Source organism: Zingiber officinale, chromosome 4A (genome assembly GCF_018446385.1).
Source record: "Zingiber officinale cultivar Zhangliang chromosome 4A, Zo_v1.1, whole genome shotgun sequence".
Lineage (NCBI taxonomy): Eukaryota > Viridiplantae > Streptophyta > Magnoliopsida > Zingiberales > Zingiberaceae > Zingiber > Zingiber officinale.
Window position 1 is genome coordinate 128,272,906 of NC_055992.1, and position 70,292 is coordinate 128,343,197.

The window sequence follows — 70,292 nt, forward strand, 5'->3', positions numbered from 1 at the left end:
CAACACACCATATAAATGATATCATTTCCCAACTTATCGGGTTTATTGATTTAACGAGCTAAATCGCACCCTTTGATAAATTAAAGAAATAAATAAATATTAAATATATGTGTTTGTTATTATATCACGATTAAGAGCACACACTTCTATAATGACAGAGGTTTTGTTCTCTTATATAGTCAGTATAAAAAGAAACTACCTCAAATGGTCCTGCTCAATACACTCATAGTGTACTAGTGTAATTTTATAGTCTAGATAAACTAATACCAAATTACACTACAACCACTTCAATGGTTTGTCCATCCATTTTGGTTGTGATCTACTATTTATAATTTATAAGGATCTGATAACATGATCTTCTATGTGTCTCCTCACACCATGTTATCTACAATATAAATTAAATGGACAACTACACTTAGCTTAAATATAGGCATTTGACCAATGTGATTCTTGTTTCTAAATAAATGTTTATCCAAAAAGGTAGACTTTTAGTATACATTCCAACAGAAATTATGGATCTATCTTAGGAAAGGTGTCAGAGCACCATAATGGTTGGTCATTTTTTAGAAAGGCATTGATATTCGTGCATAGAGGAATTATAATACTATAAAAGAGGGTCTGCACCTATATGCACATGTACGCAATGTCTCGCTATCACAGTTCATAATTCGTTATTGCAATTCTCCATCTTCTCCACTCGTTATTTGACTTGAGCGTCAGAGTGTTATTGCGTCGGGGACCCCTCTTTGGCCCAATAACTAACGCTCTCTTCTCCCAGTTTTGTCTCTGTCGTGCAAGTTCTTCCAAGCCACTAGGATTTTAGTTTTCTTACGGTCAACAGTAGAACCACCTATCCTGTGTGTCATCTCCCCCGATTTTAGACAGGATTAGCTTTGTTGGTTTTTCCCTAAGCTCGAGCTTGGCTCAAGTTTATTTCAAGTTTTAATTCTTAAGTGCGAGCTCGGTTCATAATGAAATTAAATAGTTCATTAATGGCTCGAGCTTGATTTAAAAATAGTTCATTTAAAAATTAAACGAGCTTTGTTCCAGTTTGACTCGTTAACATATCATTTTTAGATTGTTAAATAAGACCAAGTTCTAACTCATTAGGCATATAATTGAGCTCGGGTAAACTCTGTTTATATATATATATAGTCTTATTTATGAGTGGATCAAATCTTGTTAATAATGATTTTAGCTGGAAATCAGGCTCAACTTGACTCGTTAATTTAATCAAATGAATTTGAACGATTTTTTTTTAATCTAGACCCAAATAACTTGTGATCAGTTTGGCTGATTTACCCCCCTAATTTTTTTTAATCATCCACTACAAAATATCTTAAAAACTGTCCTAGTGCATTAGATTCTGCATCAACTACACTGACACTTAAAACTACCAACAACTTACAGCTCCAAGGAAAACCATGGCCACAGAGCTAGCTCGTTCTGCACTCATTACTCAACTCATAGAAAATCTCAAAACCCTTCCATCACTGCCACACCAACACTCAAGTTTCTTTGAGTTGTTGAGTCAACTCAACTCAGAAGAATTAAGTTGAGGTCAAGGACTCAGCCATGCATGCGCCAGAAAGGAAAGAAGAACAGTGGCTTTAAGTTGCTGCAGGAAGACCACGTACTGCATTTGTGCATCTAATGCCATCGTTTCCCAAGACGTTGCCATCGACCAAACGGACGACAAATTAAAGGGCAGACACTCTACTCGAGTTCCCATGCTTTTCCATACTGTTCGATCTTCATGCTCTTGTTTTGGTCAAGCAATTTTGTTTGTGTCTTGCAAGGCACGACAAAACAGTTTTATCGCCGATCGGGATGACAAATAAAAGAGGCGAAGTTTCCGCAGCATTGAGTAGATTCTGGGAGTGTCACTGTGTCACGTTAGATTGCAGAACGCCACCTACTTCAGGAACACCATTGGCAAGTAGCAACTTCAAGATTAAGAATTATGCCTTAAAAGAACAACTGGTTTTTCTTCATATAACCCTAAACCCTACAAAACCTTATTACTGATGCCTCATTATGGTGAATAACGCACACAAGATTTAGGATAAAAGACAACTGCATTAGAATTTAATACATTTGGTTATTGATACGGTGAATAAAGTGGGACTCCTGAAGTTGGGTTTGACGTTAAGAAAATCGACTGATGTGATGGTCAAAATCAAGATAGGGTCAACTCTCAGGTCGTATTGATGTATGTTGAAATAGGTCCAATGTCATTGCTAAGTGCTCTGGCCGATCGGACCAAAAGGTCGATCGGATACGCTAGCTAGGCACATTGTTCGACTAGACCAAACTCTATATTCAAGTATAGCGGTCGAGTGCAAGATGTACCCCGACATAAAGTCCAACCGGACATATTGTCTAAGTAGATTCCGAATCCCTAACATAAACCTGGTCGACCCAAAGGCCGGTCAGACCTTAGGGGTTCAGCTCTCCACTTCTCCAAATACAAGACTCTCGATTTACATCCGCTTGACTCTAGCATCAGTCGGATTTACAGGGTCAATTCTCCACATGAAACGACTCCTAGTTTATAGTCGGTCGACCTAGAGTCGGTCGTCGGACTCTTTCTCGAAGACAACATTATCAGAGAATCGTAACAACCTGTCAAAGAATATGTCATTACTTTGACATATGGAACCTTCCTCAACCTATAGGAAGGTTGTCATATATATTCTATCACTCAACATACTATAATACGAGACATTCTTTGTCGCCTTGTTAATGCGGAGATTACAAAAGTAGTATAAAAAAGTGGTCATCTCTGCTGGCCAGAGAGGCGTATGAATGCATGCGCATCCGCACACTCGCGCATCTAGATTGTTGTTGGAATGTATACTGAAAGCCTAAGCTTTGTAAACATTTATTATGAATAAAGAATCACATTTGGTCTAATTGTCTACATTTGTTTGTAGTTGTTCATTTAATTTATATTGTAGATAACATAGTATGTGGTGTCACATACAGAAGATGATGTTATCAGTACCTTATAAATTATAAACAGTAGCTCACGACCAAAATGGAAAAGGAACAAACCATTAGAAGGTCGTAGTGTAATTAGGTATTAGTTTATCTTGACTATATAATTACACTAGTACACTCAGAGTGTATTGAGTAGGACCATTTGAGGTCGTTTCTTTTATACTGACTTTATAAAGGAACAAAGACCTCAGTTATTATGGAAGTGTGTGCTCTTAATCCTAATATAATAACAAGCACATATATTTGATATTTATTTCTTTAATTTATCAATGGGTGAGATTTAGTTCGTTGAATCAACAAACCCGATAAGTTGGGAAATGGTATTACTTATAGTGTGTGTTGTTGATTATAGAAGGAAATTGTGTCCTAGAGATACTAGGTTGATAATGTCCTCAAGAGGAGCTCATAAAGATTGTTATGTTAAACCCTGCAGGTGGACTTAGTCCAACATGACAATAAGGTTGAGTGGTACTACTCTTGGACTTAGATATTAATTAAATGAGTTGTCAGTAACTCACTTAATTAGTGGACATTCGATATCTTAAACATAGGGAGACTAACACACTCATAATAAGAAGGAGCCCAAAAATGTAATTTGGGATTGGTGCGGTAGTTCAATGATAGTTCTCTAGTGGAATGAATTATCATTGATAAAATTAAGTTGTGTGTTCGGGGCGAACACGGGATGCTTAATTTTATCGGGAGACAAAAACCAATTCCTCCTCTCGGTCCCTATCGTAGCCTCTTATTTATAGAGTTCTATACCCACCTATACCCACCTTCTATACCCACCAATAAGGGGCCGGCCAAGCTAGCTTGGGAACCAAGCTATGAGATTGGGTGGCCGGCCCTAGCTTGAACCCAAGCTAGTAGGGCCGGCCAAAATAAATTAAAAAAGAAATTTAATTTTAATTTTTATTATAATGTGGAAGATATAATTTAAAGAGAATTAGAATTAAAATATTTCTCTTGTAAAAGATTTACAAAAGATTAAAGAAAGAGATTAGATCTCTTTCCTTATTTGTAGATTGGAGAGATGTTTTATTTTCTCTTTAAAATTATTCACATGTTAATAAAATTAAAATTATAGATATTTCCTTTTATTAACCATGAAGAGATTTTAAAGAGAAATTTTATTTTTTAAAAATTTCCGGAAACAAATTAGGAAGTTTTAATTGTTGATTAAAACTTGTCCTATTTTGTTTTCCAATGATGTGGCCGGCCACTTGAAATTGATTTGGGAAATTTTATTTTATTTCTCTCAATTAAATCAAGTCAAGGAAATTAAGGAAAATTTATTGTAATTAAATTTCCTAATTTGCCTAGGCCAAGGAATATAAAAGAAGGGGTAGGGGTGCATTCATGAGATACAACCTCTATTGTTTTCTCTCCCTTTTTCCTTGGTGTTGTGGCCGGCCATTACCCTCTCCCTCTCTTCCTCTTGTGGTGGCCAAATACTTCATCTCTCTTGGAGTTCTTGTGGTGGCCGGATACTACTTGGAGAAGAAGAAGAAGAAGGAGAGAAAGTTAGCATCTCTTGGAGCTTGGTTAGTATTTTGATTTTCTTCTTTGGTAAAGTTCTTCCTTTGTGGCCGAACCTTGCTTGGAGGAGAAGAAGGTGGTTGGTGGTTTCTCATCTTGGTAGATCGTTGCCCACACAACGTCCGAGGTTAGAAGAGGAATACGGTAGAAGATCAAGAGGTTTTTCTACAAGGTATAATTAGTAATTTTTATTTCCGCATCATGCTAGTTATTTATGGAAATAATACCAAATACAAGAGGCTTATGATCTAGTATTTCGAATATGTTTTTCGATGTTGTGTTCTTTTGTTTTCTTTCTTTTCCTTGTGATTTGATTGTTCTCTTTGGTTAACCTAAAGTTATTTTAGGAAATTAAATATTAGCTTTCTATTAAAGGTTTTGTCTAGTCGGTGGTGGTTGCTCCCATATCCAAGAAGGCCATGTGCCTCGCCACGTCAGTACTGGGAACCTTTTATGGAAATTAGTATTTAATGGAATTAATAACTTAAGGAGACTTGGGTCGAACGTGTTAAGTTCCGCAGGAGATCCAAGTTAAAACCTAAAAGAACAAATAGATTAAGTTTTGGATCAAACGTGTTAAGTTCCGCAGGCGATCCAAAATTTAATTTAAAAGAACACATGGTAGCTAGGAAAAAAGTTCAGACCTTTGTACAAAATTTTTGTACAGTGGAACCTCTAGGTTTTCCGAGTAGCAACCAACAACTGTTATTTCACTGTTCATCTTCTTGTTCATTTCACTTGTCTACTGCTCTGACTTGAGAGCGTCAGAGTGTCTACATCAGGGACCCCTTCCCTGGTTCTCTCTCTAACATTCCAGTTGGTTCTGTCTATGGTGTGTATAGGTTCGCAGCTCTTAGCTTCAGGATCTCTTAGCACAATCTTCTTCCAGCTTAGAGTCTTCTCCTAGTTGACATACAAACCACCTCGATGCCTCCCCTAGCCAGTGCATCATCTCTCCCGCTTTCAGACAAGATCAAATTTAGTATCGTTTGTGAGAACTTCGTTTGAATCTGAAACGTGGAGTTGGAAGAAGTTGGACGACTCATCACTCTCACCTTATCACAAGAAGACTTGGAGCTACAGATAATAGTCTGAGTGCAAAAGTTACTGTAGCAACAACGACAAACAACGACAAACAACGACCGGTAGTCCTTTACCAAATGACCTAGCTACATCGATGATGAGCCCTCACACCGAACAAGGGACCCGAGTAAAAAGCCCAATTGGGTTCCAGCTGGTTCCTCCTCCACCAATGGTTGGCTTCAGGGAAGCACCTAAACAACTGATTAGTCTTCTGCACATGCCCCTATCTCTGATAGCATATCACCGGGTTGTGTTCCGTACACCTTTTGAGGGTGTGGGTCGAGCAGAGAGGCCCTAAGGATCATCTTATGGGAATGCACTTGCTCGAGACATCCAAAGGGGGAATGCTCCAATGGCTAACAGCTCCCCCAAGCGAATAAGTATGTCATTCTCCCAAGAGATTTTGGAGAATAAGCTACCAAATCATTTTCGACCATTAGCGATTGGAGAGTATGGAGGAGCAACTGACCCAAAGGACCATCTACTCAAATTTGAGAACACAACCATCCTCCATCAATACATGGATGGAGTTAAGTATCAAGGGTTCCTTACCACTCTTTTGAGTTCGGCACAAAGATGGTTTAGCCGGCTCCCGGTTGAATCCATTTGTTGCTTCACTGATTTTTGCAAGCCTTCTTGCACCACTTTGCCAGTAGTAGGAGGTATCAAAAGATTAGCCTGAGTTTGTTCAAGCTTAAGCAAGGGGTCAAAGAATCGGGTCAGCTCAACTCTAGAAGGTCAAAGGATCACCCAAGTGACCAGAGAAGAAACCAGCAATCGGAGAAGGCATTGGATGAGTTAGCACTGGGCTGACTAGTCTGGGCGCCCGGATCACCAGGGTGCCAAACAGGTGACTTGTCACAGTAGATCACTCTTCAGATCCACATCAACAATGATCCGAGCACCTGGACATGGTCCAGGTGCCTAGACATGAATATTTCAGTTGTTGCATAGAGATAGATTTTGTCACATTGGGGGCCCTCGGATCACCATCTAGGCGCCCGGAGTTCGCCATGTCAGCAACAGACAAACATGACTAGAGCACTATAAATAGATCCTTGGTTCACCTAGTTGAAAGACAACACTTGCATTCGAATTATTGTTTTCTATTTTCATTGTTTTGAGTTGTAAATCATTATATGGGGCTTCTCCGCCTCCGAGAACTTGCTCGAAGAAGGGGTTCTGATAATGCGCTTTATTTGTCATGGATTAGCAACCTTCCTGATTGCAAACTAAGCAAATTTGGTAGGCTCGATTAATTTTATGCAATTTATTTATACCTTATTAAAGTTTTTGTATAATTTAAGTTGAAAGCTTTGAGAAGAGTATTTTTATAATTTCAGGCGCATGAGACAAATAAGTGGTATCAGGGCAAGGTTACTTCAGAAGGACTATCCGTCTACCGAAGAAAAAGAAAATGATGGCCGGACCAAGCATCTTCTTGCCAAAGTTTGAGGGGGAGTTCATACATTGGAAACGCTGAATGGAGATATTTCTAAAATCGAATTTCGAAATGCTTTTAATAATCAAGTACGATTTTGTAGTTCCTGAGGATCAACAAGGTGAAAAGAAAGAAAAAATACCTATGGACGAAGAAGGAGCAAAGCGACTTCGTAACCAACAGTAGAGCGTCATACCACCTACTAAGTGTATTACCGACTCAAGATGTCAACCATATCGGAAGCTATACCTCAATTAAAGAAATCTGAGAGAAATTCCTGGAGCTCCATAAAGGCACACCCAAAGTAAAACTTGCACAACGGGACATTCTTCGGAGTCAGTTCACAAGCCTCCGCTTTGAAAAAGGTGAGACGGTGGCTCAACTACACTCGAATATCAAGGAGTTGATCACCGAACTGATCAATTTCAGTGAAACAGTAACCAGTCGGGACTCAGTCCACTACGCGCTCAACGCCTTTCCCAAAACTCAAGAGTAGGCCTCGATCATAAACGCCTATGATACATCTAAGGATTTGGAGGTAAGTACCTTAGAAGAACTTTTTTTAATTTTAGAATTACATAAATCTATATATGCAGGTACAAGAAAAGAGTCAAATCAGAAAGTAACACTGAGAGCCAATAAGAAGGACAACCCTAAGTCAAACTCAGAGATTGAAGCAGACCAAGAAACATATATGGTAAGAAAGTTTTTTTTTTTTAATCTAACAAGTTTAAAGAGATGTAGACCAGGAAAAATTCAAGAAGTAAAATAAAGGTTCGATGTTATAATTGTTAAAAAGAATGACACATAAAGGATAACTAATCAGAGCTCAAGAAAGAGAAAGAAAAAGGGTCAAGGCAAACTAAGCACAAGAATCTCATGACCACTGGGGATGAAAGTTCTTCATCTAAATCTGAGATGGAAGCCTATGCTAGACAAACACTGATGGTGAGTCACGAAGCACCAAGTAGCTTGGAAGCTAGAATCAATGAAGGGGAGCCACCTTAGAAGAATGCAATGATGCAGGGGAGAATCCAGTTTCAGACCCGACATGGTAAGGCATGTCTCTTACCTCCTGATCAATTACATTTTGGAATAAAGTCTATATCTAAGTCAATGTGTAAACTGAAAACGAAAAATGAACAATTGAAAAAAGAAAACTTAGAAATAAAAATAATCTTAGAAAAATCAGATTTATTAGAGGATTTCGACAAATTGAAAATGATAAGTTAAAAGAAAAATTAGAGCAATTGAAAAAGGATGATATATGTTCACATAAATTTAGAAATTTTCGGGGACTAAATTAGTATTTTAGATATCACAAGGGTTAAATTAGAAAAATAATAAGAAAATATATACCAAGAAATTTTTTTATTAATTCAGTAGGTAGGAACCTATTCGGATGCCAAAATCATGTCTAGTTTAAATTTTTCTTCAAATTTAATTGATTTGCTGGACAGAAATTGTCTTACTTAGAAAAATATATTTTGTGCACACTTTTGTTAGAATTCATTGTTCAAATTTTTTTTTATATTGATAAGACAATAAATTCTCTATTAGAATAAAATTTTGTCTAAATTTTCTGACCGTTAATGTATTTTCTATAAATATGATTTCAAAATAATAATTTTTAAAATAAAAAATTCATGAATAATTTTTGACAAATAATTTCCACAATTTTTTTTAAGTTTTAGTCACTGTTTAGGTGACCCTGATAATTTTTTAAATTTTATTTTTGATATTTACTCCTATTTTTAATATGATCAAAGGGGGAAAGAAAAGATTAAGTTTAGGAAGGTATAATGTTTTTTTGTATCAATTGTTTTAATTTACATATTACATGCTTTAATTTGCATATTTATTTACTTTACTATTTTGGTTTAATCCTAACTTAACTTGAGTTGATTCACTTCAAAAAGGAGGAGATTGTAAGTACCCCGTGTTGGTTTTGGTGTGGTCAACTAAGTTAAGTTTGCCTCTGCGTATTTGATGTCTTACGTTTGAGTGTGCAGGGACTTAGGAATACAAGAAGTTAAGCGGAAGACGTATGTTGGGATTCAATAAAAGTCCCACATTAGAAAGATTTTGAAAGATCATAGGGTTAAAAGGATGTAGAATATCTTCATTGACATGAGACCTTTTGGGGAGAGTCCAAGAGCAAAGTCATGAGGGTCTAGGCCTGAAGTGGACAATATCATGTTATTGTGGAGATATGTGAACATCCTTTTGGACATAACAAATGGTATCAGAGTCATGGTCCAGACAAGATGTCATGTGCGGTGACCTTGAACGAAATTGAGGGTAGGCCTGAAGCTGGTCATGAGCGACCAGATGCTCGTGGGGAGACCCAGAGTCGGTCAGGGTGATCAGATGCTTGTGTGGAGGCCCCGGAGCAAGTCAGGGTGACCGGATACTTGCGGGGAGACAAGTAGGTCAGGGTGATCGGATTCTTGTGGGAAGGCCCCGGAGCATGTTAGGGTGACCGGATGTTTACGGGGAGGCCCGAAGTAGGTCAGGGTGACCGGATGCTTATTGAGAGGCCCAGAGCATATCAGAGTGATCGAATGTTTGCAGAGAGGCCCAGAGAAGGTCAAGGTGACCGGATGCGGATTCTCGTGGGGAGGCCTAGAGCAGGTCAGGGTGACCGAATGCTTGCGGGGAGGCCCGAACCATGAGAGTAATTATGGTCCTTTGTTTAAGGGGAGGATTGTTGGAGTTCAATCAAAGTCCCACATTGGAAAGATTTGATAAAGATCATGGGTTTAAAAGGATGTAAGATATCGCTATTGGCATGAGACCTTTTAGAGATAGTCAATAGCAAAGTTATGAGGGCTTAGGCCCAAAGTGAACAATATCATGCCATCGTGGAGATATGTGAGCATCCTTGTGGGCACAACAAATGGTATCAGAGTCATGATCCAAACTAGATGTCATGTGAGGTAGCCTTTAACGAAATTGAGGGTAGATCCAGAGCTGGTTATGAGTGACAGGATGCTCGTGGGGAGGTCCGAAGTAGGTCAAGGTGACTGGATGCTTGTGTGGGGCTCGGAGCATGTCAGAGTAACAAGATACTTACAAGGGGGGCGAGTAGGTCAAGGTGACCAGATGCTCACGAGGAGGCCTGAAGTAGGTCAGGGTGACAGGATACTCACGGGGAGGCCTAGAGCAGGTTAGGGTGATCGGATATTTACGGGGAGGCGAGTAGGTCAGGGTGACCGAATGCTCGCAGGGAGACTCGGAGTAGGTCAAGAGTGACTGGATGTAGATACTCGCGGAGAGGCCCAGAACAGGTCAGGGTGACTGGATGCTCGTGAGGAGCCCAGATTATGAGATTAATTGTGGTTCTTTGTTTGAGAGAAGGATTGTCGGGATTCAATCAAAGTCCCACATTGGAAAGATTTGATAAAGAACATGGGGTTAAAAGGATGTAGGATATCTCCATTGGTATGAGGCCTTTTGGGGAGAGCCCAAGATCAAAGCCATGAGGGTCTAAGCTCAAAGTAGATAATATCATGTCATTGTGGAGATATATGAACATCCTTTAGGCACAACAACGCAGCAAACGAGAAGAATGATATGAGAATCAAGTCAACAAGTTCAGTGCATCCGAGAGATGAGAAGCTGCGAAAGAGTACACCAATGAGGCGAGAAGGATGTGTGCGATGTTTCTGAGGGACAAGAAGCCGCAACGGAAGATTGCTCGTTGAGAAGTGACCGGAGAAAAAGCTAGCGACCGGAGAAGGTATTAGATGAGTTAGCACTGGGCTGACTGGTCTGGGCCCGGACCACCTAGTCTGGGTGTTCGGACCATCCGAGCGCTCGGACGTTCCGAGCGCCCGGATAGCCTAATCTGGGTGCCCGAACCACCAAGGTGCTGAATAGGAGCCTCGTTGTAGTGGATCACTCTTCGGGTTCATGATAGCAACAGTTCGGGCACCCAGACATAGTCCAAGCGCTCGGACATGAATCTTTTAGTCGTTGCATGGAGATAGACTTTGCCACGCTGGGGGCGCCCGGATCACCATCCAGGCGCTCGGAGTCCACCACGTCAATAATGGATAGACTTGACCAGAACACTATAAATAGAGCCCTGGTTTACCTAGTTTAAAGATAACACTTGTATTTGAATCATTATTTTTTGTTTTAATTGTTCTAAGTTGTAAATAGTTGTACGTGGCTTCTCTGCCTCCGAGAACTTACTCAAAGAAAAAGTTTTAATTGTGCACTTCATTCGTCTTGGATTAGCAACCTTCCCAGTCGCAAACCAAGTAAATCTGGTAGTAATTTTATTCAATTTATTTCTATCCTTATTAAAGTGTTTGTATAATTTAAGTTGAAAGCTTTGAGAAAAGTATTTTTATAATTTCAAACAATTTACCGTCCTCTTGTCGGCCGAATGGGTCCAACAGGCACAAGGGCTCCTTCCATCTGTTTGAGGGCGCTTTCCATGAAATAGACATGAGGGCGCCTTCCTTTTCCTTGAGGGCACCTTTCACTAGTCAGCTTGAACAGTTAACCTTCAAGAAAGGTTAACTCTTCCTTGTTTTTTATTTTGAGTGATTATCTGGTCGTCCAGAGTTGAACTCATCCGAACTCAACTCTGACCTTCTCCTCGAGCAGACTTCCTCTCGGCTTCTTGTCCCTCGAATGCTCTGGTTATGTTCTTCTCGTCCATACTTTTTCACAGTCTCTTAATCCCTCAGATGCACTGATCCTGTCAACTCGCTTCCCGTGTCATATTTCTCGCTTACCATGTCTTCGGCTTGACTTTTTGTGTTCCTAAGTTTCTGCACACTTAAACACAAGACATCAAATCAACACACAACCTAACTTAACTCGGTTGATCACATCAAAATCAACCTGGGGTACTTACAGTTATAAGCAAGCCTGCTCTCATGCTTGTCTCAGACTCTCGTGCCAATCGATCGAGTTATAAGTGAGCATGTCCTCGTGTCCATATTCCAAGGCATTCGGGTCATACACCATGCTCTAGACTTTCGTGTTAACCGACCGAGTTATAAGTGAACATGCCCTCGTGTCCATGTTCTAAGAAATTCAGGTCATACACTGTGCCTCCACTCTCCAAGACATTCGGATCATATATCGTGCCTTCAAACTCTCGTGCTACTCGGTCGAGTTATAAGTGAGTATACCCTCGTGCCTATCCCAAATTCTCGTGTCGAATGGCAGAGCTATAAGTGAGCATGCTCTCACATCCATGTTCAAAGGCATTCAGATCATACATTGTATCTCCACTCTCCAAGGCATTTGGGTTATAAACCATGCCTCCAGACTCTTGTGCCACTCGGTCGAGTTATAAGCGAGTCTAACCTCACGCCTGTCCCAGACTCTCATGCCACTCAGTCGAGTTATAAGAGAGCATGTCCTCGCCTCCATGTTCCAAGAAATTCAGGTCATACACTCTACCTCCACTCTCTAAGGTATTCGGATTATACACGGTGCATCTAGACTCTCGTACCACTCAGCAGAGTTATAAGGGAGTATATCCTTGCACCTATCCCAGACTCTCGTGAAGATCGACTGAGTTATAAGCAAGCCTGCCCTTGTGCCTATATCCCAGATAGGGGTGTAAACGAATCGAGCTGGCTTGTGAGCTTTTCGAGCCAGCTCAAAAAATATTTGATTCGTATTCGAATTTATTGAATTCGAGCAGAACTCAAACATGTTCAAACTTTTTTTAAGCCAAACTCGAGCCCAAATTATATTGTTCAATAGTTCGCGAACCACTCATGAGCCTTAATATTTTATTAATATAAGTTAAATATATATTAAATAAATAAATTTTGATCCTTTTGAATACATATTTTCGAGCAATAATTCTAATAGTTCATGAACATATTTGAATCTTTCGAGCTAAACTTGAACAAGAGCCTTAATTCAAACCAAACTTGAACAAAAAATTTTGAATTTTTCGAGCTTCAAATCAAGCTTAAACTCGAACTCGAATATACCTATTTCGAGCCAAATTTGAGCCTTAGATGTTTCTGCATATTCGTCTCAATTCAGTTTATTTACACCCCTAATCCCAGACTCTCATAGTGACCGACCGAGTTATAAGAGAGCTTGTGCTTGCGCCTATGTCTCCAACTCTCATGCCATCTGACTGTGTTGTAAGAGAGTCTGCCCTCGCAATTGTCCCAGACTCTCATGTCGACCGACTGAGTTATAAGCAAACACGTCCTCGCATCCATGTTCCAAGGCATTCGGGTCGTACACTATGTATCCACTCTCTAAGGCATTCGGGTCATACACCATGCCTTAATACTCTTGTGTCACTTGACCGAGTATAAGCTAGTCTGCCCTCACGCTTGTCCTAGACTCTCATTCCGATCCACCGAGTTATAAGCGAGTCTGCCCTTGTACTTATGTCCCAGACTCTTGTGCCGACTAGCCGAGTTATAAGCGAGTCTGCCCTTGCTCCTATGTCCCAGACTCTTGTGTCGTCCGACTGAGTTATAAGCGATCTTGCCCTTGTGCTTATGTCCTAAACTCTTATGTCGTTCGACCGAGTTATAAGCAAGTTTGCCCTGCCCTTATGTCCTAGACTTTTATATCGACTGGTCGAGTTATAAGCAAGCCTGTCCTCGTGCCTATGTCCCAAACTCTCATGTTATCCGACCGAGTTATAAGAGAACCTATCCTCATGCTTATGTCTCAGAATCTCATGCTAATCGACCAAGTTATAAGCAAGCTTGCCATCGTGTCTATGTCACAGACTTTCGTGTCGTCCGATTGAGTCATAAACAAGCCTGCCCTCGCACCTATACCCATAACTCTTGTGTCGTCCAATCGAGTTATAAGCGAGCCTGCCCTTGTGCATATGTCCCAGAATCTCATGTCGATTGATCGAGTTATACGTGTGTCTGCTCTCGTGTTTGTCCCAGACTCTCATACTGACCGATCAAGTTATAAGTGATCTTACCCCCGCATCCATATTCTAATGCATTTGGGTCATACACCGTGCTTCTAAACTCTCGTACCGATCGGTTGAGTTATAAGCAAGCATGCTCTCGCGTCCATATTCCAAGGCATTCAGGTCATACACTGTGCCTTCACTCTCCAAGGCATTTAGGTCATACACTGTGCCTTCAGACTCTCGTGTCACTTGGTCGAGTTATAAGGGAGCCTGCCCTCACGCCTGTCCCAGACACTCGTGCCAATCGGTCGAGTTATAAGCGAGCATACCATCACGTCTATATTTCATGGCATTCAGGTCCTTCACTGTGTCTCTACTCTCCAAGGCATTAGAGTCATACACCATGCCTCCAAGCTCTCTGCCACTAGGATGAGTTATAAACGAGCCTGCCCTTGCACCTATGTCCCAAATTCTTGTGTCATTTGACTGAGTTATAAATGAGCATACCCTCGTGCCTATGTTCCAAACTCTCATATCATTCGAACGAGTTATAGGCGAGCTTGCCCTCACACGTCCCAGAATTTCATACCAACCAACCAAGTTATAAGCGAGCCTGCTCTCGTACCTGTCCCAGACTCTCATACTGACCGATTGAGTTATAAGCGAATCTACCTTCGTGCCTATGTCCCAGACTCTCGTGCTGACTGGACGAGTTATAAGCGAGCTCGCCCTTGCGTCTATGTCCCAGACTCTCATGAAGTTAGACCGAGTTATAAGCGAGCCTGTCCTCACGCCCGTCCTAGACTCTCATGCCGATCGAACTAGTTATAAGCGAGCATGCCCTCGTATCTATGTTCCAAGGCATTTAGGTCATACACTATGCCTCTACTCTCTAAGGCAATAAGGTCATACACCGTGTCTCCAAACTCTTGTGTCATTTGACTGAGTTATTATCGAGCCTGTCCTTGTGCCTGTCCCAAACTCTCATGCCGACTGGCCGAGTTATAAGCAAGTCTGCCTTCGTGCCTATGTCCTAGGCTCTCGTGCCGACTAACCGATTTATAAGCGAGTCTGCCCTCGTGTCTATGTCCCAGACTCTCATGTCGTCCGACCAAGTTATAAGTGAGTCTACCCTCGCGCCTATGTCCTAGACTCTCTTGTCGTCCTACCATGTTATAAGCAAGCTTTCCCTTGCGCCTATGTCTCAGACTCTTGTGTCGTCCGACCGAGTTATAAGTGAGTCTGCTCTCGTGCCTATGTCCCAAACTCTAGTGTCGTCCGCTCGAGTTATAAGTGAGTTTTCCCTTGTGCCTATGTACCAGACTCTCATGCCGACCGGCTGAGTTATAAGCGAGTTTGCTCTTTCACCTATGTCCTAGACTCTCATGCCAATCGACCAAGTTATAAGTGAGTCTGCCCTCACGCTTATGTCTCATACTCTCGTGTCATCCGACCAAGTTATAAGTGAGCCTGCCCTCGTGCCTATGTCTCAGACTTTCGTGCTGTCCGACCGAGTTATAAGCGAGTCTGCCCTCCCGCCTGTCCCAGACTCTTGTGCTGATCGACTGAGTTATAAGCAAGCCTTCCCTTGAGCCTATGTCCCAGACTTTCGTGCTGACCGGTTGAGTTATAAGCGAGCATGCCCTCACGTCTGTTCTCAACTCTTATCACAATTGTGAACTATTCGAATGGGCAATGCTCCCGGCATAAAACTCGAACAGTAGAAATAGGGTCGAGCGTCCAAGCTAATAACACTAAAGAACACAAGTGTCTAGTCAGTCAATGTTGCAGCTTCTTTTGACTAGACTTGAAAGGGAGGCTAGTGATATTATGACTAGTAAGGTGGGACCACCGAATTTGGGTTTGACGTGAAGTCGGCTAATGTGACGGTCAAAGTCAAGATGGGTCAACTCTCAAATCGTATCGATGCCATGTCGAAATAGGTCTTGTGTCATCACCAAGTGCTCTGGTCGATTGGACTAAAAGGTTGATCAGACACGCTAAGTACATCGCTCGGTTGAACCGAACTTTATATTAAAGTATAACGGTCGAGTGCAAGATGAACCCCAACATAAAATCCGACCGGATATATTATCTAAGCAGATTCTGAATCCCCAACATAAACCTGATCGACCCAAAGGATGGTCGAACCTTAGGAGCTCAACTCTCCATTTCTCCAAATGCAAGTCTCTCATTTTACATCCGTCCAGCCCCAGCGCCATTCGAACTTACAAGCTCAGTTATCCACATGAGCATAACTCATAGTCTATGGTCGGTCGACCCAGAGTCTATCGGACTCTCCCTAGGAGACAACATTGTCAAAGAATCGTAACAACCTGTCAGAGAATACGTCATTACTCTGACATATAGAACCTTTCTCCGCCTATAGGAAAGCTATCGTACATACTTCACCACTCGACATACTCTGACACCAGACATTCTTTGCTGTATCATTAATGCTGAAGTTATGAGAGGCGGTATAAAAAAGGGTTCTCTTCGTTGGCCACGGAGGCGCATTAATTCATATGTATCCGCACACTCGCGCATCTAGACTGTTGTTCCATTGTTCATCTTCTTCTCCATTTCGCTAGGCTACTATTCTGATTTGAGCATCGAAGCGACTGCGTTAAAGACCCCTTCCCTGATTTTCGCTCTAATGTTCCCATTGACTCTGTTTATGGCGTGCACAGGTCCGCAGCTCTTAGCTCTAGTATCACTTGGCACCATCTTCTTCCAGTTCAGAGTCTTCTCTCGGTCAACATGCAAGCCACCTCGGCGCCACCCCTAGCTAGCGCTCCATCTCCCCCGCTTTCTTTTTATATTGATTAGTAGCTCTTTGTACTTTCTCTATCCCTTACGCTAGTAGATTTTATCTTGTAACAATATAAAGTATCTGCATTTCCTTTCTGTCACAGCAATTTATCATGGTCGTGCAGTTTGTATCTTTCCATCGATGTCAATATCGCATTGCAGACGATGAGCAGGGGGAAACAACAATTAGTCTTTTCCCTTGAACTCCCAAATAGAAGAGAAAATTCAGGTAGTTGGGAGAAAAACTATTTAAGCTGAAAGAAATTGAAATTCCAGAGCATCCTTTAAGGGGAATGCTGAAATGTTGTGCTCAAGGAAAACAAGCATACATCCACTGTCGCATACCGATCAAACAAAATATGGCAATGCATTATCAATAGAAAAGCTACTAACTTATGTAAATTTCAAATGTAGCACTTCAAATACTCCATCCATTCTTGATGATCATTACCTCCATTATAAATTGATAATTGGAGCTTGTCTGATGCTGGTACCGTTTCAGTATTATAGGACCTGACACTGCTGGAGATTATACATGCCATTTTCTAGACCTGCATCAGTGTGTGCCATTTTTAGTCAAACACAATTTGCATAATCACTGCAGTCTCAGTTCTCATGCCTTTTCTCTGGCTCAAATGACAGGTTCAGAAAACATTGATGAAAAGATGCGACCACCGTGCTTTTTCCTCTCCAGCCACCAGTTTCTTGATTGCATTGCATTACCATTCAGAAATCCTGAAACTCTCATAACCACACACTGCCACAAACATTCAATGAAATCCAGAACTGGTTCTTTAGGCATTATCTCTACAGTTAAGCTCCTTCTCAACAGTGCTTCAGCAAGATTTGTGTCGTTGAGCTGCAGTCAAGAAGCAATAAGTGCTGCAGGTAAAAAGAGTAACTTGAAGGGAGCAAGCTCCATGTGGTCAAATGGAGCAGATCTCTGTGACAACCACTGCATTACATTTATCATGTGATCCTTGTTTGCTTTCCCATGTATGAGAAAAAAAGTGAACAAGTCATCTGATACTTCTGTGTGATATCTACATCCCACAAGTCAATCCTTACTGCACACTTCAAACTTTTTCTGTTCCTCTGTTCATCAGCTGTTGCCTTTGCATTGAAGAACGCAGAAGCAAACGACAGGCCAGTACAAGTTACTCCAAGCAAAGATGCCAGTTTTCTCCCAGTTGTAGCAATGTCTTATGTTGGTGATCATGCAATTAATTAATTAGCAACAGCTGACTTCCTGTTCAATTTTCTGTGCTGGTTTTACAACTTACAGCCATTTCTCACATGCATTTGCAGCTGTTTGCTATTGCTGTTGCTTGTGGCCCAGCTTGTCATGACTTGTTGATGATGATTCAAAACTGCAAATGGAAGTCTGTTTTCAATTATCTCCTTTGCAGATTAGGCGATTATCGACGTGATGGGCAAAATCGAACTTAGACATGGTTCCTCTGAGTGGAAGTAGATATAGAGCCTCAAAATTGAACCAAACAGAAACGTAGTCAGTCAGGTAGAGAGTTGCAACAAGTTGGCCCAACTTGAGGCATGATTCTGGTTCCTAAGATTCCTAAACTGGGATCATGCACGCAGGACCACAAACAAACACCATGGCTACCCGTGTGTTTTTGATCAAATATTTTGAAGCCTCAGATGTTTCCTGGCCACCATCACTACCATCTCCTCACCTGGTATAATTTCAAGCCAAACTCCAGGTCACACCTTAATCACAACACGTCAGAAATGAGCTCTTTTTCCATGAAAGGACGCACACGACTGTGATCTCCACAGTAGAGAACATGAGCAAGCGTGGTGATACTGATGCAGATGGCACAGAGGGTTTCTGTCTTTTCCCTTGTTCCACAGCCCACCTGCGGCATAAGAAGACGTTGAGTCGATGAGTTGGACTGGATCAAATAAAGAGTAGGAATGTGCGAAGAAGTAGAGTAGAGATCCAAGGAGAGGAGACCACCATCACCACCATGGCTGCCGCCTCAAAGGAAAAGAGATTTTCGACTTTATAACTTTTCATTTTGGTGAAAGATGACTCCTTTTTTGATGTATGCACAGTGAATGTTCCTTTCTCCCTGCTGCTAAGCTTCGAGTGGCACCAAGTTGGTAAAGCTGCCTCTACATTGCTTGAAGAAGTCAGAAATGGCGAGGAGGAAATTATATATATGGAGATGTAGAAGGGAGGAGGGGTTTTTGTGCTTTTGAGGAGAAAGATTGGATTTTTTAGGTCGGGAAGGAAATAAAGGAGGGATTTTTAGGTAGATGAAAGGGTTTTGGGATCTTAATCGCGTGGCCTCGTTGGAGGAGGACGACTACGGCGACCTGGCGGAAGCGTTGCCCGCCGGCGGAGAGGAGGATAAGAGCAATACGGTAGGGGTGGCCTCCGCCGACGCCGAATACAATGCGTCTAGCTCCGGAGGAGCTGTCGGTGACGAGGGCGAGGCGTGTTGCTGCGCCGGTAAGATCTTCGGATTTTCCATCCGCGCGGAGGAGAGCGATCCGCCGGCAGTCGTCACAAGGCAGTTCTTTCCGTTGGGCGGAATCGTCGGGGGTAGCGGAGGTGGTTCTGTGCCTCCGCCCCTGATGCCGCCGCCTGGTTCTCAATGGGCCGGCGGCCTCAGGTTCTGCCACTCGGCGGAGCGGGTGGTGGTCGGGAAGCCAACAGAGGTGCTGCATCCGGTGAAGAAGAGCCGCCGCGGGCCGAGGTCAAGGAGCTCCCAGTACCGCGGCGTGACCTTCTACCGGAGGACCGGCCGGTGGGAGTCCCACATATGGTCAGCTTCCTCGCACCTTTCACCGTTCCCAAACCATAAAAATTGAATCTTTAACCAGCTTTTTAGAGCTTCTTTGCTCATCTCTGTTTCTTAATCTTACCTGCAGGGATTGTGGAAAACAAATCTATTTGGGTAAGTAATGCAAGTTCAAATCACAAAGTCTACTGAATTCTGATAATTTAAGCCAATAACTTTCTGGATCATCCTCTACAGGTGGTTTCGACACTGCTCATGCTGCAGCGAGGTGAGACCCTCTCCACTCTCTCCTAAGCAAACTGTGACTTTAGTTTCCAATTTAGACACTCGACACACTAATTTCTGTCACAGGGCGTACGATCGAGCAGCGATCAAGTTCCGTGGCATCGACGCAGACATCAACTTCGACTTGGAAGATTACGAAGAAGATCTGAAACAGGTGTGTGAAGAACTCACTCCGCCTATTGCTCTAACTTGCCCCAGTTCATCTTCCTCTGTTGCAGATGGGCAATCTCACCAAGGAGGAGTTTGTTCATGTTCTTCGACGGCAAAGCACGGGCTTTCTGAGAGGCAACTCCAAGTACATTGGCGTCACATTGCACAAATGTGGGAGATGGGAGGCTAGAATTGGACAGTTCTTGGGGAAGAAGTACAATATTGTTTCCTGCAATGCATTACATTAAAGAAATGGAACTTGTATATTTCATGTTTCCTTTTGTTCCTTATGACCATTTGGCTATCATTTGTTAACAGATATGTGTATCTTGGGCTCTTCGACACTGAAATTGAAGCTGCTAGGTACGTTAAGTTTTCTGTTCGATGTGTGATCTTTAGTTTAAAGGATAGATTTTGCTTCTTGCTTACTTCCACCAGACATCATCGTTTTAGAGCTTATGACAAGGCTGCGATCAAGTGCAGCGGTAAAGACGCGATAACAAACTTCGATCCTAGCTTTTACTCGAATGAGCTCGATCCACAGAGTGGGTTTTCAATATACTCCCTCTTGTTATTGATCTGTTCATCATCGTTCTAAAGTTTGCATCCCAAACTTTTAGCTGTTTCTGTTCAGCATAATTTGGACCTGAGTTTGGGGAGCTCAGGATCTAAAGACTCAAATGGAAAGGACCAGGGAGTTTCACTCGGCGCAGAGCCTGAATGGAGTCGCAACACCAGAGTAAAGGTTTACTTGCCTACCATTCAACTTCACTTGTTTCTTCAGATAAGTTTTGCATTTAATTCTGTGTTTGTGGATTACTAGTTTCCTGAGATCGAAAGCAGAGCCTGTGAGACGAGCAAGTACCCTCAGCTTCTGAGGAGAAATGAAGCCTTTCCGTTTGTCGAAATCATTCCACCCAGATTTCATCAAGTAGGTATCCACATTCCTTCAACAAAGGTTTTTTTGCTGCTTCTTATGAATACAGTTTTGCCACACGATGCAGTATGCAAGCAGCACAGATGGCACGCGGTTCGGTTGGGGGAACAGCAGTAGAACTTGGTTGCCAGCCACTACGCCGTCGGCTCACTTCTTCTCGGCGGCCAATTCTGCAGCATCATCAGGATTCCCACCACAGACACCAGCATTGCCTTTCAATTGGCAACAGCAGAATGAGTACCAGTCAATTAGGCCAAGCTAAAAGAAAGCACAGGGATCTATTGCCTCCGCTGTAAAAGGACCCACTTTGGCCTTGTTTTGTTGCACCACTTCAACGAAACAACTCGAAGAAGGCAGTCACTTGGATGGCTGAACTCTGAAGGGAGTAGTGTTTGTGCGTTTTAAAGGGAAGGTTGTTCTCCCTTGTGTCTTAAGGGAAGGAATCTCCTCTTGCATAGTAGTTCAGATTTTTTGATCTAGTTCATGCAATGTAAAACTACTACTGGCTGCAAAAGTTTACATTGTTTTAGTGCAAGAGAACTAAGATTAAATTTTACATAAAGCTCCCCTTGGTTCAATATACATGGATAATAATTCAACACAAATCGTAAAACTATAGCTTTATTGTTCTGTTTCTACAACTAGGGAGAAGAGTAGAGAAATAAGCTCGTTATGAAGGAAAATTTTCACAACAGATTTGTTCTAAACAGACAAAATGAACCAAACATTGTTTCATACCACTAATGAAAACAAAAGAATTCATCCTTCTTTTGACTGGCAATATGTATATGTATAAATATGTATAATTTTATAGCGTTCTCATGGCACTGCAAGTTTGTGGCCTTTTTTCTCCCAGCAGGGAAGAAGAGAGGTGGCAAGGAAATAGGAGGGAAATGCCAAAAGAGCAGTAAGTGATTGTACCTCCACTCTGGTCCTTTGTTTGTCCTTGCGCTGTTTCACTTTACAACAAGGCGTACCTCAAAATGATCAACCATGGTCAAACATTGCACGTCCATGAATGAGCATCTCTGCACACAAATAAGATGGGGAAATCAGAAGTGCATCATTATGCTTGCTTATGCATTAATTAATCCCCAAGCTAAGCTAATAACATTACTAACTATACTGCAATTTAGATAAACTGAATATTAATTGTAATAAGCTAAGAAGATATGCAATATTTATGGGGTTAAGTTCCTACAAAAATTGTGACATATTCCATAGATAAGAAACAAGGAACATCATCTCGAATTAGAATGATGGCAATAGGATTCTCCTCTCCTCTCCTCTCTTTCCACACTACACAACAGCAATAACATTCATAAAAATCTCAATCATTCAGTAATGAAATGAGGGCTCATTTGTCAGGGTGTTGGCTCCTTTCTCCTTGCATCTAATCATCAATTGGGAAGACTTAAAAGATGAATGAGACTTACACCTGATCCTGTCCGAACGCTGAATCGATGGACGCTGGACACGTGACGTTCTCCTCTATCTCCAACCAGCAGCACCAATCTCCGACAAACCTGCAAGGAAGTCGGGCCGGGAAAGGGTTCCCGGCGACGATCCTCCGACGCTCAAGTCAGGCAAGAGGAAAATGCAGAGGTGACTTCGATAATCAGAGAATGCGTACTTCCGGCGAAGTCTGGGGGCTCTTATATAGAGTTATGAAGAGGCTCATGCACACATACCGAGGCTAACACGGGTCCTCTTACCATACCTCAGTATGAGCTTATCAGAAGAACTTGCCTGACACCATACTGCTATAGTCCGAACACCTCTCTGATGGGATAGCAGAACCTTCTGTCGCAAGGTTCTGCGTATGACCTGGTCGTTGGACATGCCTGTTGTCAGAAGATGTTCCCCGATGTCCCCTTGTCCTTGTCTTCTTTTACCCGCGCCGAGTGCCCACCCGCTCGGCAAGCACCTTATCGGTCCGAGCGGGTGGGATGCCCGGTCGCGTGCTCGGCTCGGCTGAGATTGTCCGTAGCATTGCTATTTTATGCCGTGGCCAAGCGGGTAGCACGCTCAGCCCTCACCCTGAGCGTCGGAGACCCGACTCTCCGCCGGATTGTCCTTGATTCTGTACTGATCCGTTCAACCGGTTGACCAGACCCTTATCCGGTCGGCTGAATCTCACACTGCCCTTGACTTTTGTCCTCCACGTGGCATTGATTCCCCTCAAAAGAGGTCCCCTGTCTATACCGCCGGATCAACACCAAAACAAGAGTGGCCAATGTTGAGCACATCAAACATTGGCAGTACAATCAAATAATTTCAGATAACTATGGCATTGGAGGCACCGCCTTAACTTTATCTGAGCAAATAAATTAGTAGAGTCAGGAAAACATACAACTATAGGAATCAAAATGAAAGGGCCACTTTTTAGAAAAAAGGAAGGCAAAATAAAACACTTTTTTCTTCCCTTCGATTGCTGCTGATGGAAGTATCAGCAGCTGGACAAGCAACAAGTTGCTTTTCTAGGAACAGAAAGGCTGCTCTCAACGCATCAACATCCACCCAAACCTTGTAGCCATTTTCACCAATTTCCTCTTGTCTGATTCCACTCTTTTTTTCCCTTTCCCTTTCTTCTCAATCTCTCTTTTTTTTTCTATCTCTCCTCAGAGTTTGTGCAGGGAAAGGGAAGACTGAGGATCATGGCATGTGATTGCATACCAACTGCTGCATGAGCACTCATTGCTGCTTTTTGCTGTGGCATCTGGGTGAGCCACTTAGATTTATGAAGGCAACAAACGAGGAAGAAGAAGAAGAAAAGGTGAGAGTGATGAGCAGTGCACACTGAGATGAATGTGTGGAATGGAAAAAGGAGACAATGCCAGTTTTCAGCCTACAACTCTCACCATTATCCGTGTTTTAAGAACCAGGGTTGAACCAGTCCGTGTCATGCAATCATCCTACTACATTACGAATGTGTAACTAAAATTTATAATCATTACAAAATGATTAACATATATAAGCATCAAGAGACAAGGGTCCTTCCAGTCTAGGGTTATGAGACCCATCCTATCATGTGAAGGATAACCAGAGCACCATCTCAAGTCGTTTATTTGGATGAATTTCTACAAATGGAGATTTGTGTTTATTGTTAGCATGTATCATCAATTCTAAATACAAATACGAAAGGAATCAAAATTAACATTCTTCTATGTGCACTGTGCACAAAGAGAATTAAAAAAAAAACAGAAACTGCAAAAAATGCATGCATAGAAAGATTAATCTAAATTAATTTTACTTGCATATAAGCTTACCTCATATGTAATCTGAAGCAATGTAAGGTTTCAAAAGTTAACGAGCACATGCAGCTCCAGACTTCAACACAACCTAATGTTTTAACAATGTGTAATGCTTGGACAAGAAATGAAAAGATTTTTGAAAGCTTAGGTTAGGGAGTGTTTGGTTTGTTTATATTTATATTTATATTTTTAGAAAATCATATTTTCCAATTTTTTGCAAAATGATTTTTTTTTCGTTTTCTTAAAAAATGCTCCTTTTTTTTTTTTTAAGAAAATGAACGTAGAAAATACAAATCAAACATATTCTCATTTTTTCCGAAAATAAAAATAAAAAATAACGTAGAAAATATAAACCAAACGTCCTCTTAGCTTTTAAATAAACAAAAAACAAAGGGGTAAACATGAAACATATATGAAACTTGAAGCAGAACGCAGTCAGTCATGCACAACCATGCCATAAAGAACCAACACTTATTTGTTTAGATTCACTGACAAACTTCCAATTAATTTAGAGAAATGAAAATTTTCTAATCATTGATTTAGTTCATCCTAGACAATATTTGCGTTCTTTTGGATGATTTTCTCACACACAAGTAAAACGATCGCCTGTAGTTCTCCCTTGGTTTTCACAAGGATTGGCCTTGCACAAGTCATTCTTTACTCTAGAAATGCACATATTACTTTCTACACTTTACTCTGACAAACTAGTGTTTGAAAGAGTACCTTGTATAACAGCTGAATACTGATCTTTAGCAAATTCGTATTTGCAAAAAAAAACAAGAGAAATAAGAATGTTAAAGAAAGAACAGACTGGGGTTTTAGGTTGTTGTAAAGAAGTTGGAATTGAGCACACAGTATGAAAACACTATATCAATTTGCCCAAAACAACTAATATAAGATGAGCAAAACTATGAAGTTTAGGTCAGTGTAAATTTCACACCGACGTAACTGATTTAGACAAATTGTAATAAAAATAAAAGAAAGACAGAGAAAAAAAATTAAGGGAAGCAACTTGGACAAGCTAAATCAAGCTTTCATGTACAAGCGTCCTCCCAGTCATCCGCCTCTTTTCTCTCTTTCTCACCAGCAGCAACACCTTGACTCATAGAGATCATCACATCCCCACTGGTCTTCACAATGGAGCCAGTGGAATCTTCGACATGATCAGCTGAGTCCACAGATAATGAATTCATAGCATCAGAATCAAGAATATTCCAGGGATTAGTTGCTGCTGGGATTGGTGCAGCCTCAATTCTCCTCGAAACAGGTGTTATGGCATTAACTCTAGAAGAAGACCAATCCCCTCCCCAAGAATCTGATACAGGGGCAACGACCTTCTTCCATGGATTGCTAACCTTTGAGGAAATTCCATCCTCTTTAGGCCTTGTTCCCCATGCATTATTCACAACAGAACCTGAAACCACTGCTGCTCCCTGGTATATCGATCCGTAATCTAACCTCAACAGAGCTGTGGCAGCCCTCGCTGGGTCGCTAAAAACTACTAAAGCATTTTTGCCATTTAACCATACCAATTCACATTCCCCTCCGAATCTTAGCGCCAAGGCACTGATATCTGCATCACGAGGCAAATCGAGCATTGAAACTACATGTCGAGGATCCATGTCGACAACAGGGTCAAAGTGTGGAGGCAGTGAAGCAGCTACTGGTACTCCCGGCTTGGAGCCCAATATCCCAGCTGGAGGTCTTGACTTGGGGGTAACATGAACAACTAAGAATCGTTTTGGCTCCCAACCTGCAGCTTGGACTGTAAGTTTCCATCTTTCTGCTATGTGCCAAACTACATCTCTCTTTTCTTTCAACATAGGACAAAAGACATGTACTTTGACTCCACCTCCTTTTGTCTTTCCAAGCACCAAAAACTTAAACCTGTCCTCCACAGACAAAACCCATTTAGGTTCCTTTCTAAAGAACTCAGCAAGGAGATCAGATGATGCTAAATTTTCACCAAAATGCAAAGCATCCAAATTGGGAGGAGTTATGTCGAATGCATCTGCAAGGACACGCTTCCTTTCCATCTTTGCACACTCTTCGTCACAAGATAGCTTCCTCTGCCAAAGAGGGACCTTCTTTCCATTGGCCTCCATGGGAAGCAATGGAGTGGGAAGCCTCAGAAGAATGGATGCTTCTAGTATAGTATCAACATGGAATCCATTGGTGCTTCCTCCAGCACCACAAGGAACAGTTGCAGTAATTCTATCACAAGAACAAGCTAGCGTAACAAGGACTTGACACCTAAGATCTGGGCAGGACTCCAATGGATGGCATGGTGCACCACAAGTGTGCTTGCAATCCCTCCTTGGTGCACCACAGACCTGTCCACATGAAGGCTTCACACTCAAATCAGATGCAGAAGCACAGGAAGTATCACATGGAGGAGGATGGCAAATCCTAACACACGTATGTATCCCACATTGGCGAGTCTTACCACAAAGTTGATTGCATCTAATATCCTTAGATCCACAAGGTATGTTCCTCAACAGCAAATGGCCTCCAATACATTCCTTCACAATTGGCACCGTGCAAGGTGGACAATCTCCAAAATGGCAAGTGTGGGAGGCTGGGTGGCCACATGGTTGGGGCACCAAGCAAGGGTGGGGGCAGGATGGTATTGAAGTACCACAAGGAAGTGGCGGTGGAATTGATGTCTTCCCGCAGGCACATGTTAAATCAGTGAATATAGTTTCAAGACAAGGTGGGCAGTAACCACTGTGGCATAGCGATTGGCAAGAGTGTTGACCACATCTGAGCTTTTTTCCACAAAGTATGGAGCACAAATGAGGATCCCAATCACCACCCGAAAGCTCCCCACCGTTTTTAGAAAGAGGACAACAGCGTTCAGTGCACCTATGCCTGCCACAAGTCTTTTTCACACCACAGGACTTGTTGCAGAGAATTTTTTCACTACCTTCAGAGATCTTGTAGCATTCCACTTTTCTACTTGAAGAAAGACATCGGCATTTCTGGTCAACCAATACCAAACAAGGAGGGCAATCTCCCTCGTGGCAGGTCTCCTTGCACCTATGAATCCCGCAATGAAGAACTCTTTCACAAATTTCAGAACAAGTGGGAATAGGATCCAGACAATTTTTCCTTTCATATTTCAATTTGGTCTTCCCACAATGGCAGCTTTTTATCGCATCTGGTTGCAACATGCACTCTCCACAAGACCCAGGATGACAATTCTCTCGGCAGAAATGATTCCCGCAGGAAAGAATACGACCACAGACAGAATTGCACGAGAAGACGCCATCTTGAATGCCTTCAACGTTTCCCTTTATCACCATATCACCACAAAGTACAACCTCGGTCTTCTTCTTACAAAAGCAAACAGTAGTAACACGGACTAGGCAGTGGCTACACGGACCTGTGTGGCAAATCAATTCACACTGGTGGCGGCTGCATGAAAGGAGATGATTGCACCGCTGCCCACAGGAGAAGGGACTCTTTTGATCGGAGCACCGTCGGACAATCGTCGTTTTACCACATGGGCAAGGCCGGCTTGGAGCAAAGGTCTTGCACGGTGGGCATGGCCCAGGATGGCACTGTAGGACGCACACATGGAGACAACGGTAACAGTCATCACCATCCTCGGAGGTATTGTGAGACAGAGCAGTCCGATCAAGAGACTTTTTGCAGGGTTCACCGCAGGAATGGGGGATGAGATAAAGATCATTCGGCGGATCCCGTCGGCTACCACAGAAGCAAGTATAAGATAGCTCCTTGGCGGGGATGGATTGCACCGATTGGCACCCAGGGCACCGCCATCCCCCGCTGCCACCACTGCCGGCGGACGAGGCATCGGAGGACGAAGGCGAACGGGCCCACTTGCGAATGCAGTGAAGGTGGAAGATGGAGTAGCAGCTGGAGCACGACCAGATCGCAGCCGATCGCCGCACCATCTCGTAGCAAATCATGCACTCCACCGTCCCCTTCACCAGGTTATCTTGAATCTCTTGGACCAACTGCGGCACGGTGAGGTCCATTCCGGTTTCCGACGTCACCATCACGGCGGGACCCGGCGGGGATGGCCGGGGATGGCGGTGTTTGTGTCGGCGCGCAGGTTCGCAAACCGTAGGCGGCGGCGGCGGCGGCGGCGTAGGGAGGATAGGGGCGGGGGCGGATCCGCGGGGGATCCATTCCTGGCGACCACCGGAGGGAAAGGGAGGTCGGTGGTGGGGGCGGGGCCTTCGGTCGTTGCGGTGTTGGTGCTGGTGGTTTCTCTCGGCGGCGGCCGGGTGCATCCTGGCCGAGGTGAATCCTTCGATTTGGGATCTGGTAGCCGTGAGGTTGGCGAAAGGGTGAATGGGAAACCCTAGGGGACGATAGAGAACAAGAGGGACGAATCCTCTGCTGCGATATATACGAATTGGCGATGGATTCTATTCGTGAAAGCCACCGCCTTAAATATTGTCAAAAAACTTAACCCTTTTATTTTTTTTTTAAAAAATAAAATATATACTTTTTAAAAAATATTTAGTCAACGTCTCAAAAGGATTCCATATATGATATATATCTAATATATTATTCGCGAGACAAGTCATGTAATAAGGAATAACGGTAATTTATGCAAAGATGTACTTGGAATTATGAATTGACCAAAGATGTATTATATTTTGAGATTTACCAAATAGTATATTTAATTTTCTATTCTTCTCCTCCTATCTTTTAATCATTTGTCAATTTCTTTTCTTTTTTTTTTTATGCAATTTTTTTTCTCTTCCCTCTCTTCAATGCAGCAATCCTCCCTTTCTTTCCTCTCATCTTCTCTTTCCTCGCTCTTTTTAAGATATGCATGCATGCAAAGTATAATATGGGCATAATATTATTTCATATCAGACCCACGGGATTAGAGTTTAACATATTTTCTTTAATACATTTTAACACCATTTCAAGTGAGAGGACTGCAAGGAGTCAAACGGTGCCGTCCATTTCATATTTTGACTTCTCTGAAAGTGTTAAAATATGATAAAAAAGAATCGGCTAAAACAACTTAATGTGGACTTGATATGCTTCATATCAATCCCATGTTAGGTTATTTTAGTTGATTTTTTCTATAATATTTTAACACCTCTGGATCAGTCAAAATATATAATAGACGACACCATTCGATTCCTTGCAACCTCAGAAATCCATAGGACTTGAAATGGATACAATATGAAATCTTTAGGTCTATTAGTGGGTTTTGACCGAAACTCACTGATGGACCTAGAGATCTCAGATTGCACTCATTTCAATTCCTATGGATTTATGAGGTTTCATGGAGTTAAAATATGCTATCAATTGTTTATTTTAGCTTCTCGGATGTGTTATAATATAATAAGAAAGAATCTGTAAAAATTTTCACGTTGGACCTTAAACATGTATCAGAAGTTAATTCTTTTCCCCTATCAAATATCGACAACTAGTCAATGCTTATTAACTAGGGTTGTACATTAATTATCAGCCTTCTGTTCATCTTTCAATAACATATTGATTATTACTTTAACTCGGGATGAAAGTGAACGGATATATTCGCTATACAATTTTTTAGCAACACAACTTAAGCAGGATTTGCTAAATTAGCCTCTCTGCAAAGTGATTAGCATAAAGTAGTTTTGAATTATCTAGATTGTACTTTACATGCCATCTAAACTATTCATTCTAATATTTGATGCTAAAGAAGTAAGACATATAAAAAGAATAGCCAAAAAAAATTAGGAAATCGATATGACTACATGATGACTTTGAGAAGATATAGAGATAGAACAATGTAATGCTACCAATCTAACAGATAAAAGGAAAGAAAATGGATCTAATTCTTCTTTAGACTGACATTTTTGGTTCATTTTAGACCTTTTTTTGGCTATCCAAAGTTAGCAGACATAGGTGAGGAGCATAAGGTGTTGATCCTCTTTCACTAACGAACTTTGAGGAAGAATCATAATACAGTAAACATGTATCAGCAAGAATAAAAATCACAACACAATAATCATGGAGATTTTTCCATATTACATTATATCACCTCCGAGAAGCCGAAATAAACAATTGATAGCATATTTTAACTCCTTGAAACCTCATAAATTCATAGGAATTGAAATGAGTGCAATCTAAGGTCTTTAGGTGCATCAGTAGGTTTCAGTCAAAATCCACTGATGGACCTAGAGATCTAAATTGCGCCCATTTCAAAATCTGTGAATTTCTAAGGTTGCAAGGAATCGAATGGTGTCATCTATTGCATATTTTGATTGATTCGAAGATGTTAAAATGTTATAGAAAAAATCAACTAAAATAACCCAACATGGGCCTGATATGGTTCCATAATTGGAACCTCAGCTTTAGCAGAAGCACCTGTAAAATTTGAAACTAATGAAAATGACATAGTATCTGAAACTAAAAGCACTATGGTAGAGACATTAAAACATACTATATCACTAGTTGGCAACAATCTTCAGGTAATGTTAAAATGCGATAGTTGTTTCCTCTTGTCAGTTAGTTCGGAGCATGTTCTTTTTTATTGACATGACATGTATATACTTAGAGGATTGAAGAACTGCTATGAAAAAATGTAAGCAGCTAATTCCTGTGACACCTACATTACCAAAATCTAAAATAACTTCCTAACTTCTGCCTCATGGTAAAATATTTGCTTTCTTAGTTTCATAGTTGTTGTATGTATGGAATCTTTTCCCTCGCTGCTTATCAATTTTTTGTTTCTTTTTATTTATGTTAGTAAGAATTTCTATCAAAATTGCTAAAAGTTTCTTCCAAATATTTGGTTCATGGAATGAGTGAGCAATACATTTCTAGAATGTGATTCCTCATAATACAAGGAATATTTGTGCAAGATTAACATGTTTGGCCATTCGTAAATTTACAAGAATGCTAAATTTTATGTCTGTGGATCAAGTATCCCATTTTACTATGTTGAAATCAATTTTTTTCTCATTTTATTCACTCTTATGCCATTGAAATTAAAGGTTGCACACAGTCTTCTTAGAACCTCAAACAATGGGATTAATCTTATGCTCACATTTCACTTGGATCATTTTCTCCCATTTGTCAAACATCAATTACATTTCCATCATGGGCTTGATATGGAACCATATCAGGCCCAACATGGACCTGATATGGTTCCATATCGTGCCATTGGTAAATTTACAGGAATGCTAAATTTTATGTCTAAGGATCAAGTATTCCATTTTACTGTGTTGAAATAATTTTTTTTTCTCATTTTATTCACTCTTATGCTATTGAAATTAAAGACAATTTTTCCTTCATATTTCAATTTGGTCTTCCCACATTGGCAGCTTTTTATCGCATCTGGTTGCAACATGCACTCTCCACAAGACCCAGGATGACAATTCTCTCGGCAGAAATGATTCCCGCAGGAAAGAATACGACCACAGACGGAATTGCACGAGAAGACCCCATCTTGAATGCCTTCAACGTTTCCCTTTATCACCATATCACCACAAAGTACAACCTCGGTCTTCTTCTTACAAAAGCAAACAGTAGTAACAAGGACTAGGCAGTGGCTACACGGACCTGTGTGGCAAATCAATTCACACTGGTGGCGGCTGCATGAAAGGAGATGATTGCACTGCTGCCCACAGGAGAAGGGACTCTTTTGATCGGAGCACCGTCGGACAATCGTCGTTTTACCACATGGGCAAGGCCGGCTTGGAGCAAAGGTCTTGCACGGTGGGCATGGCCCAGGATGGCACTGTAGGACGCACACATGGAGACAACGGTAACAGTCATCACCATCCTCGGAGGTATTGTGAGACAGAGCAGTCCGATCAAGAGACTTTTTGCAGGGTTCACCGCAGGAATGGGGGATGAGATAAAGATCATTCGGCGGATCCCGTCGGCTACCACAGAAGCAAGTATAAGATAGCTCCTTGGCGGGGATGGATTGCACCGATTGGCACCCAGGGCACCGCCATCCCCCGCTGCCACCACTGCCGGCGGACGAGGCATCGGAGGACGAAGGCGAATGGGCCCACTTGCGAATGCAGTGAAGGTGGAAGATGGAGTAGCAGCTGGAGCACGACCAGATCGCAGCCGATCGCCGCACCATCTCGTAGCAAATCATGCACTCCACCGTCCCCTTCACCAGGTTATCTTGAATCTCTTGGACCAACTGCGGCACGGTGAGGTCCGTTCCGGTTTCCGACGTCACCATCACGGTGGGACCCGGCGGGGATGGCCGGGGATGGCGGTGCTTGTGTCGGCGCGCAGGTTCGCAAACCGTAGGCGGCGGCGGCGTAGGGAGGATAGGGGCGGGGGCGGATCCGCGGGGGATCCATTCCTGGCGACCACCGGAGGGAAAGGGAGGTCGGTGGTGGGGGCGGGGCCTTCGGTCGTTGCGGTGTTGGTGCTGGTGGTTTCTCTCGGCGGCGGCCGGGTGCATCCTGGCCGAGGTGAATCCTTCGATTTGGGATCTGGTAGCCGTGAGGTTGGCGAAAGGGTGAATGGGAAACCCTAGGGGACGATAGAGAACAAGAGGATTTTTTTTAAAAAAAATAAAATATATAATTTTAAAAAAACATTTAGTCAACGTCTCAAAAGGATTCCATATATATCTAATATATTATTCGAGAGACAAGTCATGTAATAAGGAATAACGGGAATTTATGAAAAGATGTACTTAGAATTATGAATTGACCAAATATGTATTATACTTTGAGATTTATTAAATAGTATATTTAATTTTTTATTTTTTCCCTTCAATCCTTCAATCATTTATCAATCTCTTTCGTTCTTTTTTCATACAATTTTTTTTCTCTTTCCTCTCTTCAATGCAGCAATCCTCCCTTCTCTTTCCTCTCATCTTCTCTTTTCTCACTCTTTTTGAAATATGCATGCATGCAAAACATAATATAGGCATGATATTATTTCATATCAAGCCCACGGGATTAGAGTTTAATATGTTTTCTTTAATACATTTTAACATCATTTCAGGTGAGAGAACTGCAAGGAGTCCAACGGTGCCATCCATTTCATATTTTGACTTCTTCGAAGGTGTTAAAATATGATAAAAAGAATCGACTAAAACAACTTAATGTGGACCTGATATGGTTCATATCAGTCCCATGTTAGGTTATTTTAGCTGCTTTTTTCTATAACATTTTAACACATCTGGATCAGTCAAAATATGCAATAGACGGCACCATTCGATTCCTTACAATCTCAGAAATTCATAGGACTTGAAATGGGTACAATATGAAGTCTTTAGGTCCATCAGTAGGTTTTGATCGAAACCCACTGATGGACCTAGAGACTTCAGATTGCACTCATTTCAATTCCTATGAATTTATGAGGTTTCAAGGAGTTAAAATATGCTATCAATTGTTTATTTTGACTTCTCGGATATGTTATAATATAATAAGAAAGAATTTGTAAAAAATTTCACGTTAGACTTTAAACATGTATCAGAAGTTAATTCTTTTCCCCTATCAAATATCGACAACTAGTCAATGCTTATTAACTAGGGTTGTACATCAATTATCAGTTTTTCTGTTCATCTTTCAATAACATATTGATTATTACTTTAACTCGGGATGAAAGTGAATAGATATATTCTGCTACATAATTTTTTAGCAACACAACTAAAGCAGCATTTGCTAAATTAGCCTCTCTGCAAAGTGATTAGCATAAAGTAGTTTTGAATTATCTTGATTGTACTTTACATGTCATCTAAACTATTCATTCTAATATTTGATGCTAAAGAAGTAAGACATATAAAAATAATAGCCAAAAAAATTAGGAAATCGGTATGACTACATGATGACTTTGAGAAGATATAAAGATAGAACAATGTAATGCTACCAATCCAACATATGAAAGGAAAGAAAACGGATCTGATGTTATTGAATTCTTCTTTAGACTGATATTTTTGGTTCATTTTAGACTTTTTTTTGGCTATCCAAAATTAGCAGGAATAGGTGAGGAGCATAAGGTGTTGATCCTCTTTCACTAACGAACTTTGAGAAAGAATCATAATACAGTAAACATGTATCAACAAGGATAAAAATCACAACACAGTAATCATGATGATTTTTCCATATTACATTATATCACCTCCGAGAAGCCGAAATAAACAATTGATAGCATATTTTAACTCCTTGAAACCTCATAAATTCATAGGAACTGAAATGAGTGTAATATGAGGTCTCTAGGTTCATCAGTGGGTTTCGGTCAAAATCCATTGATGGACCTAGAGATCTCAAATTGCACCCATTTCAAATCCTGTGGATTTCTGAGGTTGCAAGGAATCGAATGGTGTCGTCCATTGCATATTTTGATTGATCCGAAGATGTTAAAATGTTATAAAAAAAATCAGCTAAAACAATCCAACATAGGCCTGATATGGTTCCATAATTGGAACCTCAGCTCTAGCAGAAGCACCTGTAAAATTTGAAACTAATGAAAATGGCGTAGCATCTGAAACTAAAAGCACTATGGCAGAAACATTAGAACATACTCCATCACTATAGAGACATTAGAACATACTCCATCACTGGTTGGCAACAATCTTCAGGTAATGTTAAAATGCGATAGTTGTTTCCTCTTGTCAGTTGGTTCGGAGCATGTTCTTTTTTATTGACATGACATGTATATACTTACAGGATTGAAGAACTGGCTATGAAAAAATGTAAGCAGCTGATTCCTGTGACACCTACATTGCCAAAATCTAAAATAACTTCCTAACTTCTACCTCATGGTAAAATGTTTGCTTTCTTAGTTTCATAGTTGTTGTATGTATGGAATCTTTTCCCTCGCTGCTTATCAATTTTTTGTTTCTTTTTTATTTATGTTAGTAAGAATTTCTATCAGAATTGCTAAAAGTTTCTTCCAAATATTTGGTTCATAGAATGAGTGAGCAATACATTTCTAGAATGTGATTCCTCATAATATAAGGAATATCTGTGCAAGATTAACATGGTTGGCCATTGGTAAATTTACAGGAATGCTAAATTTTATGTCTGTGGATCAAGTATCCCATTTTACTATGTTGAAATCAATTTTTTCTCATTTTATTCCCTCTTATGCCATTGAAATTAAAGGTTGCACACAGTCTTCTTACAACCTCAAACAATGAGATTAATCTTATGCTCACATTTCACTTGGATCATTTTCTCCCATTTGTCAAACAGCAATTACACTTCCATCATGGGCTTGATATGGAACCATATCAGGCCCAACATGAACCTAATATGGTTCCATATCAGGCCATTGGTAAATTTACAAGAATACTAAATTTTATATCTAGGGATCAAGTATTCCATTTTACTGTGTTGAAATCAATTTTTTTCTCATTTTATTCCCTCTTATGCTATTGAAATTAAAGGTTGCACAGTCTTCTTACAACCTCAAACAATGAGATTAATCTTATGCTCACATTTCATTTGGATCATTTTCTCCCATTTGTCAAACAACAATTACACTTCAATCATGGGTATGATATGGTTCCATATTAGGCCCATTGATGCTGCACACCTAGGAAAACTACAGAGAGGGTTTGTCACCATTTTTTAGGTTCAAACAATTGTTGACAGCCTCCGTGCTACTGTTGTTGAGAGAATAAGTAATCTACAAAAGGAAATTTCATCCGTTCATGATTTTACTCATTCTATAAAAGAACAGTGGAGCATTTAGAATCTTGCATAACTTCAAGACACCGAGCCAATCCTATTAGCATAGTTTTTGACAAACCCTCTACAATTTTCGTAAGTGTGCATGCCCACGTTGGGTCTGATATGGTTCCATATCAAGCCAATGTTGGGTTGTTTTAGTTGATTTTTTGTAAATGGACGGTACCATTCGATTCCTTGTAACTTCAGAAATTCACAGGACTTGAAATGGGTACAATCTGAGGTCTCTAGGTCCATTAGTGGGGTTTGACCAAAATCCATTGATGGACCTAGAGACCTCAAATTGTACTCATTTCAGTTCCTATGAATTTATGAGGTTTCAAGAAGTTAAAATATGCTATCAATTATTTATTTTGGCTTCTCGAATGTGATATAATTTAATATGAAAAAATCAGCTAAAACAACCCAACGTGGGCCTGATATGGTTTATATTAGGCCCATGGTTCATATCAGTCTCACATTAGGTTGTTTTAGCCGATTCTTTTTTATCATATTTTAACACCTTCATAGATGTCGAAATATGAAATGGATGGCACCGTTGGGCGGCTTCAGAATCTACAAGGAGTCCAACGGTGCCCTCCATTTCATATTTTGACTTCTCCGAAGGTGTTAAAATGTTATTAAAGAAAACACGTTAAACTCTAATCCCGTGGACCTGATACGAAATAATATCATACTCATATTATGCTTTGCATGCATGCATATCTCAAAAAGAGTGAGGAAAAAGAAGATGAGAGGAAAGAGAAGAGAGGATTGCTGCATTGAAGAGAAGGAAGAGAAAAAAAAATTGTATGCAAAAAAAAGGTAAGAGATTGATAAATGATTGAGGGGTAGAATGGGAAGAATAGAAAATTGAGTATGTTATTTGGTAAATATCAAAGTTTGGTACGTCTTTTGGTCAATTCATAACTATAAGTACGCCTTTTGGTAAATTACCGAAGGAATAAAGGATGGACAACGTGACTTGAACCATGTGACCCACTGAAGGTGATCTATTTGGATTAGTTGACCTGAGCTGAACCATGTGACCCACTTAAGGTGCCTGACCTGGCTACGCAACACAACACGTGGCAAAAGACGAAATCGTTCGTCCCCCAATGCTCTCGCCGCACCCGACCACTGGTCATTACGAGGGAGATAAATCACAATAGCCGAGAGGGCAAGTGGTGGTGGGATGAGTTGCATAGGATTTGGGGATTTATGCCTCGATAGTCCTACAGTTCGACCCCGCGACCTCAGGTGACAAGTATGTCACCATTTACCATCTCGGATGACCCGTGGGATCAACTACGCAACACAACATGGTGGCAAAAAAGCGAATACACTCGCCACTAGCCCCCCCAATCCATCCCAGGACCAGCACGGAGGAGCTAAATCACAGACGACTACTGACCTTTAGAATAATGACTAGCATATAAGGAAAATATTATCTCGATTTTATCAAGATTCAAATCCTAAACCTCATGATGACAATACCTCATGCACTAACCACTAGATCATCCCAAGAGGACTATTACGCAACATACAACATGCTCCTTGGTTGCATTACTAGCTTGGCTCAATCAATTCTGCATGAGCGTAAAATTTAAATATTATTAATAATATAATAAAAGTTATTAAAAAAGTAACACATAAATATATGTAAGTAGAGATTAGAATAATAAATTAATGTGTGAAATTGAAATTACTCAACACATAATAACCGGGTTTAAGTAGAGTTGAAATTTTACTTATTAAAGTGACTAAAAACAATTTTAAAAAGTGTAAAGTACTTCGTCGATAAAGGGAGAAAAAAATAACTTCATAAATTTGATCCTTTAAAAATAGCCGAAAACTGATTAATTAGAACACACAATTATATATGAACCAGATCGTAAGTATCCTACAAACGGCTTGTGCCCATTTTGCTCATAATTAAAATTACTCAACACACTGCTTCTATCATTGAACTCAACACAACAGACGGAACAGGAATATGTTACAAATTTATGATTAAAAGCATCCAAAGGGTTCAATTATCTTAATTTTGACTGGAAATAAAGAGAATGACACTATTCATCAGGCAAACTGAATGGTACAGCTCACCACCGTTGCCGATTCTTTTGGCCAAGCTTGAGATGGAAGATTGTCAGAAAACATCAGGATTGTAGCGGCCCGGCATGGAGCTGCCTTGTTGAGCTTGTCTCAGATGAACAGTGAGTGCATAATTATTGATCTGCGAATTAAATCATACAATGTAGAGAAAAGACAATCATTAATTCAGTCCAAAATTCATCAGTAATGCGGTAAATGAACTGAGAAACAAAATGAGATGGTGAAATACCTCAAGTGTTCGAACTTGTTCCTGGTACTGGGCCACAAGTTGTTTCAGATGTTGCAACTCTTGGCTTCTCTCTTCAAATTCTTTCTGGCGCTCATGTTGGATTGAAACAGCACGCTTGAGCACAGAGTTCTCTCTCAGTAGTATTTCAACTTGTTCTTTCAGCATCACATTTTCCTATTTCAGATTTAAAGGAAAAAAGACATCAATCTCTCCCATTCGAATTTAAGAAATAATCATTGAGAAAATTAATTTTATAAACGTTTAACAAGCATTTTATTGATAAATTGACTTCGAAGACTTTTTAAGATAATATATTAATTTATAAGGGCAATTACATTAAATTGAAGCTTTGAGTTTAGAGATAAAACTTCAGAAACTAAAGTTTTTAAATAAGTAAAACAAAAACTGAATATATGAAATGTAGTTTCAACGACAAGATTTTATTTTTTTTTTATTTTATTTTTTTTAATGGAACTTAGTCTATCATTCAACAAAAGAAGAATATTGATAGAGATATAATTAATAGGATAAAGAATGAATAGAACAAATAAACATGAAACTCATGTGTGTGGACTTTCAGATATCTCAAATCTATCATTCAACAAAAGAAGAATATTGATAGAGATATAATTAATAGGATAAAGAATGACTAGAAAAAATAAACATGAAACTCATGTGAGTGGACTTTCAGATATCTCAATCTATCATTCAACAAACGAAGAATATTGATAGAGATATAATTAATAGCATAAAGAATAAATAGTCAAAATAATGAAAAACTTCTGGAAACTTTATATCATGTGATGGTTGTTTTCCTCTTAGGCTAAAAGTGAAATTTTTAACAAGACTGATCGAACCCATTATACTACATGAATCAAATTGCAAGACCATGGGGAAACAATATATATATATATAAAATAATGTATATGAAAAATGGTAAGATGAATGCATATGTTTAGCAAATGATTAAATGAAAAAGTTTTAAGTACCTTTTGGAGATTTGGCAGTACTTCAGCACTGGTACGATCCATAATGGACTTCTCAAAAAACTCTAGAGCTCTGGAAGCACGAGCTCTGGCATCATCTATATCAGAGGCATTCATCATCTCTCTTACAAATAGGTCTACCCATTCATTTGTAGGGTGAACATCAGCAGAAGGTAAGCTTGCATCAGCAGCACCAGCAATATCAACACCATTTTCCTTCAATGTACCTGATGAGTTTCCAAATATATTATAGTAAATAAAAAGATTATTCAAATCTGAAATGAATTAGAACTTAACAAGCTCCATCTTTTTGCAGGTATACCTAGTGCATGTATCTCCATAACCTAAGACAAAAATTGAGAAGAAAAATAAAAGAAAAGGAAAAAAAAAAGAGAAAAAGATTGGTGATGTACAACAATGAAATTGTTGAGTGAAAAATTAAAACTTAGCAAATAATAATGAAAATTATACAAATGGATAAGCCCTGCAAAGAAATGGAGAAAAGGAAAAAAAATATAGTAAAAGGTACAATTAGAAAATCCAGCAAGTGTTATACCGTGAATTGTTTGAATATAGATCATTTACAGTCATCACAAACAGAATATCCTCTATGAAAATTTCTGCCTCATTAAACAATTCTTGCAATAGAAATACAAAGCCAAACCTCATCACTAGTAACAAATTTCTACCTGCACATCAATTACTATTTACCAGACTAATTTTTTTTTTTTACTCGTTAGCTCATACACTTAAATACCAAGTTAAAATTTTCCAACAGCATTTTATGCATTCTCAAGAATCTGAGAAGACATGGAATTATCTTAAAGTTGAAAAAACAAAAGATAACTTGGATTAAGAAAAAAGTAATAGCCATTATTTAGAGGAAAAAACTAATTACATATTTTGTAAACAAAATTCCAGTAGTCTAGAAGTTTTACAACCAACAACATACACCTAACAACTTCATGTCATAAATGTACCATCAATCATAAAGAAGTAGCATATAGATAGATAAAAGAAATGTAAATAAATATAAATACAGCCACATTTATACTCCTAATCAGTTGGGCTGTGTTTACTAACTTTACTTGGATGGAAAGTGGGGAGGAGAGACAATGAGACATGATCACAGAATTACATATACATCTCCATCATTTGTATCACTTTCCCTTCTCCCCATCCCATCTACCACCCCAAGTGAACTGACTCTTATCAAGTATAGACTGCCTGCTTGAATACAAACATACCTTGAACACACTGCTGAGAATTCGTTGCAGTTCCTTTTTCAGATTGAACAATTTTCAAATATTACACAAAACAGTGAAATTCATAAGCCAAAACAGCTACAAACAAACTATCTACCTAATGCAAGTCTACCTTTACTCGAAAGAGGACCATTCATTTCGGTTCCATTTTCTGATTTGCCCACAGCTGATACCAATGACATGTATGATGAATCTAATCGAAGATCATTTAAGCTCTTTATAGCAGAATCCAAATCATTTCCAGATGCTTCAAGAGCTTGTTTGAGGAGCTGAAGATCATTCCAATGTTAGTTAAGGTATGAATAACAAGAGAATATATAAAATTTGGTGGTTCACAAAAACAAGTAGAAAAGTGAAAATGATTGTTAATTTGTTATCAGCAACTTCACAATAGAATGACATTATAGCATGGCAGCAAAGAGGAAGGAAAATAATGCAAAACTGCATTCTTTCGGAAAACAATATTCTTTCAGAAAACAATAAGATTGAATCATAAATATGAATGTGAAGCGAAAGCATGTTTCACAAGCCAACACAATCTAGCAGAACAAGTGCTAGAAAAAAAATCATCAAGATCTCTTAAAGAGCTTCGTGGATTTTCTCTTTGACGACAAGTATGAGTTTTTTGAACATATAAAAATTCACCAGAAAAAGACTGTCATTAGAGCTACCATACTCTATAAGTTAGATGATGTCGTCATTAGGATGCACAATTGCCATGGAAGAAAGATGATAAAGATATATGCATAGTATAAAGTAAGACTTACATGAGGAATGTTAATTTACGTTCTCACTACCTTAAGCACTATCATTTTCTAGATAACATTTTATGGAATAAATTGAATGACAAGCAAATCAAAGTATCGCACGCTTGGCATTAGAAAAGTACATCCATCCAATAGGACGATAAACAATAGTCAGCTAATGAAAAAATAAAACAGAGAAGGCTATGAAATAAACTCGACCTGCTGATCCATATCGGGAAACAGGAACTTCAGATGGGAGAGATTATCCGGCGCAATCAGATCTTCTCCGTAGCCACCGAGATCCAAAGGGTTGGAGATCCGAAACGGCGAGAGGCGGAGGGAGGGGGTGGGGGAGGATGAGCCGGCAGAGCAGCGGACTCTCTTGGAGGCCGGCGGCGGGGTAAGGAGCTCGTCGAAAATGGAAGAAGACCTCTTCCCGCAAACTACGGCAGACATCGTGGACTCCACGCCTGAGCTTCTCGGACCTCCTCGTGGCGGTCGTAATGGATCCCTCTTCTCCCCGCCGCCTCCGCCTCCTGGTGCTTAGGCCGTTCCACCCATCTAGAGAAGGCGATCGCGGGAAGATCTCGAGCACGGGCGTCTGCGAATCGATCCACGACGAGGGCGGCGAGGACGAGATCGAGGGTTTCGTGGGCGCAGAGAGAGAAGGATCGCTTAAGAAAAGGATCTCTCCCTCTCGGTCCTCGCTTCATAAATAGGACACGTAATCCGCGTGGATAGGGGTCAGAATGTAAATAACAAAATATCTGCATTACTTCATTTTAATCCTTAATTTCTAAACTTTTTCAATTTTCTTCTAAACAATTCAATAAATTTTAGTGTTGATGTATTGTTTTAACGAGACGATTTTTTTTTATTTTTTAAATGTTTAATTAGACATGATGGCAAATGTTATTAATATATTAATTAATTATTCCGGGAAAGAAGGATCGTTCTCCTTTTCTTAAAACAAATGACAAAAAGGGCTCAATTCACAAATTGCTTACGGACCAGAGAATCAACAATTGGACCGGGTTTTAAATTCGATGGATGGGCAGAATTCGAGCTGGCCCAATTAGTTGATGTAGTTACCAAGGCCCAGTTACTAATGGACCTCCACGACCATATTTTCATATAACAACAATAATATAATATACCCTTCACTTATAAATAAAATTTAAGTGTTCACAAGCAAACTTACATTGGACTTGATACAAATTTATTTATTTCGCCCTCGGGACAGGGTTGATTTGAATAGTACAAGATAAAGTTGTTATCATATAATAAGAGTTTAAATCGTGATAAATTTGAGGAAAAAAGCTCTCCTTTACATTGATAATTAACTATAATTTTTCGATTTATCTCCTTACAAATGATCGCAGGATTGGTGGATGACGGATTCCATCTTTTAATACCATTATAAAAATTTATTTATGTTATTTAAATACATATAAAATTAATTAAATTACCAAATTTTAACAGCTTATTAAACTAAATGAATAAACTTAAAATACATATGTGTTAGTTAAAATTTCATGATAAAAAAATTATGAATTGCTCTTGAACAATGTTCACGAACAAACTTGTAAATTATGTTTATTAATAAAATTTTCATTGACATGGTACTAGATAAAAAAAAACAAAATAAAGAAACAAACTTATATTATCAAGTTTTATAATCAGTCGAATAATCTTAAAACTGTAAAATTTTAAAATAATCAAATAAATTTGAATGAAAAGCTCAATAACATCTAACGAATCAAACTCAAGTCAAATATGAACCAACCTCAAGCTCTTAAACAAAAGAAATGAAATCAAGTTTGAACAAACATTTCAACAACTTTGTTTGATTATCTTATTAAATATGGTTGAACACCACCAAAACTTAACTCCGTTTAGCTCCTTTACAACCCTACATATGGCTACGTATGATATTTTGAAGGCAGCGGACTAAGCATATGTATTAATCTTGTTTGAGCATTGCCTTTTAAAACAAACCCATTTGATTCAATGATTGAAGCTGTTTTGTTTATCACAAGGAAATGGTGAACAAGGGGAGGGGAAACTTTATCACCATGCAGGAGTTGATCAGTAGATTGTGACTGAAAACCCTAGTTCCAGTAGTAAAGCCTGAAGAATGCAGATGGAAAGGAATCCATGTCAGAAGATTTCCCACATTTCAGTGGGGTTCTTGTGCAATCGTATTGACTACTTTTGGCTACCTTTTCCATCTCAGTTCAGAATTTTTACCACAAGTGGTTAATTTCAAAGGAGGGAAAAAGAGCATTATATTCCTTCACTCAATAAATAAATAAATAAATAACGGAGTGGTAAAAAAACTATCTTGTTATTTGTATTATTATTTGGAAAGAAAAAAAAATAATTAGAAATTTGCCTGACTTGATATCCCATCACGAAGGCAGCATCTTTCCTTCATTGAAGAGGGAGGACCAGGTGCCCACTCCAACAGTCACAAAAAAACAAAAGAACATGGAAGGAGGAGGAAATCAATTAACACCTCTGAAAGTTTCAAGCTTTGTTAATTAAGCAAGAACAAGACTTGAGCTTATTAATCTTCTGAAACTCTTTACTGAGGAGATCGATCATATAGAGCAAAAGAAACTGTATATTTTGTAGATTGTTTGAGATTTCATGGACTCTAAAAACATTGTGATTTTTTTTATAAAGAGAGATCGAGAGAAGAAATACTGAAATGAGAATGAGTTTGCCTGTGTTGATTCTTTTAATGGCATCTTGCCTCGGCAAGATCTATGAGGTACTGAGAAAAGGAAAAGAAAAAAAAAAAGGAACACTAACCTTGAGAAGTAATCAGATAGCTAGTTCTTTAACCATCTTTGTGATTTCCCACAGCTTTATTGAACTGCAACTGAAATCATCAATGTATCTGCATGCATGCAGTTCAAGAAAGCTGTGGAAGACAACAAAGAGAGCCATATTCACATAGCACATTGAACACTGTGTACATCAAGGTGGAGGTGGAGGAGGAGGATGAGTAAAAGGAGGAGAGTAAACTGATGAGAGTGATGGCAATTGAGGAGAGGAGAAAGGCATAAATATAGAGAAGAGGAGAGAAGTGCGTTGTTGGTGGAGAAGCCATTAGCCAATCCCAAGAAGAATATATAAACCTTCTTACTTTTTTTCTTTATTTCTTTTTTTTTTTCTTTCCTTTTGGTTTCACTGTTCAGAAGGCAGAGTACAATTCACATTGGAGTTCATTAAAAGTTAAATGCTTTTTGAGGCCAATCCAGGAGATGAATCAGTGAGTATGAATACTTAAAGGGTGGAGGTCCTGACAGTACTGCAATGGTTTTTTGTGTCCTTGTGGAAAAGGTTGGACCATGTTGGGAGTTGTGGCACGGCTGGCCGGCTCGTAGGGTTAATTATTAATTAATATAAATATTATAGTTTCTTCCAAAGAAATGAAATTTCAACATGGATGAACTCCTTTCCTTTGTGTCGACTCCTATCTATATCTTAAGGAAATTAAGGAGGTTATTAAAATGGAGTGTCAGTGTTGGAAAAAGGCATTTGACCAAATCAATCGGGACTGCAACCAAATGATCTCGTCAGTAATTCTCCCAAATACTCTTGCTATGCTATGATGCTTTTTTATATTTATTTATAATTATAATATTGATATCGTTAAGAAACCATGTCCCTGAACTGAGCCAGTAATGTGCATGGAAATGCATGCAGAATTTAGTGAAGGACGGAGTCGGCGGTGAATGAGGAAGGAGGTCTTGTTGTCGGGTGGGAATGGCAGACACCCAGCACAGTCACCGCGCCCGACCCGATAAAGGCAGGTGGCAGGCAGGCAGGTAGGCAGGCGCGCCCGTTAAGATCGCTGCCTGCTTTGCTTTGGCTTTGAGTCTTTGACTCCCCAAAACTCCACCACTTCTTCTTCCTCGCCGTCGTGCCTGAAGCATTTCCACAGACACTTTGGATGGTGTATTATATATCTGCAGTCTGTTTCTTTCTGATTGTTTCTTCTTCTTCTTATTGAGATCTGTGCAAAAAGGTTAAGCCAATGCATGCATTGCTATGCCAAGCCTCTCTCCCTCTCTATCTCATCGATTCTAGATCTTAATTAAATCTGAACCGAAGCTAATCCATACGAGTTACATGCGAACTCTAAATCAATTCCTACGCACTTCTTCAGTAGCACGAATTGCTTCTAGTTCGTATGAACCTTAGTAAACTGATACCTACAGTAGACGTGTGAAGCATAACTAGCTACTATGCATAAGTTTTACAATGTTTTAGTATATTCCTATGGTAAGAATAACAGTTCTTAAACTTTGCTATCGATGATTAAGATTCGACATTAGTTGGAGATTTGTAATTGATGATTGCAAACGCCCTAATTGTAGATTTGGTCGTCCATTATGTAGAGCATAAACCTTCATCATAGCAAATATTGACAGCTATGGAATTTTGTTATCCAACAAACGAGGGGTCCCCCTAACGTTTCTTTTTTGCAATCAATGCACATTTTCATAGTAAAAATGATAGCAATAGAATTTTATTTTTAGTTTGTATTGTGCTGATCTATGTTTGGATACGATTTGTTACAAAGAGAAGACTCACACAGAAAATGTGGAGCGATAATAACATTTCACTTTTTTTTTAATAATCTCAAGAAGCATACGTGTCAATCCAGCATCACCAGTAATTCAATCAATCATAAATATACCCAACGTGAGCATTTGAACCCATTACTTGGAATAATAAGGATGATTTCTTATATCCAGATCAAATATATCTTATGCGACGCAAAACAAGCTTATTCATTCAATTTTTTGACGAGTTACTCAAATGAATTGACTATATTCGCTTGGCAAGATACAACATTATCCCAAAAGGGAGATATCTTTTGGTATGCTTCTAACTTGAGCAGCCAAAACGAAAACTAGATCAATTGGTTCGACCAAAACAATTGGGAATTAGTCTCAGCTCTTGTATCCATAGTCTATAAAATTTTTGATCAAGTCAAGAAGAGCAAAAATCAAATAATTTCTAAAAGATATTGACAAAAAAAAACACAAAAAACCCATTCTAACAAGTAGATATTAATAAGCCAATAGGATTACCATCTAGATGGCTCTTCTTCGATCCAATTATTTGAGGGACAAGAATGACTACTCCCTTTATCAAAAGGTGAAGACGATAATTAGACAATTTCTTTTTGTTTAATGCTTGTCAGCGTGCGATCGCACACATTTGTTGGCTTCCTAATGGACATGAAACAATGTGGGGGATGATGGTGAGATCAACAAAAGTTTCAATTGGTGCCGTCAAGTCACTGATGAGCGATTTTGGATCAAACAATTAGGACATAAATAAATTGCATCGCCAACCAACCTCATCATTTAACTCGATTTAACATCTAACTTTACCAAAGAAACTTAAAAATATTTAAATATTCAGGTCACAAACCAACAAACCAATGAGGACCTCAGAGCAGCTTTGTTGAAACGGAATCTCAAGAAATGTTGAGTTGGCCTGCAGAAATCATTTAGGGTTTCAATCTATTTGGTGGAATCCACCACAAGTTTCAATCAGTGCGTTTGGATTCATCATAAGATATGCAAACAAGATCTTTGATATCCCCGAGTTCAAATACGATGTGGCTGATAGTAAATATGTTACATATGATATATGAGTATGTAAAATTATTGGCAATAACTGAGAATCACAGCTGATGCACTTACAGTGGCTCCAGCTGGCAAGGTGATTCCAACACCTGAAATGAAGAAAAAGTAATGAACTAAACGTCACACAGATAAACAGACTCAAGCTAAATAGTTCTTGCAAACTATTAAAGAAATCAGTTAGCCAAATTATAGCAAACAGATATGCAAGCCCAAAAAGCAAAGTACTCTTATCTACCATGAAAATTGAGAATGACTTACAATTCTGGGAGGATATGGGTAGAAAGAAAAAACCATATAGCAACACAATTATATATACATATATATTCACGTGCCATAGTCAAAAAGGAACTTTATTCAGAAAGGTTAAACTAGAATTTGTAGGCATGTCAGTTTTCACAAATAAAAAAGGAAGCAATGTGAAAACTGAACCTCGAACATATTTACATCAGAGTGACTATAGAAGCTTGAAGTTTGTGTTAACTGATACATCTTTGTTAAGTATGATCTTCATAAATATTGTCTTTAAACACATGAAGCTCCTTCCAAGGCAAGCATGATTTACAAGATTGGATTATTATCAGTGCAGAGAATTAGTTTGGGCAACGAAAACTTGAAGGGACCTATTTGCTATCTTTTCAATCAGCTAGCAGAAGAGCAATTTTACAGGATTCATCTGAACCTGTAAAGAGAATAGTCACGTGTTTGTCTTTTTCTTCTCACTAAAGAACCCCTGCCATTGTCACTTGAATGACATTTTGACCCACACTCATTAACTATGTTACTTGGACTAGGCACTTCAGGCACGAGTACTAGAAGTCCATAATTGCATTGTGCAGTCTAGATGTGCATTAATCCAACATTGGGACTCATCGTCCCATCTATACATTGCCTTGAGATTAAAAGTTGAAACGATACGTGGATAGCCTAACCTTGTTAAGGAGATGAAGCTTCAGGGTCGTCCCTGACAAGGGGTTTTGTTGCGCCCAAAGGATGCCCACATATCTCCACAATGGCATGATATTGTCCACTTTGGGCCTAGGCTCTCATGACTTTGATTTTGGGCTCTATCCAAAAGACCTCATACCAATGGAGATATCTTGCATCCTTTTAACCTCATGATCTTTACCAAATCTTTCCAATGTGAGACTTTGATTGAACCCCAACAATCCTCTCCTCAAACGAAGGACCACAATTACTCTCATGGTCCGGACCTCCCCGCGAGCATCTGGTCACTCTGACCTGTTCTGGGCCTCCCCGCAAGCATCCGCACCAGGTCACCTTGACCTACTCCGGGCCTCCCTGCGAGCATTCGGCCACCTTGACCTGCTTCGGACCTCACTGCGAGCATCCTGTCACCCTGACCTACTCGCCTCCCTGCGAGTATCTGGTCACCTTGACCTGCTCCAGGCCTCCCACAAGCATCTAGTCATCCTAACCTGCTCTAAGCCTCTCCGCGAGTGTCCGATCACCCTGACCTGCTTCGGGCCTCCCTGCGAGCATCTGGTCACCCTGACCTACTTGCTTCCGCACAAGTATCTGATCACCCTGACCTGCTCCAGGCCTCCCACGAACATCCGGTCACTCTGACCTACTCCGGGCCCACCCTCAACTTCGTTCAAGGCCACCCCACATGGTATCTGGTTCGTACCATGGCTCTGATACCATTTGTTGCGCCCAAAGGATGCCCACATATTTTCACAATGGCATGATATTGTCCACTTTGGGCCTAGACCCTCATGGCTTTGCTCTTGGGCTCTACCCAAAAGGCCTCAAGCCAATGGAGATATCTTGCATCATTTTAACCCTATGATCTTTATCAAATCTTTCCAATATAAAACTTTGATTGAACCTCAACAGGTTTGAAGACAAGAAGCGCATTGCTTCATTTATAAAGCAGCATAAAGCCAACTGGACTTCTCACCTAACCAAAGATAGGCCTTTTAATCTGTAAGTAGTGGGATAGAGAAGTCCAGTATACAGAGTGGTCCAATCAGTCCAGTTAGTATCTTGAGCAAGAAGGAAGCAACATATAAAGCAGAGTAGATAGGAAGTATTTCTATGTTTAAATGGTGGTGCAATTTTTTAAGGAAAACAATGGAAGAATAAAGGATATGGATTTGAAAATATCACCTGAGCGGAGGAAGATAAGTCTCCAAAGCCAAAAGCCTTTGGAGAACAGCTTGGAGAAGGATGCCTCTTAGCAAAGGATGAAATGTAGCCAACCCCCAAAGTTGGGAGTAACCCAACTTGATGACAATGGGAAATCTAATTCTCATCTAATTTTACCTAGCTTTACATTCAAATTTATGCTCATAAGAACTATTATTGTCCATAAATAGTCATAAACTGGATAGAAAAAGAAAGGTGAAAACTCAGATGTCTTATACTCTGATAGACCTGTGGTTTTCTTACTACTAAGATATCACACGTAAGTAGCAAGTCTTAAACTTTCAGTTTAACAGAATGGTAGTCAGTATCAGTGCCCTTATGGTATGCATGAACCATATAGCTACTAATCAGCACGTTCATCCTTTTGTCAAAATAAAGATCTCCCTTTCTCAAGAGTCACACACAAGAGTCACTGGTGTGAATAAATACAAGTATAATCAAGATTCAAAACCTACTTCAGAAAAAAAGAAGATTCATTAAAATATAAGCAATATTTACTAACTGCTTCAAGTCACAGCAGCTAAACTTCATGACAAATAAGATGTCATCTAAAGAGTAGCAAGGGCAAAATACTTTGGCCAGAGAATCAACCCTAACCTTCTAGCACATAATCTAACCCTTCATTTCAAAGTACTTCTGTTACAATAAGCAACTTGCTATACAATTAAGAATCAATTCATTCACATCAGCCTTCAATAATCATAGAATTCCACACAGGCTGCAAGGGAAATCACCAATACATGGTTCTATAGGCAGCTAAGGATCATATTAGCATAATAAATGGTATACCACCAGAGAAAGTGAGAGAAATAGATTGAAATTATATGAATATACTCAAAGGTGACCAACAAATTTTATAATTGAAGGATTGAATTGATAGAGTGGAAAGCATAAAGGATATTTTATAACTTTGAGTGTTGACAATATTAGACTATCACATGAGTTACATTTCAGTGGCTTTGTGACGTTTTTGCTACATGTTAGCTAACTCCAGTGGTGTATAAGCAACTGTTTCATTCATGCTTGGAAGGATGCACCACTGCCAACAATCAAGAAGAATAAATGGATTATATTCAAATGGAAAAAATATAAACCGGGTTACACATCTCGATTTGCTGCTTATTACACATTAATTTTTTGTTGACATGTTTTACCAAAATATTCTCCTTTTTTCTCTATAGGTTAATGCTATAGAACTACAAAATTACAACACTATTCAGAGAGAAAAGTGCACTCTGCATGGCAACAAGAACTACAGGTCTTGTTGCATTTTAACAGAAATAATCATCAGCTCCTTAAGAATAAACGAAAGGATTTTGATTTCTTTTACAACATTTTTGTGTGATGCCAATGGCCCTCCATGTGAAATATACATCTTGCCCTACGAAGGTCTGAAAGCTTGGGTGTATACCATTTGTTTGAAGCATTTGACTTCCTCCGTTTAGGAATCCATCATGTGGGGGAAAATGGCTTCCCTCCAATTTTAAACAAACTCCATATTTGCCATAGGCAAAACTCACTTACGGTATCTGACTGAACTCTTTCTAGAATTTCAATCTTTAAATTCAAATCTTTTGATGCTGGACATTAACATTAAAATAATAGTTTTTCCTGTAAGCCTATAGATTATAAAAACAGTTGGTTGGACAAAACATACAGCACACCGTCGTTAGGAAATTATGATTATTCTTCATCATAAATTCTCAAATTTTCGTTTATGTTGACAAATAAAGAAAAGATAAATTAAACAAAAAAAAAAAAAAGTCACCTTGAGAAGAGCTAATCCTAGCCCCTCGCCTTCAGCTCTGCCAAGCGCCTCGAAAGATCATCCTCGTCCACCGACTCCTTCTCCTTGGCAGGAGGAATGACATGCGACGCAGCTTGAGGGAGGCCTACGGAAACTTCGAGACCGTAGTCATCGGCGACCTGCTGCATGAGGCTGTTAACCTCGGACTCAGGAGTGGAGAGACTAGTGGACCCTGCCATAGCGCCCTCCATGAACTCGGCCTGAACCTCCATGTTGACAAACTGCCGCTCGAACTGGTCCATGGTCTCGGACATCTTCTGTAGGTTCTCAGAGGCGAGGGCGGACTCGAGCGACTTCACGATAGATCCCATGGACTTTCCGATGGCCTGCATCTTGGCCTGTGTATCGAGTCGCGCGACTACAGCGTCGAGACGGGACGCGAGACGGAGGTAATTCATCTGCTCCGTGCGCTTGCGGATGGCATTCTCGGCGTAGACCCGGGCGCCGTCCATGTTGCCCTTCTCGATCGCCTTCTTCACCTTGAGCTTCTCCGACTTCTCCTCCTTCTCGCACTTGCGCGCCTGCCGCTGCAGGCTCTTAGAGGTGAACTTGAGCTCAAAGATCTGGTTCATCAGCTTCTCCGTGTTCCCCATGCCGTGGACAATAGATCGATCGGTGGCTCGGACAGAAGGAAAATTAGGGTTAGCGAAGATGGCCGGAACGGGAGCGGAACGGAGAAACCGGCGTTTGATGCACAGAGGGCAACATAACAGAGAGATATATATACATACCGTTATATCGTTCGTCAGCGACGCGTTACGGCCTTTTGACGGATTCAAACGCAGAGACGCGTTCTTCTTCCTATCGAAGGAATAGACCGAGTTGGGCTTTATTTAGACCCAATAGCCAATTTACAATCTATAGACAGTAAAACATATAATATTTTAAATATTGGAGGTCTAAGGAAACAATAGTTAAAGTATGAGGTGCAAAATAAAACTTTCTCGGCCAATGAAGAGGAATTTGTGTTCTATTCGACCATCTCCACCATATAAGGCGGTGACATTAATGTCCGATTGCAGGCACAAGAAGGCAGCTGCAACATCACAGGGCACAACTACCCGTCACTCTCTCTCTCTCTCCTCCACCCTTCTTCCTTCCTTCCCTGTCAACCAAAGCCAAAGAAGCAGATCGAAAGGAATCTCTACCCTCTAAGATCAAGTCCATTCCATCCATGTCTCTGGCTCCTTGGCCCATCCTGGACCAGGAGCGAGTGAGTCATAGGAGGGTGGAGGAAACCAAGGCCTAAGGAAAAAGGAGCATCGGTAGGATGAGGTGAGAAATCAAAAAAGGGGAGAAATGATAGAATGAAGAAGCGAACGAGTGTCTTCGGATGTGCATCACCATTCACCCAACCGAACCTCTCCTCTCCTCTTTCTCTCTCACACACAATGCTACTGCTCCGAGGTTGCCAGATTTGCCCCTCTGAAGACCAGAAAACCCTCCATCCATCTCCACCGAGCAGCAAATTGCCAGCCCTTCTCCTGTTCCTGTGTGCAATTTATATGGGCCTTTTGGTCATGGCCAGACCTCAGAAAATTGAGGGAGGAGCAAACCCCACCACGTCTGCTTCTACCATCACCCCTTGCCAAGGAGGAGCCTTTCCCCATATGTGGCCTGCGTGCTAGGGTTTCGCTCCGCTTCCGCCTCCAAAGGTGAGATTTGGGTGCCGCCGCGATGAGGAAAGGCCAGAAGTTGAGCGAGGAGGTCAAGGCAAGGAGCAGGCATCAGAGTCTCTTGTGGGATTATGGAGATCTGGTCGAGGTGAGATCCTGTGGTGCTCATCCCTTTCTTTCACTCTCGGGATTTTTCTCATATCAGGATTTGCAATCTAAAAAATTTGAGACCTGTGTTCCTTCTTGAAACCCTTGGGTTTCTAGATATCTAGAAAACCCTGACTTTCCAGTATCACCTTTACAAGATGATGATTGGGATGCTACATACCATTATTATTGTACTAAATCTTTCTATGGTTCTTGATATTAGAATTTGTTGTCCCCCCTTAAAAGTTTGCCTCCTCTGATTTCCCTTTCAAATTGATCTAGATCTATCATTCCTTTTCTTTGTTTCCTCTATTGAGAGTGCTTGTATTAGTCTAGGCATCTCAAAAATCACAGCCAAAACATTTCAAATTTTCACGAACACTGTTGATCTTGTGAAAATACTTATCCCACATATAACTACTATATGTTTTTCTTTTTCCCAGAAAAATCTTATCGTAGTAATTTGTGACAGGAAACTGAAGCAAAGAGGAAGAAACTGCAGATAGCTAATCAGAAGAAGCTTAAACTTCTTGCTGAAGTGAAGTCAGTATCTATTCTAGTTTTCATATACTCCACTCTAATTCTAAATTACCATTTTTTAATAATATTTTTAAAAAGGGAAAAAAATCCATGCACAGAAAAGCATTTTTCCATTATCCTGAATCAAAATAATTTACGTATTTCTGAAATTTCATTCACTTTTTAAGGAGCTCCTTAAAGTAGAACGAAAGCATATATAATTTTCTCTTTGGCACAAGTTTTGTATAATTTAATTACATTACATTATGTTCTTACTCTATATGCTTGGAATTGTTGAATGTATAAGAGTTCAAAAGACCTATAGTTGTAAATCAGATGTTAACTCTTTCAATAATATAATCCTCTGCTCTATTTGCAATGCTCTAGATTCTTGCAAAGACGGTACAAAAGCCTATCCCAGAATCCATCTGGAACTAAACAATTGAGGCTGAAAAAGAAATCACAGAGTCAGTCCTTGATCGGCCAACCTTCAAATGCAAATGCATATCCTCAACTCCCTGCTAAAGACCAAAGATCAAAACTGAGAGATGCTGATACTCCATGCACTTCTGCCCTGATAGACCTGAATCAGGTCTTGTTGCCAGTAACTACCCCCCACTCATGCTACAAGACTGAATGAATTACGATGTCGGTAAGCAACAAAATCATGTATTCTGTAATGACAATGGATGTTCTTACGCAGATTGGTGAGGATACAGAGGAGTATCCGTCCAGCTTCAGCGTCGAGCCTATGAAGTCTGATAAGTTGAGGAAGAGTTTAGTGGAAGACAATTCTGTGGCTAATGATCTCAACCTTTCGATTTGTCGTGATGTTGTACATGAATCATCAAACAAGGTGGCAAAGAGAAAGATTACATGGCAGGATCAGTTAGCTTTGAGGGTGTAGATTAATCTCCTATCGCAGAAAGGGCTAACAATCTAAGCCCTTCACTGATTTAATTTATGTTAGATGGAAATATTTATGTAAAGAAAGGCTTGAGATATTTCATCTTATACATGGTGTTTTATTCATTCTGTGTAGATTGTTTGATGGATTGAGTTAAACCAGTGCTGATAACACAAGTGATCTTAGGATTAGGTTAATGAGGCGACCATAATAATTAGTCAGAAATCATAATGTTTTATGACATCTTTGATATATTTTTGATTTGGGAAAAAAAAAATAAATAGTGAGCCAACTAGCCAAGCTTTCTGACATCTGTGATTGGCAATATAATGTAGAGGAAACTGTTTTTCTTATCAATTTGAACTTTTATCTTTTATTTCTGATCTATGCCCATTTTTGTTCTTGGTTATGCTCTTGATTTCAAAATGCAGTGTTTATTTTCAGATTATGATAATTGATGTATAAAGCGCCTCTTAATTGTGTGAATGCAAATAAATCTCAAGGTGGATGGTCCGGAGTCATAGAATATTGGCCACAAGGTAAATTTGGAAATATAGATTTTTTTATTTTACTAGAGAAATATATATGCGCCGTAGTTGAAATTCAAACAGTAAATAAAAAATTATTTGAGCGTTTTGTTATTATACTATGAGTAATGAAAGTCATGTCCTTTCAAATGGGTCTAGTGGTGAGTACATGAGGTATTGTCATTAATGAGATATGGAGTTCGAATCTTGATAAAGTCGAGATAAATATCTTCCTTATGTGTTAGTTATTATTCTAAAGGTTAGTAGTGATTTATCTTCTCCATATTGATCTTGGGACGGATTAACGGAAATGATGAGAACGAGCGTATTCATCTTTTGCCACCCATGAATAATGAAAGCCATTGTATAATATTTTTGAATTGGAAATAGCTGAATAGGCAAGCAAAAACCATATTGTGATTTTTTTTTTTTTTTAAAAAAAAAGCGAGGCATCCCCTTCCCTTATAATCCAAGCAATCAAGAAACAAAGGTATATTCGATGTGCTGAGTCCGGAGACTTGTTAAATAAAGAAAAGAAAAAAAGAGGAGTGGGCCTTTTGGTCTTTTTGACGTCTTGATGGTTTAGGTGAACCAACGGATGTGCACATTTTTGTCCAAAATTGAGTGGGTCGGGTACATTAAACCCGACCCGCTGTCCAGGTTGTCTGACTGTCTATTTTCTACCCGATGAGAAAGATGGTCCTCTTCCGTCTCTCCTGTTTCTCTGCGAACCCTACTCGAAACGATGGAGTGGATCCTCCCGTGGATCGCCCTTGTGCTTGTTCTCTTCCCCACCGGAGGGCATGGTTTCTACCTTCCCGGAGTCGCCCCGGCCGACTTCCACCAGGTCTTTTAATCCCCTTTCCCTCCATCCAGCTATTGATTTCGCCTCGCAGTAGTCGATCTTAAATCTTTGGATTTGCTTTTATTCGACTTGGATCTTTTGGATCTATTATTTAGGTGCATTATTTGGTAGATTTAATGCGCGAAATTTGTGGGATTACAGGCGTGCATCTTAATATTCGTTATCGTTTTGATATATTCTTGATTGGAGTTCATTTGATCTGTACTATCACTATCAACCTTTCTTGGTGGTCCTAGAATTGAGTTTCCCTAACTCTCTACCTCTGTGTACTCTTACGCAAACATTGTGTATAGTATTATTCGATTATATGATTTATTATTCTGTTGTGAATTCCTTCCGAGCCTTGCTTTTTCATTATGAGATGTTGTAGGTGCTCTTCTTTTGATCGTTCATGAACCCACATTTTTCTATGATGTAATACAGGTCGATGAATATTTCTGCTTGTAAAGATCTGTAAACTTTTGACTGTTAGGTATCTGCCGCTACATTGAATGATGTATTGCTATTCTGTTAAGGGTTATACGTAGTCTTGGTTTTGTTGTTTTGTCCATTTTGGTTACTTTTATGATTTCTTTACAGTTGCTGAGTAGGTTCCAAATTTCTAGCTTTCCCTACTAGGGCTATCACTGTTGATTGAATGCTGAACTTCATAGGCACTTCTTATCTATTTCTTAAATAGATTATCTGCAAGGTTAGGGTTAAAGCTCACATTCATGCATTTTCCTTCACTGCATTGCTTACACCTGCATGTATTCAGACACTGAAGCTGCTTTAATTTTCTATTGACTCACGAAAATCAATCTAATTTATTAGTTGATCCCAAATTATTATTTTTATAAATATTGATATGAAATAATATTAGTTTGTATGTGTGTGTATTTGATATGATAAAATTATAAAAAAAAATGAGAAAATTGAGAAAGGAAATATGATCTGATTGAAAATGATAAGATGTGGATAGACACTTTATGGATACTGTGCTATAATATGAGTACCAAGCTTGATGTGAGATTTGCTAAGCTTTTGATACTAATGAATTAGAAATTCATTTGTAGATGATATAAGAAACAAATAAATAATGACACGGTCCAAGCAATTAGATTAAGGGGGGAATGTGATAACGAGGGGAAGCACAATGGTGATAATGCTTTGTAGAGAAGATTTCCAATTCCACATAACATATGATGCACAAGCACTAATCTATCGTTTGGTTTGCCTATTTGTAAGTGCTACAAACTTATTATATTACATTTACATTTTGTTCTCTCTTATATGGTTGGGGCAAACTATTACACCTGTATTGCTAACATGATACATGAAAACCACTTTTTCTGGATACAATTAATGTTAAGTCGATTCCCATTCATGAGCACATGCACTGATGTATTCCTACATATATTTCATCTATGTTATGAAGTGATTCAATCACAGGCAACCTGCATGCAATTTTCAAAACTTTGCCTTTCTCATATATGAATTGTAATTTTCAACAGCTTGTTTACTTTCTCCAGATAAGATCTATTTTTAATTTGATATGCAAATGGAAATTATTTCGATAATTATATTTGTGCATAATGTAACCTAACGTCACAAACTTCCACTGTTTCTCTGCAGAAAGATCCACTTGCAGTGAAAGTGAACAAGCTGACTTCAATAAAAACACAACTTCCATATTCATATTATTCTCTACCATACTGTCGTCCAATCAACATAGTGGATAGTGCAGAAAATCTTGGGGAAGTTCTTCGTGGTGATCGTATTGAGAACTCAGTCTATGTGGTATATTGCTGACTACTGTACACTTTTAGTATTAGTTATCCTTCTGATCTAATGACCAATAATATTTAACTTTTCTTAACTATGCCAGTTTGAAATGAGAGAACCCGAGATGTGTAAGATTGCTTGCAAATTTACACCTACTGACAAGGATGCAAAGGAATTCAAGGAAAAAATAGAGGATGAGTATCGTGTTAACATGTATGACAAACCTAGTCCTTGAGTCTGTTTCGTTAGATATCTTCAATTCGCATAATATTGGTGACTGTACATATTTTTGGACAGGATTTTGGACAATCTTCCACTTGTTGTACCTATGAAAAGGCTGGACCAGAATAGTGGTACTGTGTATCAGCTGGGCTATCATGTTGGAGTCAAAGATCATCTATCTGGAGTAATCTATATCTCCTATAAATACTCCAGATATAAGAGAATCACTAGCACGATATTACATGACTTATCAAGAATATTTAATTGTTGTGCAGGGGAAGAATGGGACATATTATATCTACAACCATTTATCATTTATCGTGAAATATCACAAGGATGTAGAACTTGATGTTTTCAGGATTGTGGGATTTGAGGTCAAACCATTCAGGTTGGAAATTTTTTCATTTATTCCTTACCCTGACTGCCCCTTCCTCTTCATTTATGCTATTCTTTTATGAACTTAAATTTGTCAAATCTATTGCAGTGTTAATCATGCTTATGAAGGTCAGTGGAATGATGTGAAGACCCGCTTGAGTACCTGTGACCCTCATGCTAAACGCTCAGTTGTGAACTCTGATAGCCCACAGGTGGTGGCAGCGAACGAGGATATCATATTCACCTATGATGTTGAGTTTCAGGTTTGTCTGAATTTCTTTCCCTTTGATAATATGACTATATCATAGCATTCTTTACATTTATAGCTAATGTTACCATTACTGCTTAGCTGACCAGTTGGTTTTCATTAAATTGTTGAATCATTTTCTTTTATTGTATCTTTTCCTTCCAGGAGAGTGATGTGAAGTGGGCCTCTCGATGGGACACTTATCTTCTGATGAATGATGACCAAATCCACTGGTTTTCTATTATCAATTCTCTCCTGATTGTATTATTCCTGTCTGTGATGGTAGCTATGATTATGCTGCGGACACTATACAGGGATATCTCCAAGTACAACCAGTTTGAGACTCAAGAAGAAGCTCAAGAAGAGACAGGATGGAAGCTAGTCCATGGGGATGTATTTAGGCCTCCAAACAATTCAGACTTGTTGTGTGTATATGTTGGAACTGGTGTTCAGTTCTTTGGTATGCTACTCGTGACCATGATTTTTGCTGTTCTTGGATTTCTCTCTCCATCAAATAGAGGTGGACTCATGACAGCAATGCTGCTACTGTGGGTCTTCATGGGCTTGTTCGCGGGGTATTCATCTGCCCGCCTTTACAAGATGTTCAAAGGGACAGAATGGAAGAAAATTACCTTGCAGACAGCATTCACTTTCCCGGGTATTGTTTCAATTATCTTTTTCATCTTGAATGCTCTCATCTGGGGTGAGAAGTCATCTGGTGCAGTGCCCTTCACCACAATGTTTGCTCTTGCATTCCTTTGGTTTGGTATTTCAGCGCCCCTTGTGTTTGTTGGCAGTTATGTGGGTTTCAGGAAGCCAGCCATTGAAGATCCTGTGAAAACAAATAAGATCCCTAGACAGATCCCAGAACAAGCTTGGTATATGAATCCAGTTTTCTCCATACTAATTGGTGGCATTCTCCCATTTGGAGCTGTTTTCATTGAGCTCTTCTTCATCCTTACCTCAATTTGGCTAAATCAGTTCTACTACATCTTTGGGTTCCTCTTTCTTGTCTTCATCATTCTCATTGTCACCTGTGCCGAGATCACAATCGTTTTGTGCTATTTCCAGCTATGCAGTGAGGATTACCTGTGGTGGTGGAGGTCCTATCTGACATCTGGATCCTCAGCACTCTATCTTTTCCTCTATGCGACATTCTATTTTTTCACAAAACTGGAGATAACCAAGCTCATTTCTGGAATTCTGTACTTTGGGTACATGTTGATTGCTTCCTATGCTTTCTTTGTGCTGACGGGAACAATTGGTTTTTATGCTTGCTTTTGGTTTACAAGACTGATTTATTCATCGGTGAAGATCGATTGAAAATATCCCTATCAGTTCTCTGAAGAAAAGATTAGTTGTCTGCTGACTTTTGGGTATAGTTTAGGACCCTTATCAATGTTTACCTCAAAGAAAAGTATACTGTGGAACATAGTTTATCTTCTTATTTAGACGCAAGGCACTTGATTTTTTGTACTCCATGTTTTTGATGTTCAAAAGATGCTGCTTGCTCAGAAGGTAGAATTGTTTGCCTTATGTTCTCATTCTCCCTGACAGTTATCGTCTCACCTAGAATAATAAATGTGAGGCGAGTTTGCCCACGTGACATTTTTTTTTTCTTTTTTTATTGCATTTGTTGCTAATTTGTAGTCCTATGTAGTTTGAATTGGAATATTAATACATTGCTTTTGTATCTTTTTCTATTTCGATTTGAGCTTTTATGAAATCACGTGCCTAGTCTTAAAGCTTGTTTTTCTTCTATCTTGTTTCTTCCCAATTACATGCCCCCGTGTTTTGGGATGTGGTCGAGTTCACTCTGTCGAGGGCACTGCTCTTGAAACTTGACGGGTCACTGATTCAACTGATACCGACGGGATCAAATTTTTGCTAAGTTTAATAGTAATATTACCACTTTTAGGATCCATTTTTTAAAAAATCAAATGCTTCCGAAGGTGAGATAGGTTCTTGGCACTTTGATCGGTTTCAAATAAGCTGATCTTTTATATATACATATACGGTTTTGATATGGTACTTGCCTCTTGTGCTTGAGTACGTGGGGCATCCGGAAGTGATTTGGACGGCCACATAGATATGAGTTGCGGTATATATACTCGGGTTAAAATAAAAAAAAAAATTGCATGCAATTTCCATTGACAAATACAATTTTATATGCAGTTTCCATTGGAACAAATCTTTATTTTCACTCCCTAGTCAAATATACTTACCTAATTACCCCTGATATTTTAAGTATAAAAAATTTAAAAATGAGTATAATTCCTCTTAAATTCAGTACATTAAATTAGAATCTAGTATATTTTCTATCAAATTGAGTACGATTCTTTTTCCACCTCAATTGGATGGAAAATATACTAGATTTTCTTTAAATGATATTCAATTGAATGGAAAATATATTAGATTTTCTTTAAATGATACTCAATTGAATGGAAATATACTAGATTTTTTTCAAATGATGCTAAATTTAGGAGGAATTATATTAAATAGGAAAAAAAGTCGTACTCAATTTAATAGAAAATATACTCAATTCAATAGAAAATATACTCAATTCTAGTTTAAAATGTTGAATTTAATAGGAATTATACTCATTTTGAGACTATTTATATTTAAAAAATATGAAGGGCAATTTTAATAGAAAATATATTCGAATATACTAGATATTCTTTAAATGATACTCAATTGGATAAAAAATATACTAGATTTTCTTTAAATGATACTTAATTGGATAGAAAATATACTAGATTTTCTTTAAATAGTATTGAATTTAGGAGGAATTATATTAAAACGGGGAAAAATATGCTCAATTTAATATAAAATATACTCGATTATAGTGTAAAGTGTTGAATTTAAGAGAAATTATACTCATTTTTGGACCTTTTGTACCTAAAAAATCTGAAGGACAATTTGGTCACAATATTTGCATGAGAGAGTTGAAGCAAATAAAACTTTACATGCAAGGAGTGGAAATAAAATTTTTTATGAGGGGAGATTGCATGTAAAATTCAAGGATTTTTCTCTACTTCACTCTTAAAATAAACAAATATGCTGTTTATCTATATTCAAATTATGAAATAGTATAATTACCACAATAATATTATATATATATATATATATATATATTTTGGGCTTGCAGTCATGATTCATAAAGACACTAGCGATATATATATATATATATATTTATTGTGCTTGCAGTCATGATTGATCCATAAGACACTATCGCTAGTCAAAAGAGACTATTCCCTTTTGGCCTAGTAGTAGAAACCCAACTAAACCATATATGTCTGGTAGCCTAATATACCAACCACAATAATAAAAGTAAACGCTTGAAATTTACCAATATCATAATCTGTGAAAGTTATTGACGAAGATCCAATCTTTCTGACATAACAATAGCCATGAAGTAGCTGATGAATCATTTCATTAGACCTGAAGGCTTTGCTTTCAGTTTAAATTTTATCACTCCAGCCTGAAGGCTTTGCTTTCTCGAGAAGGAAAATAGTATTTTCTACTGAGAATACATCAGACTGAATATAGAAAAACGAACTACCATGGCTGTGAAAAGAGAATGCAAATAAGGTTTCATTTATCTGTTTCATTTTGGTACATCGAAAGCTGATGAAAGATAGACCTTTAGTTCTTATGCACCTCATGATCACTATACAATTCCCATGGATAAAATTAAAGCAGAAGACAAGAAAAGAAAGAAAAAAAAAAAAGAGAAAGAAAACACAAACAACATTTTGTTATTCAGTACTCATTGACAGGTTCAATATCCTTGAGAAGGCCAACAATCTGCTGCATGGATGGCCTCTTGGATGGCAACTCAGCTGTGCACAAGTAAGCTATCCTTAATGCCTCCTCCATTTGTTTCTCTGATCCTGTTTCCCTAATCTTTGGATCAATCAAGCTTGAGAGTTCATTTCTTTTCACCAATGCTCTTGCCCAGCTGACCAATGTATGGCTCTTCCCTTCTTCAGCATAATCGTCTCCGATCGGTTTCTTCCCTGTAGTAAGCTCAAACAACACAACCCCAAAGCTGTAGACATCCGATTTTATAGTTGCGGATGCATTTTCCGCTTCTGAAAACTCTGGAGGAGTATAACCTGGTGACCCCTGTGAAGCTTCATTCTCTGTTGCATTGCTCTCGATGTTCGATAGTCCAGAATTAGCTAACCTAGGATCCATTGCTGAATCTAGATAAATGCTGCTTGCTTTTACATCTGTGTGGACTATCTGAGGGAAGCATCCATGGTGGAGGAATGCCAGTGCCCTTGCAGTGCCCAATGCAATGCTGTGTCTGAAACTCCAGGTGGTGGTTCCTTCAGTTGTATCAGTAGTCCAGTCTTCGGTTGATTGCACGCCTAACGGTAAGTCGTGAAGTAGGCTCTTCAGGTTTCCATTCTCCATATAATCATAGATAACAATCCTTTGTCCTCCAGCCAGGCAATAGCCAGTTAAGGGCACCAAGTTAGGGTGCTTGATCTGGCCAAGCCTCTCCAGCTCCTTTACGGCATCCTCATCTGAAATTGTCGATCGATGAAGCAAAACCTTCATGGCCACATTGATGCCTCCAGGCAATAAACCTCTGTACACTGGCCCAAACCTCCCTTCTCCCAACAAGGTTTCTCTATCGAAATTGTTAGTCACATTCAAGAGGTCAGCAAATGTAAAATTCAGCAATGGCTTCTCAAAGATGACAACGGGGATCGATGTCGTGTGCTTGACATCGAAGTGGAAGGGGCCTGAAACATTCTTCTCCTCCCTGTGAGATATTTTCTTAATCGTCCAGAAGCTGTGCCTCTTTCTGCAACTAAGCACCAACCCGATTGACCCTGCTGCGAGCAAGAACAGTGGAAGTGCTATTGCCAATCCTAGCTTCAGATTCCTGTCTTTGCTTCCCTTGGATCTACTCCAATCCGGATTCACTGCAATTGGGCAGTGATTTTGTGATCCGACGAATGATGACCGGAGCACTTCGAACGAGAAACTCTGGCCGCAATAAGTAAGGTTGTTGTAGGAGAAGTTGAACTTCTCCATGCTGAATAACTTTTGTTGCAGGGAGCTCGGTATCTCCCCAGTGAGATTGTTCACTGAAAGGTCTATCAATTGCAGGTTTTCAGTGCTCAGTTCAGGAATGCGGCCACCGATGTGATTCTGTGAAATATCTAACACCTTCAACTCATGCGACAGAGAGATCCTGGTCGGAATCTGGCCATTGAGATTACTCTTCGACAAGTTCAGATATTCTAGTGCAGCAGGCAGTCTCATGAGATCAAATTTTGGGGCAGAGAATTCATTGAATGCAAGGTTAAGGTGCTTCAGTGACGGAAGTGGATTCACGAGATCAGTGAAAAAATCTCCACTGAGTTCATTCATGGACAAGTCGAGATGAACTAAAGAAGACCAATGATAAGCCTGGGAGATGTTGCCGTTGAAATGGTTACCTGAGAGATCGAGGTAGGCGAGAGAATCCAAGCTCGACAAATCTGGTAAACCTCCATTGATCTGGTTATCTGAAAGAACCAAAGTGCTTAGGTTTTCAAAGGCAGAGCCAAATCGAGCGGGGAGACTCCCATTTAGCTTGTTGCTGGAGAGATCGATGGAGACCAGAGAGGTGCATTGGAGAAAAGCTTCCGGAATGCCGTTCTCCAACGAGTTCCTGCTGAGATCGAGAACTTTCAACCTGGAAAGCGCGCTGATCTGCGATGGGATCTCGCCGGAGAACCCGTTGCCGGAAAGGTCGAGGCTTTCCATCCGATTGAAGTTGCCGATGTAAGGTGGAAGCGGCCCCGTGAGATTATTGGAAGAGAAGTTGAGCCTGGCGAGTTCGCTCAATTCCACCAAATCCATAGGGAGGGCAGTGATGGCGTTCCTGCTCAGATCCAGGGATTGGAGCGCCGTGAGCTTCCCGATGGTGGTTTCACCGATCGGACCGGCGAATTGGAATCCAGGAACCTCCAGTGCGATCACCCTCCTCTCCGCCCCCGCGCTGCCGCCGCTGTCGCAGGTAATCCCTCTCCACGAGCAGACGTCGGAAGAATTGCCGGTTCTGGAGGAAGGCTGCACTCGCATCTCCCGGAAGAACTCAAAGACGTAGAAGGCGTCCGTGTTCGGCGGCGGCGGCGACTGCGGCCAAGAACGCCTCAGCAGCAGGAAAAAGGATACGTAGAAAGCAAAGAACCCCACGCCACCCATCTGATGGAAACGGATCCAAAAGCCTAGGAACTGCGAGCCAACTGAAAGACGCGGCCTTTATCTCCTCCCTCCCTCCTCGCCTCCATCCGCCATCTCTGCAACACTCGTACTTGGTCCAACACAAAGGCACGCCTTAGGGAGATGATTAGGGACGATCAACGAGCTCCTCTATGCATCAAAGGCTCCATTTTTAAGCATCATTCGGGTCCCGATCCACCAATCTGCAGCTTTGAACTCGGAAAAAACAGGGCCTTTTCTGAGCTTTTGAGCAGAGCGCGCGTGAGCTCAAAGGTTGCTCGGCATGGATGCCAACGCAAAGGAACAGCTTTCGTGCTGTTTCACGAGAGAGAAAGAGAGAGTAATGAATTGCGGTGGTGGTGATGATGGTGGTGATAATGGCGGAATTGATGAGCAAGGCTTCTGCTTCTGCTGCTCTCTTAATTGCAGAGAACGGAGAAGCAGGAAGGACGACGCATTCATAGAACAGAAGAAGCAGCAAAGTCCAACTCCGTACTCAACTTCATGGATTGAAAATTAGGGTTTTTATGGTTATTAAATGTGTTAGCTAAGCAAGTTGACGGAGAGACTGGAGATTAGGACAAACAAATCCAAACTCCAAAATGCCCACCATTTTGTGCGGCCGGTAATTGCCATAAATTAAAATGATAAACAAGGCAAAATAAATTTAGATAATAGTGAAAATAATTATAATTGATCTAAATATTGACAGTGATGTTAATACTTAATAGATTATTACAGTGAGTTTAATCAGCTCCAAAGCACATAAACTAGTACATATGCAATGCAAAACCTGGTAATACAAAGTGATCAAAGTAATAATTGAAGAGTTTTAAAGAGTTAATTAATTGTTAATAGATCATTGAGATTGGCATAAACTGATGCCTTTGGCATCATGTGAGAGTTGAATTGAATGGTTCTGCTGCTTCTGCTACAAGAACTAGAGTAGTTGTAAACGATCCAAGTTGTGACGAAAAAGAACTCGTTAAAAATCATTATTTAGTTTAGTTTTTTTTTTTAAATTTAGATTTAGTTGTTTACTCTTAATTTAATTATTTAAAATATTTATATTTCAAATTAGTTATTAAATTTGATAATATAAATTTATTTATTTAGTTTAAAATTTTCTTTATTTACATATTAATAAAATTTTTATTAATAAATATGATTCATTACCGAATTAATTGAATATATATGATATAAACTTATTAGTTTAGTTTAATAAATTATTTAAACTTATTTATTTAATTAAACTTTGTCAATGTTTAATTTATTTACGGTTTAGAAGAGATATCCAATTTTTATTTGTCTTCCTTTATTTAAAAAATTGTTCAATTATCTGCCTCTACTCCAAACCCTTGCGACATGAACAACAATCCGTGATCGATTCTTCCTCAAACCTTTTTCAAGGACAAAAGGTGTCACCGGAAGCAGAGGCAGGGCACGTTTCTGCACCACTAGAACGAACTATTGCTATCAAATCATTGAAGCAATTCAAAATCCAAACGCCAATTTTGTGAATGCGATGACTTGACAGAGGTGAGACGAGTACAACGACGGAGGCGTGACGATGAACTGAAGAGTGACACAACAACACTGCTAATTTCAGAAATGAAGTAAAGCTCTTACAGGGGGCTGTTAATGGAGGAGGAGAACATGGATGAACACTGACAGAGCAATATATGCCGAAACAGTAAGATATTGACACGTACGGTCAGGCTGCAGCAGTTTCTTCATCGGATGATGAGGTCCAGAGGATGTCTTGCAGCGCCGGCCGGAGCTCGTCGCTGCAGAAGGTCTCGTACTCAGCCGCATCGCCGCCGTCCCGACGGACGGCCACCACGAGCACGGACGGCGCCACCGTGAAGATCTCTGCTGCCACCGCCAGCTTCCCCTTCCGGCCCCGCTGCTCGCCCTCCAGCCTCACCCCTGACGCGCAGCTCTTCGTCACCCGGTACTTCCCCGCCGCCAATCCTTCCAGTCTCGACACCACGCCGCTCGCCGGCTCCCTCGTTACGAGCCGCAAGACCTCTTCCCGCCACTTGCCGCCGACGAAGAGCCGCGAGAGGTCGAAACCCTCGGAGAAGGATATCAGGTGGAAGGCGTTTAGCATTTCGGGCTCCTCCGCGGCGGTGGCCGAAGCCGGCGGAGCGAAAAGCGATCTGGTGATCGTCGATTTCTTGAACCATGGGGTTTCCGTGAGCCGCTCGACCGTGATTCTGGTCTTGGGATTTGGGTCGAGCAGCTTGGTGATGAGTCGCCGGGCGTCCGACGAGAACCACGGCGGGCACTGGAAGTCCCCTCGGCGGGTCTTCTTGTACATGGCAATGATGTTCTCGTCCTGGAAGGGAAGGAATCCAGCGAGGAGGACGAAGAGAATGACGCCGCAGGACCAGAGGTCGGCTTTCTCCCCATCGTAGCCCTTTTTTCCGACCACCTCAGGCGCGACGTACGCCGGCGTGCCGCAGGCGGTGTGGAAGAGGCCGTCGGGGCGGACGTGCTCGGCGAAGGCGCTGAGTCCAAAGTCGGCTATCTTGAGGTTGCCCTGCTCGTCGAGGAGGAGGTTCTCCAGCTTGAGATCGCGGTGGTAGACGCCGCGCCCATGGCAGAAGTCGACGGCGGAGACGAGCTGGCGGAAGTAGTGCCGGGCGGCGTCCTCACGGAGGCGACCTGAACGGGCCACCTTGGAGAAAAGCTCCCCGCCGCGGACCAGCTCCATGACGAAGTAGATCTTGGTGCGCGTCGCCATCACCTCATGGAGCTCCACGATGTTGGGGTGGCCAACCATCTTCATCACCGATATCTCGCGCTTCACCTGCTCCATCATCCCCACCCGGATCACCTTCTCCTTCCCCACCACCTTGATGGCGACCCCCTTTCCGGTGAGGAGATTCCGCGCCAGGTGAACCTTCGCGAAGGTACCCTGCCCGATCACCCTCCCTATCTCGTACCTTCCATGGAGAACACTCTGTCCTTCCCCTGACGGCGCCGGAGATGGTACTTCCTCCATTTCGATCTACAAAAAATCAGATTTTTTTTTTTTTTTGGTTTGCAGAATGTTGGAATAGAAGCGTGATCGTCTAAGAAGAATGAATGGATTGCTTCGAACGGCTCCGAGCTTCCGATCTACCCGTCCTCGACGTGTTTCCGGTGGCACGATCGGCTGGCAGCGTGCTTGCTCGGCTTTCGGCCGCCCCAGAGCTCAGAGCGGAATCTCCGCATCATCCTGCCGCATCACCTAGCGGAGAGCTGCCATTCGACCCTCGGGGTCTCCTACTTCGTCGCAGGGATGAAGACCGCCACTGCGGCGTCCATGGTTGCACCCGCAAGGTTCAAGTAGCAGCCAACAGAGCCCGAAAAGACCAATTTGCCCCTTCCTCCTCCTGCTCACGGCGGTGCAGAATGTCGGTACGTATCGATTACCAATTTCAACCTTCTGATGGAGATGGAACGGTTGAAAGTAGGACAACAGGTGGGTCGATATGTGATAGGAGAAAAGCACGGTTTTGATTGGCTCTTCCTCGTACGATCTTGTCCGTCCGTGAGCCCAATAATGGAATCCCGTCCGTCCGATGCGTCGGGCTGCTTGCGGCCCACAGTTTGGAAACAATTCTTCTCTTTCAAATTGTATAATCAATTCAACAGAAGAGCAGTCTCTATTATATTCCACTTAAAGCACATAATATACATACTTTTAATTTGAAAAAACAATAATCATGCCTAAAAATGACAGTAATTTAGTCAGAATAATCCAGTGCATGCATGCGTATCACATATGGCTACAGTCTGCAGACACCATGTTTTTTGGTTCAGTACTGATTATGAACTCAGTCAGTCAGACTTTTATTGATTACTGAAAAATATGTACAAAGTTTTAACAATCCTGAGACAGTGATGAGGATGGATATGAGTAGTTTGTGAGCATTATTGTGAGCATTATTGTGAGCATTGAAGAGGACAAACATGGAAGGAATCAGCATCATCAAAAACCAAATATGATTAGATTGAGGCCAAAGGCCAAACTCTTTTCAGTGTTTGGTCCCATAGCCACTTGAACATGGCACTGTACATACATCTACATGTCCATCGACTGTTAAGCATCGACGTCACGGCTGAGCTCCTTATTCACTATTAATTAATTAACCTTGTATATTACTAATCAGATATGCCTAATTGTTTAAAGAATTAGATTAATTTTAATCACAATTTAAGGTGGATATCAAACGAAATACTACCTCATCTCATTGGCTAAAGAAGATAAAACAGAATGAAGAGATTTCCGTGTCTCCCTTTGTTTCAAGCCAGAGAAGCTGGGGCACTACACTAACTTTGTTTACTGCATTATTGGCTCATGCAATGCAATGCAATCACATTGGGAACACATGCATGATTCAGAATCTACTTCTTTCCCCCACATGGGAATATTCAATATATGATATCAGAACATCTAGTACTAGTCGAGATAAAAGAGAGTTCGATCGATCGCAATGACAAAACTATCTCATTGAATGCTCAAGAAACTAGCCGGATCTAATTGTTTCAAAAATTCAATATATATTTGAGACAATGTAGTTTTTAGGATGGATAAGTTATTGGGGCTGGATGGATTATCATATCTCACCTTCCTCGATCCAAGCTTCAAAATGATTAATCTTTTCCAAATTAATATTTAATTATGTAACTAATGTTTAATTTTTCATCTCCCCACCATACCCAATTAATGACTCCAAATTAGTCAAGAAAGACTCTTGAATACTTCTTGTCACTTGATACCAATTGCAATTGTTCAAATATTACACTAATTCATTTGTGGAGGCTTGACTTGCACTACATGACCTTTTTTTTCCTTTTATATTTCTATTTTCCTATTTATTAATTAATTAAGATAAACTTATACTAAAATTAAGTGATGACACACTTGTGAGATCATAAGATGATACATCTCTCGTTATGCGAATTCTTATAAATTGTTCTTCCTCTCCTCTCTTGTCATAAGATGAAACATGAGAGCATGAACTCATCTACAATGAATCATCTCTCCCTTGATCTCAATCTAGATCTATCCATCAATAAATTTCCCGTTAACTCTCCGGTATATGTTTTATGCTTACACATGCTTCTTTACGAATTGCTTTAGGTTGTAGAATCAATGAATTTGTGCATATTACCTTAAGTTTATTTACTTCATGAATAAAATTGATGGTCGGAGTATACGCTTTCTATCAAATCTAATTAAAGATGAATTCGATCATGAATTTCAATCAAAGGAAAAGGCAAAAGCGAGTTATGTTAGAAAGATATAAGATGTGTTTGTTCTACACACTTAATTTTTCAAGTTTTTAATCATTTACTATATGTTATGATTTATTATTTGAGGTTCTTGAAGCTGAGCTTTCTCGCACGACCATGGGGAATAAGAAGCTTAACATATTGCTCGAAGCCATCACTTGTGACTATACCAACATTTAATTTGGAAGAAGATGGTTGATCTCACAGCGGCTTCTTCTCCATCTGTCTCCAACTACGAAGAGGAAGAGCGGAAGTCTAAGTACTCTTGGCCATATTGAATGCATGTCAAACAAAAAAGATTGCCGGGCTAAAGTTTGGAACATTTCTAGTCATGACCATCATCCCTAATTAGAGACGTTATTTAGCGACGAAATTTTACAATTCATCACTAATCAAAAACGGAATTTATTATTGTGTCACTAGGTTTACATGTGAAATTTAAAAATATTAAGATAATTAGTGATGGATATTTAATTATTAATTAGTGATGGTATTTTATTATTCTATTGTTAAGTTTGAATAAGTTATGATGACACCGTTAACAAGTTTAGCGACGGAATTAAATATTCCGTCATCAACGGATATTAGCGACGGCATTAATAAACTTCCGTCTCTATTTTAGTAATGAATTATTTATCTCCATCGCTAAATTTAGCAACGATTATTTAATTTCGTCGCTAAATTTAGAGATGAATCTTGTCGCTAATGAGTTTTTTTTTTCCAAGAGATTGTTAATGACGAAGGAAATATGGTAAAAAAGGTGGGAAAAGATAAATGAAATCCAAGGGCTTGTTTTAATTGCTCCTT

The 70,292-nt window shown here is 40.0% G+C and overlaps 8 protein-coding genes across 10 annotated transcripts; 3 read left to right on the top strand and 5 right to left on the bottom strand.

The window, feature by feature from the left end:
* The first annotated feature begins 18,544 nt into the window (after positions 1-18,544).
* Positions 18,545-21,479, top strand: LOC121971131 (AP2-like ethylene-responsive transcription factor TOE3). Its single transcript, XM_042522262.1, has 10 exons — positions 18,545-19,549; positions 19,656-19,681; positions 19,763-19,793; positions 19,877-19,964; positions 20,029-20,174; positions 20,279-20,323; positions 20,414-20,505; positions 20,581-20,705; positions 20,784-20,891; positions 20,965-21,479. Exons 1-10 carry the CDS (start codon positions 19,038-19,040, stop codon positions 21,157-21,159), a joined length of 1,368 nt encoding a protein of 455 aa, XP_042378196.1. The 5' UTR covers positions 18,545-19,037; the 3' UTR covers positions 21,160-21,479.
* Positions 21,480-24,994: 3,515 nt separating this feature from the next.
* On the bottom strand, positions 24,995-28,540 carry LOC121971132 (NF-X1-type zinc finger protein NFXL1-like). The gene has a single exon (XM_042522263.1). The coding sequence runs from the start codon at positions 28,411-28,413 to the stop codon at positions 25,186-25,188; it is 3,228 nt and encodes a 1,075-aa protein (XP_042378197.1). The 5' UTR covers positions 28,414-28,540; the 3' UTR covers positions 24,995-25,185.
* Positions 28,541-37,728: 9,188 nt separating this feature from the next.
* Positions 37,729-41,832, bottom strand: LOC121971133. 2 transcript variants are annotated; one of them, XM_042522264.1, is made up of 5 exons: positions 41,348-41,832; positions 40,480-40,651; positions 39,121-39,344; positions 38,132-38,305; positions 37,729-38,023 (listed from the first exon to the last, which is right to left on the bottom strand). In XM_042522264.1, exons 1-5 carry the CDS (start codon positions 41,582-41,584, stop codon positions 37,937-37,939), a joined length of 894 nt encoding a protein of 297 aa, XP_042378198.1. In that variant the 5' UTR covers positions 41,585-41,832; the 3' UTR covers positions 37,729-37,936. The 2 variants fall into 2 exon arrangements, with proteins under 2 accessions (XP_042378198.1, XP_042378199.1); XM_042522265.1 differs by having other exon boundaries at positions 40,495-40,651; positions 41,348-41,825.
* A 4,846-nt stretch (positions 41,833-46,678) lies between these two features.
* On the bottom strand, positions 46,679-51,577 carry LOC121971134 (ESCRT-related protein CHMP1-like). Its single transcript, XM_042522266.1, has 2 exons — positions 50,741-51,577; positions 46,679-46,892 (listed from the first exon to the last, which is right to left on the bottom strand). Exon 1 carries the CDS (start codon positions 51,370-51,372, stop codon positions 50,758-50,760), a length of 615 nt encoding a protein of 204 aa, XP_042378200.1. The 5' UTR covers positions 51,373-51,577; the 3' UTR covers positions 46,679-46,892; positions 50,741-50,757.
* A 160-nt stretch (positions 51,578-51,737) lies between these two features.
* LOC121971136 lies at positions 51,738-54,093 on the top strand. 2 transcript variants are annotated; one of them, XM_042522268.1, is made up of 4 exons: positions 51,738-52,543; positions 53,015-53,085; positions 53,449-53,653; positions 53,765-54,093. In XM_042522268.1, exons 1-4 carry the CDS (start codon positions 52,457-52,459, stop codon positions 53,966-53,968), a joined length of 567 nt encoding a protein of 188 aa, XP_042378202.1. In that variant the 5' UTR covers positions 51,738-52,456; the 3' UTR covers positions 53,969-54,093. The 2 variants fall into 2 exon arrangements, with proteins under 2 accessions (XP_042378202.1, XP_042378201.1); XM_042522267.1 differs by having other exon boundaries at positions 51,744-52,543; positions 53,449-53,665.
* A 1,079-nt stretch (positions 54,094-55,172) lies between these two features.
* LOC121971137 (transmembrane 9 superfamily member 8-like) lies at positions 55,173-59,671 on the top strand. The gene is made up of 7 exons (XM_042522269.1): positions 55,173-55,342; positions 56,975-57,139; positions 57,228-57,337; positions 57,422-57,530; positions 57,622-57,734; positions 57,831-57,984; positions 58,134-59,671. Exons 1-7 carry the CDS (start codon positions 55,241-55,243, stop codon positions 59,289-59,291), a joined length of 1,911 nt encoding a protein of 636 aa, XP_042378203.1. The 5' UTR covers positions 55,173-55,240; the 3' UTR covers positions 59,292-59,671.
* Positions 59,672-61,538: 1,867 nt separating this feature from the next.
* On the bottom strand, positions 61,539-64,709 carry LOC121971138 (probable LRR receptor-like serine/threonine-protein kinase At2g24230). The gene has a single exon (XM_042522271.1). The coding sequence runs from the start codon at positions 64,176-64,178 to the stop codon at positions 61,731-61,733; it is 2,448 nt and encodes an 815-aa protein (XP_042378205.1). The 5' UTR covers positions 64,179-64,709; the 3' UTR covers positions 61,539-61,730.
* Positions 64,710-65,779: 1,070 nt separating this feature from the next.
* LOC121971139 (CBL-interacting protein kinase 6-like) lies at positions 65,780-67,507 on the bottom strand. Its single transcript, XM_042522272.1, has 2 exons — positions 67,327-67,507; positions 65,780-67,212 (listed from the first exon to the last, which is right to left on the bottom strand). Exon 2 carries the CDS (start codon positions 67,204-67,206, stop codon positions 65,911-65,913), a length of 1,296 nt encoding a protein of 431 aa, XP_042378206.1. The 5' UTR covers positions 67,207-67,212; positions 67,327-67,507; the 3' UTR covers positions 65,780-65,910.
* Between the last annotated feature and the right edge of the window lie 2,785 nt (positions 67,508-70,292).

What these genes read in the sequence shown, in the direction of transcription:
- LOC121971134 (XM_042522266.1), bottom strand. Translation starts at nt 51,372, where the DNA reads ATGGGGAACACGGAGAAGCTGATGAACCAGATCTTTGAGCTCAAGTTC.
- LOC121971137 (XM_042522269.1), top strand. Translation starts at nt 55,241, where the DNA reads ATGGAGTGGATCCTCCCGTGGATCGCCCTTGTGCTTGTTCTCTTCCCC. An exon ending in GATGAGTATCGTGTTAACAT is followed by an intron (nt 57,338 to 57,421) that starts GTATGACAAACC and finishes ATTTTTGGACAG; the next exon opens with GATTTTGGACAATCTTCCAC. An exon ending in TCAAAGATCATCTATCTGGA is followed by an intron (nt 57,531 to 57,621) that starts GTAATCTATATC and finishes ATTGTTGTGCAG; the next exon opens with GGGAAGAATGGGACATATTA.
- LOC121971133 (XM_042522264.1), bottom strand. Translation starts at nt 41,584, where the DNA reads ATGTCTGCCGTAGTTTGCGGGAAGAGGTCTTCTTCCATTTTCGACGAG. An exon ending in TAAAGGTAGACTTGCATTAG is followed by an intron (nt 39,345 to 40,479) that starts GTAGATAGTTTG and finishes GAAACTCATCAG; the next exon opens with GTACATTGAAGGAAAATGGT. An exon ending in TACTGCCAAATCTCCAAAAG is followed by an intron (nt 38,306 to 39,120) that starts GTACTTAAAACT and finishes AATCTGAAATAG; the next exon opens with GAAAATGTGATGCTGAAAGA.
- LOC121971132 (XM_042522263.1), bottom strand. Translation starts at nt 28,413, where the DNA reads ATGCACCCGGCCGCCGCCGAGAGAAACCACCAGCACCAACACCGCAAC.
- LOC121971136 (XM_042522267.1), top strand. Translation starts at nt 52,457, where the DNA reads ATGAGGAAAGGCCAGAAGTTGAGCGAGGAGGTCAAGGCAAGGAGCAGG. An exon ending in ATTATGGAGATCTGGTCGAG is followed by an intron (nt 52,544 to 53,014) that starts GTGAGATCCTGT and finishes AATTTGTGACAG; the next exon opens with GAAACTGAAGCAAAGAGGAA. An exon ending in AAACTTCTTGCTGAAGTGAA is followed by an intron (nt 53,086 to 53,448) that starts GTCAGTATCTAT and finishes GCAATGCTCTAG; the next exon opens with ATTCTTGCAAAGACGGTACA.
- LOC121971139 (XM_042522272.1), bottom strand. Translation starts at nt 67,206, where the DNA reads ATGGAGGAAGTACCATCTCCGGCGCCGTCAGGGGAAGGACAGAGTGTT.
- LOC121971138 (XM_042522271.1), bottom strand. Translation starts at nt 64,178, where the DNA reads ATGGGTGGCGTGGGGTTCTTTGCTTTCTACGTATCCTTTTTCCTGCTG.
- LOC121971131 (XM_042522262.1), top strand. Translation starts at nt 19,038, where the DNA reads ATGAAAGGGTTTTGGGATCTTAATCGCGTGGCCTCGTTGGAGGAGGAC. An exon ending in ACTGCTCATGCTGCAGCGAG is followed by an intron (nt 19,794 to 19,876) that starts GTGAGACCCTCT and finishes TTTCTGTCACAG; the next exon opens with GGCGTACGATCGAGCAGCGA. An exon ending in GTCGCAACACCAGAGTAAAG is followed by an intron (nt 20,706 to 20,783) that starts GTTTACTTGCCT and finishes GTGGATTACTAG; the next exon opens with TTTCCTGAGATCGAAAGCAG.